This window comes from Lithobates pipiens, unplaced genomic scaffold (genome assembly GCF_037356315.1).
Source record: "Lithobates pipiens isolate NorthernLeopardFrog02 unplaced genomic scaffold, aLitPip1_a1.2 Scaffold_8, whole genome shotgun sequence".
Classification (NCBI taxonomy): domain Eukaryota; kingdom Metazoa; phylum Chordata; class Amphibia; order Anura; family Ranidae; genus Lithobates; species Lithobates pipiens.
In genome coordinates, this window is record NW_027507903.1 from 631,584,994 (window position 1) to 631,657,082 (window position 72,089).

The following is a 72,089-nucleotide window of genomic DNA, read 5'->3' on the forward strand; positions in this document are numbered from 1 at the left end:
CCTTCATTTACAAATTGCATTTTGTGTTTACTTGTGTTGTCCTTGACTATTGTTTAAATTGGTTTTATGTTCCGAAACACTTAAGTGTGACAAACATGCAAAGGAACAGGAAATGAGGAAGGGGGGCAAACACTTTTTCACACCACTGTACAAGCTTATTGTGTGCTAAACTGCTACCTCCCCATCATGATGAAATGTCTGCAGTTTTAAAAAAATGTAATGCCAAGGAATGGCACAAATCAGGGCAGCCTCGAAATGGCCATTGGGATAGTTGGGAAAAGCATAAAAAACAAAACACAAATGGGTGCTCCTGAAAAAAACACATGAATCTTGTCTATGGATAAAGAGTGTCTTCAGGGCTGATAGAAAGATGAGTTCCAGAGCCCAGTAAAACAAAGGCCCAGTAAAATCTAAAGTTTAATCCAAAACATGTTAAAAACATGAGAGACATAACTGGATCTTAGGCAGCATAACCACTGGCGGGCATCACTGATGGGGCTGCACTGATAATCATTGCACTGATTATCAGTGCAGATCCCCCCGTCAGGAAAGCCGCTTATCGGCTCTCCTCTACTCATGTGCTGTCAGCAGTGAGTGGAGGAGAAGCCGATAGTGATTGGACACAGCTGATCACATGGTAAAGAGCCTACATCATAGGCTCTTTACCATGATCAGAGATGCGGTGTGCCTGAGCGACACACCACACCACCGATCACCGCACTGTGCGCGCACGGGCAGCATGTTGTGAAGGATGTCATATAATGTCCAGTCGCAACAATTAAACCAACGCCCAGCTGTCATTTTGCTAAAGGTCAGATGGGATGTGGTTAAAAAAGACTTTCCTATGGCTTTTAGATATTTGTTACAACCACCCATTTTCAGGGGCCAACGCAAGCTTAATCATGACTTTAAAAAAATAAGATTTCAGAATTTAGATCTGCTGAATCAACCACGTAAATGCCTTTTTTTTTATTATTTAAATTTTGCCCTCAAAGCTGAATACAAAGACCCTCTCCACAATGTATTTTTTATTTTATTTTTTGCAGTGCCTGGCATTTCATTTTCATTTTTTTCAATAGATCCTTCATATAATCATACAATTAGATTCTTTAAGAAGTTTTTTTCTTCTTTCTGATATGAAATTGTGGTGATTGACAACCTATTACCAAAATTTACAATATTGTAAGCCAAATTAGTTGGTATATTAACATTTTTAAAGTGTTTTTAAAAGTATTTAAAAAAGAAAATGACACGCACTTCTTTTATATTTTTTATTATCATTACAGGCATACCCCACTTTTAAGTACACGATGGGGTTTATTTACTAAAGCTGAACAGTGCAAAATCAGGCTCACTTCTGCATAGAAATCAATGAGCTTCCATGTTTTATTACAAAAGCTTAATTGAACAAGCTGGCGTTAGAAGCTCATTGGTTTCTATGCAGAAGTGAGCCTGATTTTGCACTTTTCAGCTTTAGTAAATAAACCCCATTGTGTATTTAAAAGTGGGGTATGCCTGTAAAGTGTTACGAAACCCACAACAGTAACATTTGCCTGTATATGCAGAATAGCATGCTTGTTATAATCACTGTGGAACCTAAGGGGTTAATCGTGTAATTGTGTAAATTGTGTAAATAATTGTGTAAAAAGGCTCTTTGATCTTCTATGGACAGATCCTCCCCTCCTGCAGGGTCACTCTGGGCAAGGCCAGATAAGACACACTCAAAGTAGTCCACCTGCACATGCTCAGTTTGGTCTCTATTGCTAGAGAGAATATTTCCTGTTTGAGTTGAGCTGCTCAGGTCACATGATATTGACATCACACATTTGGACATGTACCGTATATACTCGAGTATAAGCCGAGATTTTCAGCCTCTTTTTTGAGGCTGAAAGTGCCCCCCTCGGCTTATACTCGAGTCATCGCTGTCTGCCCGCTCGATCAGCGTGTCGAGCAGACAGACAGCGGCCATTCTATTCAAAAGCCGCGCCTCCGGCTCCCCCTTCGCCTGTGATAGGCGGAACACTGAATTTCCCAGCAGCCTGTGTTCCGCCTATCACGGACATCGTATCATCCTCGTACTACGGACGAGGATGATACGAAGGCAGTGATAGGCGGAACACAGGCTGCTGGGAAATTCAGTGTTCCGCCTATCACAGGCGAAGGAGGAGGCGCGGCTTTTGAATTTTACAATGGCCGCCGAAGAGGGCACGGGACGGAGGCAAGGCAAGGCAAGGCAAGGCACGGCACGGCACGGGACGGGACGGGACGGAGGCAAGGCAAGGCACGACACGACGGCAAGGCACGGCACGGCACGGGACGGAACGGAGGCAAGGAGGCAAGGCACGGGACGGAGGCTCGGGACAAAGGTAGGCTGGACACACACACACACACACACACACACACACACACACACACACACACACACACACACACACACACACACACATACACATACACATATACACACACACACACACACACAGGGATGGGTGGATGGATGGAGACACACACAGGGATGGGTGGATGGATGGAGACACACACACACAGGGATGGATGGATGGATGGATGGAGACACACACACACAGGGATGGATGGATGGATGGACACACACACACACAGGGATGGATGGACGGACACACAGGGATGGACGGACACACAGGGATGGACGGACACACAGGGATGGACGGACACACACACAGGGATGGACAGGCATGTCTCACCCTCGGCTTATACACGAGTCAATAAGTTTGCCAGTTTTTTTGGGGGTAAATTGGGGGCCTCGGCTTATATTCGGGTCGGCCTATACTCGAGTATATACGGTATACAGATCCTAAATGACAGCCCAGTCTCTCCCTCCTCCTGCATGCCCAGTAACTAAAAAAGAACACAGTGGGTGGGATGTCACATGTTCATTGTTGCATGATCCACCCCCCATAACAGCATGAAGACAGAGGCTGTAGTAGAAATTTCCTCCTACCTGAACACTCAGCACTTGGGCAGACCCTGCAGTTTATCACGTGACTGTGGTATACAGATCAGCCAAAAAGCTATATAGTGGCAATATTAATGTAAACAGAAGATGTATAAGCTGTGGGCACTGGGGGAAGTTGCGTTAACTATTTTCATATTATTGGGTTTAGTGGCACCTTAAACCAGTTAGACTAAAAATAACAAAACATAAAATAAAAACAGTCTAGTATAATTATTTTATTAGTATAATTTTTCAATAGTTATACTAATTTCCAAGTGTGCCACAACGCAGTTTCCATTACATCTCTAAGGACACCGATATACCAATGTTCAATTACAGTATGTGCTCCCTATTCTAGCCAAATAATACAAGAATGATAATGCAACAAAACAAATACAAGAAAGAAATGTAAAAATAAATTAAACACGTTAGTAGGTGGTGAATATTCTTTGGCAATTAATATTCTGTTTCACCCTAGACCATAGGACTATCAAATTGTAGGCACAATGCTGAAAATAACACTTCATCCATGATATGGACTGTATTTGTAGCAATGAAAACATAGTGAAAGAAAGTCTTTCTGTTTCCAAGCCTAAATTTAGATGGCGGCAAAATATACTGCACTATTTTGGCACTGATTAAGGTTAAAATTAAAATGGAATAGTCAAGAAAATATAGAGGAAGCTCTTAAAACAACATAACAATTAGCCCTTTTACACACGATCGGAGATTCCGACAACCAAATCCGTTGGATTTTGTCCGACGGATTTTGTCCGAAACTGTTGTATACACACGGTCGGACGAAGTTGACGGAAAATCTGATCGTTCAGAACGTGATGACGTTATTTCATTACGACGGGACTATGTTCAGGCTAGTAGCCAATAGCTTTGATGTAGGAATTTGATCTGAGCATGCGTGGCACTTTGTTCGATCGGAATTCTCTACACATGATCGGAGTATGTCCGATCGGGGGCATTTTGTCGGAAAATATTTCCGGCAAGTTGGAAAATTTGGTCCGACGGATATTCCGACGGAAACAGTCCGATGCAGACCACACACAGTCGGAATATCCGACAAAACGCTCCAATCGGACACATTCCGTCTGAATCCCCGATCGTGTGTACAAGGGCTAAGAGTATTTCTTCACTTTTGCATGCATTTTAGTGAGTTGAATTATTAGCTGGCTATTAATATTTTTTAAAGAGTCCCTGTGACATAAGATTTTCCTAATCATGCATATCTTTAAAATAGTAGAGAGGAAATTTAACTTTGCAACAACCTGTGCCACCAGAACACCACTCCTTGTTGATGATTGTGCCCTTCCAACATAGTGGCAACATTTTCGGTAGGGTCTTTGCCTGTTCCTGCAACATTGTTGTTTTGAAGAAAGAGGCATGTACCCCAAAATACATCAGCTGGTAATATGGCATTTATCTGAACTAAAGAAGTTCCATCATTTGGTTGACCTTCGCTTCCTTGGTTTAAGTTCAACGCTGTTATCACATTTGCTCTTGTGAGTATGTACTCTATTGTCTCCTTTTAATAAAATGTTGTAGATCAGTGGTTCTCAACCTCAGTCCTCAAGTACCCCCAACAGGCCATTGTATTGGAATTATTCTTAGATAAAATACCTGTCCAAATTACAAAGCCATTGACTCTGATTTAACCACTTGCCGACCACCACACACCGATGGGGACGGATATCGTTGTTATGGCAGCAGCTAGCTGCCATAATCCCAGTATCCCTGTGTTCGGCTGGTGGTCAGCTACAAGATAAAAGTGGTTTCTGTGGTGGATTTGTCACAAGATCACTTTTATCGGTGGCGGGAGAAGAGCCCCCCCCCCCCCCACCGAGATCCGGTGTCCTCCGACGCTTACCGGAGCCGTCGGCAGTGGCGGAGGCGATCGTGTGTGTCTCCTTGCTAGGTATGGAGACGAGTGAGGGGAAGATGGCCCCCACCCATCTCCATACCATAGCTGGGCGGAAGCGACGTCAAAATGTCACTTCCACCCATACTTCTTAAAGGCACATTTTTTTCAAAAAGACATTTTTTTTTTAGCATTTAAGACCAAATATGAGATATGGGGACTTTTTGAACCCAGATCTCATAGTTAAGAGGACTTGTCATACTTTTTTCTATTACAAGGTATGTTTTAAACATTGTAAAAATAAAAAATAAAAGGTAAAATAAATAAAAATAAAAATGTAAACGCGTCCCGTCCCGCCGATCTTGTGTGCAGAAGCAAACGCATATGTGAATATGGTGTTCAAACCACACATGTGAGGTATCACCACTATTGATAGAGCAAGAGCAATAATTATACCCCTAGACTTCCTCTGTAATGCAAAACATGCAACCAGTAGAATTTTTTAAATGTTGCCTATGGAGATTTTTAAGGATACAAGTTTGTCGCCATTCCACGAGCAAGCACAATTTTGAAGCATGAAATGTTGGGTATCAATTTACTCGGCTTAACTTTATCTTTCACATTATAAAAAAAATTGGGCTAACTTTACTGTTGTCTTATTTTTTTATTAAAAAAAGTTAATTTTTTTTAAAAAAAGTGTGTTTGCAAGACCGCTGTGCAAATACGGTGTGACAGAAAGTATTGCAACGACCACCATTTTATTCTCTAAGGTGTTAGAAAAAAATTTATAATGTTTGAGGGTTCTAAGTAATTTTCTAGAAAAAAAAATGTTTTTAGCTTGTAAACACTGAGTCTGAAAAAGAGGCCTGCTCCTTAACCACTTCAATACCGGGCACTTAATCACCTTCCTGCCCAGACCAATTTTGAGCTTTCAGCGCTGTCGCACTTTGAATGACAATTGCGCGGTCATGCTACACTGTACCCAAATGAAATTTTTATCACTTTTTTCCCACGAATAGAGGTTTCTTTTGGTGGTATTTGATCACCTCTGCGGTTTTTATTTTTTGCTAAACAAATAAAAAAATACCGAAAATTTTGAAAAAAAAAATTTTTTTTTTTGTTTCAGTTTCAAAACTTTGTAAATAAGTAAGTTTTCTCCTTCACTGATGGGCACTGATGGGGCTACACTGATGGGCACTGATAAGGCGGCACTGATGGGCACCAATGATGTGGCACCAATGAAGTGGCACTGATGAGGTGGCATTGATGGACACTGATATGTGGCACTGATAGGCGGCACTGATGGGTGACACGGATGGGCGACACGGATGGACACTGATAGGTGGCACAAATTGGCACTGATAGCTGGCACGGATTGGCATGGATGGACGGCACAGATGGGCATGGATAGGCGGCACAGATGGGCATGGGTGGGCACTGATAGGTGGCACAGGTGGGCACTGATAGGCGGCACAGGTGGGCACTCATAGGCGGCACAGGTGGCCACTCATAGGCGGCACAGGTGGGCACTCATAGGCGGCATTGGTGTTATACTGTACTAATGGATGCCAATCAGTGCCAAACAATAATGCATGCCAATCAGTGATGCCCATTGTGGGCACTGATTGGCATCCATTATGGGCACTGATTGGCATCCATTGTGCTGACTGGCATCCCTGGTGGTCTAGGGAGGATTACCCTTTCCCTGGTGGTCTGGTGGCGTCCCTGGTGGTCCAGTGTGGGCATCCTCGGGGGGGCTGTGCTGATAATCGATCAGCACAGAGCCCCCCTTTTAGAGGAGCAGCCGATCGGCTCTCCTCTACTCGCGTCTGACAGACGCGAGTGAGGAAAAGCTGATCACCGGCTCTTCCCATTTACACTGTGATCAGCCGTGATTGGACACGGCTGATCACGTGGTGAAGAGTCTCCGTCGGAGACTCTTTACTGAGATCGTAGTTGCCGGGTGTCAGACTGACACCCCGCAACAACGATCGCCGCGATGCGCGCCCCCGGGGGCGCGCAGCGGCTCATAATCCTGATCACGTCATATGACGTCCGATCAGGATTATGCAACCACTTTGCCACCGTCAATTCCTTAAAGGGGGGGCGGCAAGTGGTTAAGTGGTTAAAGCACTCGTGCAAGATAAAAGAAAACCTGCAAACATGGCCTATTGGGGGTACTTGAGAACTGAGGTTGAGAACCACTGTTAAATAGTTACAGGTACATAGGTACATGTACATGTACCTATGTAACTATAGGTGCATAGTTACATAGTAGTCAAGGTTGAAAAAAGTCCATCAAGTCCAACCTATGTGTGCTGTAGATAATGCCCTAAGTGTTTGCATCCTTTGTTTTATTTTATCTGTGCAAGATTCCCCAGTTTTGAGAGAGCAGCATTGTCCATATCACTCAATCCGGACTGTGTAGCGGGAGCTATTACTGTTGGAAGCCTGTCCAGTCTCTCTGGAGTACCTTAGATCTATGGTTTTAAGATAATATTAATTTATGAATTTTCCCTTGTATGTAAACCAGCTCCATAAAGATATGATTTGATCAGTTGTGTAATGGAGGAATCCAAATGGCCTGCACTTAAAGCTTAAATCACCCTTTTAGGATAAATATGAGTGTTGATTGAAAGCCAGGTCCTCATTTCCTACATCAGTACTCAAGGTAACAAATGCTGTTTTGGCTGAACAAGCATAGATTCCCACAGCCACACTTCAAAATCTTGCAGAAAGCATTCCCAGAAGAGCAAAATAAGTTATTAAGGGAACTCCGTTTTTTTTAGGTCACAGGGATTCTTTTTTAAATTGATGGATGAGTTTTGTACCTTGAAAGATACAATGATTTAATCTTTGGTTTGCCATTAAGACCTTACCTATGGTTACTAGGCAAGAGCCAAATTGCCCTGGGTTCGGTTGAAGCAGGGTGCAGTGAACATCACATCATTTTGAACCCAAAACCCATTGAAATGGAAGGTGAATCTATCAAATTTGAAATGTCCATTTTCTGGGCTAATAGTCAAGGGGGTGTCAAAAATAGAATGGCCGATGGACACTCTCCTGGTGAACATGTACCAATGGAAAAAAAAAGGGTTATATGGAATCATCCACACAACCTCTGCTCACCAGATATTTTTTCTTTTTTGGCCCATTCTCTGTAAAACCTAGAGATGGTTGTTTGTGAAAATCCCAGTAGATCAGCCGTTTTTTGAAATACTCAGACCAGCTCATCTGGCACGTTCAAAGTCACTTAAATCTCCTTTCTTCCCCATTCTGATGCTCAGTTTTAACTTTGGCAAGTCAACTTCACCATATCTAGATGCCTAAATGCATTGAATTTCTACCATGTGATTAGCTGATTAGCAATTTGTGTTATCTAGCAATTGTACCCAATAAATACACATATATCCGCAGCACATATTGGTGTCCTTTAAATTTTTTCCCAAGATAGCCATATGACTCAAAGGTATGATTTCAGCATAGGTGTTAAAAGGCCAAACCCTGTCTTTTTGTATAAATAGAGATACATTTGTTCAATGCAAATTGTATTTCTTGGTTCCTCAAACTATAAATTATTGGATTTAATAAAGGAGTTCCTGTAGTGTACAATGGAGCCACCAGCTTTTTAATGTTGTAAGAGGAAATTTTGGAGGGAATCATATAGACATTCATCAAAGTACCATAGTACATGCTTACCACAATTAAATGGGAACTGCAGGTTGAGAAGGCCTTTTTTCTGCCAACAGATGAGGAAATCTTAAGTATGTTGAGAAAAATGGAGACATATGTGAACATTATAAAAAAGAATGGAAAAATGATAAAAGGAATAGTTAAGACAAAATCAACAATGTCCAACACAGAATGATCAGAACAGGTCAACTCTAGAATCGGAGCAAGGTCACATAAATAATGGTCCATGATATAAGGACCACAGAATTTAAAATTACATACAAACATAATTAATAATAATGCTACCAAAAAACCTATGACCCATGGCCAGATGGCTAGACATAGTTGAAGTTTGAAGTTCATGATGGTGTGGTAATGTAAAGGTTTGCAGATAGCCAGATATCGATCATAGGACATCACTGTGAGAAGGAGGCACTCAGTTGTCGTAGTGCCACTATAGAAGAAAAGTTGAGCAATGCAGTCAGTAACATTTATGAAACCTCCTTCCTTTTTTACAATGTCCAGCATTTTTGGAGTGATAGTTGATGACAGCAAAATGTCAGAGAAGGACAGGTGACCAAGGAAAAAGTACATAGGAGATTTCAAAGCTTCAGATTCCACCACCAACATAATGATAATCAGGTTTCCAAATATTGTCAAAATGAATGCCACCAAAAAGATGAGAAACAGATAAAGTTTTAGGTTATCGTGGTACTGAAATCCCAAAAGAAGGAATTGTGTTACTGTTGTTTGGTTCACTTCCATGATTTTCTATGATGATATAGAAAAAGAGTTAGGAATGATTAAAGTATATATAAACAATTTCAAAATCTCATATAAGAATTAACCACTTAAGGACCGCCGCATGCCAATGTACGTCATTGCAATGGCATGTACAGGCACAAGCACGTACATGTACGTGCTTGGCTTCCAATGGGTGGGGGGTCCGATAGGACCCCCTCCCGCTGGATGCAGCGGTCCGGTGCGCTTCAGGAGCGATCCGGGATGAGGGGATGGCCGTTGGTTTCTGGCCATCCCCTCTCGATCGCTCCTGGCGAATGAGAAGCTTCCTCCCCTGTGTAAGTGTAAACACAGGAAGGAGGAAGTGATGTCACACTCCTCGTGTCTGTCTTTTTGACCGGACGGCGCGGAGTGAAGACATCCAAGTAAGTGCACCAACAGTCCACTGACACATAGGTACACATAGGCACACTTTTCACCCCAGTCACCCCCCGATCACCCCCCGATCGGCCCCCGCCCCCCCCCCCCCCAGTCACAGTGTCACTAATTGCAGTGGTCATTTATTTACTGATCACTGCATTTAGTGTCAGTTGTGAATGTAAAAAGTGTCAGGGCAGCTAGTGTTAGGCCCCTTTAGGTCCAGGGTAGCCCCCTACCCCCCCCTAATAAAGGTTTAACCCTTGATTGCCCTCCCAGTTAACCCTTTCATCCCCTTTTACCAGTGTCACTAAGCAATCGTTTTTCTGATCGCTGCATTAGTGTCACTGGTCCCGCTAGGAAGCTAGTTTTTTTTTTAAGGTTCAACGCCAGGTTTTTATAGCGTTAGGTACCCCGATATATAACCTAATAAAGGTTTTAACCCCTTGATTGCCCCTAGAGTTAACCCTTTCACCAGCGATCGCTGTATAAGTGTCATTGGTGACGCTGGTTAGCCAGTTAGTTATTTCGATATTAAGGTTCCCCGTCAGGTTTTTATATAGCATCAGGTACCCCCATCTAAATACCCAATAAAGGTTTTAACCCCCCTGATTGCCCTTAGTTAACCCTTTCACCAGTGATCACCGTATAAGTGTTACGGGTGACGCTGGTTAGGTAGTTCGCTTTTTATAGCATCAAGGCACCCGCCATTTATTACCTAATGAAGGTTTAACCCCCTGATCACCCGGCGGGTGATATCAATTCGGTTTTAGGGTCAGAAAGGGTCTGCGTCGCCCCAGGCAGTGCTAGGTTAGTGCCAGTACCGCTAACACCCACGCGCAAAGCATACACCTCCCTTAGTGGTATACAATCTGAACAGATCAATATCTGATCTGATCAGATCTATACTAGCGTGCCCAGCAGTTTAGGGTTCTAAAAAAACGCATTGTTAGCAGGATCAACCCAGATACCTGCTAGCACCTGCGTTTTGCCCCTCCGCCCAGCCCAGCCCACCCAAGTGCAGTATCAATCGATCACTGTCACTTACAAAACACAACACACATAACTGCAGCATTCGCAGAGTCAGGCTTTTTTTTGTAGCATTTTGATACAGTCGCTGACAGGCTAGGTGCTTTTTTACCTGTGAGTCTCACTAGTGTACCCCTAAATTTAGAGCCCAAAATGGCAAAGCGAAGGTACACTAGTGAAGAGGCCTACACGTTTCTGAGCATGACAGATAGTGAAGAGGAAGACACTGATCCGTCAGATTCAGGCTCAGAATACGAACCTGTAGAGGACAGCGCCTCCGTGACAGATAGCTCTGACGACGAAGATGAGGTCCCTGCTAACGTCAGGCGTACCCGACCCCGATCTTCTGATGTTGTTGAGGTGCAGGAACCGCAAATCCCTCGTATGGAGCATAGAGCCAGTACTAGCGCCGCTCATCCTTTTGGTGAAATGGCAAGCACCAGCGGCCTAGTACACCCTGGAAGTACATCCAGCACTGCAGTATCACGTGGTGATGTGGCAAGTCCCATAAGTGCAGTTCAAGCTGGCAAGGTGGCAAGCACAAGTATTGTCCCACTGCCACCAAGAAGAAGACGAATGCAGGCCCGTCGTTCCCATAGTGCCCTTCCTGCAGAATTCGCCAATCCTGATTGGGTGCCCACCACTTCTGCAGCACCAGTACTTCCCCCATTCACTGCCCAACCCGGTATTCAGGTGGATACAGATGATTTTACGCCACTTGATTTTTATTGTCTGTATTTCACGGAAGATCTCTATAGATCTATTGTGGACCAAACCAATTTATATGCTGGTCAACACATCGCCGCTAATCCCCAGGTGCCTTCTCTTGCCAGAGATTGGAAACCAGTTACAGTTTCCGAATTTAAGACCTTTCTGGGCCTTTCCCTCAACATGGGCACACATAAATTCATGACGTTGCGGGCTTATTGGTCCATGCATCCGACTGACCACATGCCCGTGTTCTCTAACTCCATGTCCAGGAAACGATACGAGCAGATCTTGCGGTTCATGCACTTCAGTGACAATGAACTTTGTCGTCATTGTGGAGACCCTGAATACGATCGGCTCTACAAAATTCGGCCCCTCATAAACCACTTCAAGCAACGTTTTGCAGACTTGTTTACTCCCCAACAAGTTGTCTGCATTGATGAGTCCCTGATTAAGTTTCATGGTCGCTTGTCATTCAAACAGTACATTCCCAACAAGCATACCAGATACGGGGTCAAGCTCTATAAGTGCTGTGACAGGGCCACAGGCTATGCATGGAGCTTTATGGTTTATGAGGGTAAAGATAGTTACATAGACCTGGAGAACTGCCCTGAATACATAGGAAGCGCTGGTAAGATAGTGTGGAACTTGGTGTCACCCTTATTCGGGAAAGGGGTACCACTTGTACGTGGACAATTATTACACCAGCTTTCCCCAGCGGTTTGTAGATTCCCGTCTTAGGCTGGGGGAGAGAGCCTGCTATCAGTGTAATAATTTGCTCGCTATGAAGTGGAGGGATAATAAGAATGTTTTCTTTCTTACCTCCCTTCATGCAGACACGACGGTCCAAATTCCTACGGCGACTGGTATTGTGGAGAAACCCCTCTGTGTCCATGAATATAACAAAAATATGGGAGGGGTGGACCTCAATGACCAGTTGTTGGCGCCGTATCTAGTTTCCCGTAAGGCCAGATGCTGGTACAAAAAAGTGTCTGCTTACTTATTTCAATTGGCTTTGCTGAATGCTTTTGTGCTATACAAAACTTCAGGCGGGACTTTAACCTTTCTTTTCTTCCAAAGAGAGGTTGTCACAGAGCTTCTGTATCCAGACGGTTCTGCACCTCACCATTCCCAACCAAATGCAGTAAGCCGGCTGCATGAGAGGCATTATTCTTATGCCACCCCGAGTACCCCTACCCAACGAGCCCCCCAAAAAAGATGTTGTGTCTGTACCAAGCGCGGATATAGGCGTGACACCCGTTGTTATTGTCCACGCTGTCCTGGCAATCCTGGTCTTTGCCTTGGTGAGTGTTTTGAACGCTACCACACACTAGTGAAGTATTAGCGTAGGGTACAGCATTTCACAGGCTAGGCACACTAACACAGGGTCTCCCAAGATGCCATCACATTTTGAGAGACCCTAAATGTTACAGTTGTTACAGTTTACAGTTCAAAAAAAAGTGTATAAAAAAAAAAGTAAAATAAAAAAACCAAAAGAAAATATAAAAACCAAAAATAGTTGTCGTTTTATTGTTCTCTCTCTATCTCTCTCTCTCTTCTCTCAAATTTTTTATACTTTACTGTTTACTGTGTTTTATTGTTAACCATTTTTCTTGTTTTCAGGTACGCCATTCAGCTGCAGCGTGGAATTTATTTATCTTGACAGCAACAGCGTTTGCTCCCACGATACATAAAGCCGTGACTCCAGTGCTGTAGGAGGTGATTTCACCACCACAGTTAAAAAAGAGCATATATGCCGAAGCATGGGGGCATAAGGGGTGGAGGAGCGATTTTGCTCCTAATGCCGCATACATACGGTCAAAATTCCGACGAAGGGCTTGCCCGTGGAAAAGTTTGAAAGTATGTACGCGGCATAACTTTTTTGCGGGAGGATGCCCCCATGCTTCGGCATATATATATTTTAGGCACAGGTTGTGTTAAAAAATGTTTTATTTTTTACTGTTTTTTTTGGCATTTGCTTTGCAGGTATGGTATGGTAAGGTTTTACTGTTATACTGTAATGTTACTTTGTTTTAACGTTAACCATAATTTGCTTAGCAGGTACGCCATTCAGTTGCAGCGTGGATTTATTTATCTTGACAGCAACAGCGTTTGCTCCCACGATACATAAAGCCGCGACTAAAACGCTGTAGGAGGTGATTTCACCACTACAGTTAAAAAAAAGAGCATATATGCCGAAGCATGGGGGCATAAGGGGTGGAGGAGCGATTTTGCTCCTAATGCCGTGTACATACGGTCAAAATTCCGACGGAGGGCTTGCCCGTGGAAAAGTTTGACCATGTGTACGCGGCATAACTTTTTTGCGGGAGGATGCCCCCATGCTTCGGCATATATAAATGGTGCATGTATGTCCATCATTAGAAGTGGATGGATGAAGGGAGGTATTCTAATGGTGGGCATACCCACCGATCAATCTCTTTTTTTTCGTTCAGCCAACATGACTCTCAGCAAATAGCTTGGGGTGTCTACTTTTCAAAATGGGGTAATTTGGGGGGGGGTTTGTGCTATTTTGGCATTTTATGGCCTTCGAAAGTGTAATAGGTAATAGGTAGTGAGGAGTGAAATCAAAAATTTGCGCCCTTCGAAATCCAGAAGGTTTTGGTTTTTGGGGCCCTGTACGCAGCTAGGTTTCCTGAAAGTCCCACACATGTGGTATCCCCGTACTCAGGAGAAGCAGCAAAATGTATTTTGGGGTGCAATTCCACATATAACCATGGCATGTGTGAGCAATATATAATTTAGTGACAACTTTTTGTAAAAAAAAAAAATATTTTTTTTTTGTCATTATTCAATCCCTTGGAACCAAAAAAAAAAAAAAATATTCAATGGTCTCAACATGCCCCTCAGCAAATAGCTTGGGGTATCTACTTTCCAAAATGGGGTAATTTGGGAGGGTTTTGTGCCATCTTGGCATTTTATGGCCTTCAAAACTGTGATAGGTAGTGAGGAGTGAAATAAAAAATTAATGCCCTTAGAAATCCTGAAGGCGGTGCTTGGATTTCGGGGTCCCGTACGCGGCTAGGCTCCCAAAAAGTCCCATACATGTGGTATCATTTCACATATGCCCATAGCATGTGTGAGCAATATATCATTTAGTGACAACTTTGAGCAAAAAAAAAAGTTTGTACTATTCCCGCAACTTGTGGCAAAATATAAAATATTCCATGGACTCAACATGCCTCTCAGTAAATAGCTTGGGGTGTCTACTTTCCAAAATGGGGTCATTTGGTGGGGTTTTGTGCTATTTTGGCATTTTATGGCCTTTGAAACTGTGATAGGTAGCGAGGAGTGAAATCAAAAATTTTCACCCTTAGGCCGCGTACACACGGGCGGACTGTTCATCCAACTTTGTCCGCTGAACAGTGTTTCAGCGGACAGTCCGCTCGTGTGTGAGCTTCAGCGGACAGTTTCAGCGGACAGTCTGACGAACAAAGTTTTTCGGAATTTCCGTAAGACTGTCCGCTGAAACTTGGTTTGAGCGGACAGTCCGCTCGTGTGTAGGCTTGTTCGGCAAACTAAGTCTCGCGCATGCTCAGAAAGAATTTACACGGCGAAGGTTGCATTGCAGTGTATCGGACGCCGAATTTCTCGTCCCGTCGTACGTGCCGTTCACGTCATCACGCAAGTTTTCAGCGGACTGTTCGTTCGCCGTGTGTGGTCAAGTCCGCTCATGCAAATTTTGAACGGACTGTTTGTCAAACTGTTTGACGAACCTAGTTGGGCGGACAGTCCGCCCGTGTGTACGCGGCCTTAGAAATCCTGAAGGTGGTGATTGGTTTTCGGGGCCCCGTACGCAGCTAGGTTCCCAAAAAGTCCCACACATGTGGTATCCCCATACTCAGGAGAAGCAGCAAAATGTATTTTGGGGTGCAATTCCACATATAACCATGGCATGTGTGAGCAATATATAATTTAGTGACAACTTTTTGTAAAAAAAAAAAAAATTATTTTGTTTGTCATTATTCAATCCCTTAGGACAAAAAAAAAAATATTCAATGGGCTCAACATACCCCTCAGCAATTTCCTTGGGGTGTCTACTTTCCAAAATGGGGTCATTTGGGGGGGTTTGTACTGCCCTGCCATTTTAGCACCTCAAGAAATGAGATAGGCAGTCATAAATTAAAAGCTGTGTAAATTCCAGAAAATGTACTCTAGTTTGTAGACGCTATAACTTTTGCGCAAACCAACAGATATACGCTTATTGACATTTTTTTGCTAAAGACATGTGGCTGAATACATTTTGCCCTCAATGTATGACTAAAATTTAGTTTATTCGATTTTTCTTATAACAAAAAGAAGAAAATATCATTTTTTTCAAAATTTTCGCTCTTTTTCCATTTATATCGCAAAAAATAAAAATCGCAGAGGCAATCAAATACCATCAAAAGAAAGCTCTATTTGTGGGAAGAAAAGGACGCAAATTTCGTTTGGGTGCAATATTGCATGACCACGCAATTACCAGTTAAAGCAGCGCAGTGCGAAATTGTAAAAAGACCTCTGGTCCTTAGGCTGTTAATTGGTCCGGGGCTGAAGTGGTTAAGCAGACATTACATTTGGAAAATTGTAACCAAAGAGGCAGGCAGAGGGCAAAGAACTAGTCACCAGCATCACATATGTCACCTTGCAACTGATCTTTTCTTCATTACTGACTTAAAATGCCCTTTCCTTTCCTCGTGTCTGAGCTTTCAGCAAGGAGAACAGTGAGCAACACAGTAATAGACAGGTGCGATTAGTTTCGTACGAACATTTGGGAGGACCCAAAATATGAATTGCTATGCTTCTGAATTTTGTGCGAAATACAAAATTTGGTTTATGAATTTCGGATTCAAATTCCCTTACAACGGAAACATGACTGGTGTTTTTTTGACCAGTCAGAGGTTTTCATCTGCTGCTGAGTGAGGGTTGGGAAAATTACCTTTTTTAATATGGGAGTGGGAGACTGGTACTGGTAGTCGATGGGAGATTCAGAATCGGACAATGTAAGAATGTTCGTTAATTACGATTATTCGTTATGATGGAAGTCAGCACAGCACAGGGATGGTGGGAGCCCATCATAATGAGCACAGCACAGGGATGTTGGGAGCCCCTCATAATGATAAATTCATCATAATGAACATTTGTTACGTAGTTACGAAAAGTTAACGATCCTAATGAAAATTTGTATTTCGTACAAATCCAAATTGAATTTTCGGACCGAAATTAAGAAATACAAATTAATGGCTAATATGAAATGGAACGGAATGAAACAAAACTAATTTATTGATGGTGCACATGTCTACACAATAATAACATAACAAAATTGACATCCAAATCTGGTGAGACCAGCAATCAAAGGAAACAGTGCCTTAGAACTCACATTGCAGATATACAGCCATGGCCAAAAGTTTTGAGAATGACACAAATATCAATTTTCACAAAGTCTGCTACCTCTGTATTTTTAGACTTTTTTTGTCAGATGTTACTATGGGTAGTGATGGACGAACTTCCGACGGGACGTTTCGCGAACGCGAAACGCGAACGGACACAAACGTTCGCGAAAACGACCGTTCGCCGCGGGCTCCATTGACTTCAATGGGAGGCGAATTTCGCAAACCTTTAGGTCGAATTTGCGGCCACGGGGTAATTATTAGGGGGTAGCACGTAGTCCCACCACCTGGACAATAGCATAATACATGTATGAGGTGAATTTGGGATCGATAACTACAAGCATTTTTTTTTTATTTGGGAAATTGTTCTGACAATTCAGGACTATGGAGCTAATGAAGGCAATGGAGGAGAGGGAAGGTCAGGGACCAGGGTAGGCAAACAAGAGGGTGCAGGAGATACAGAGCACTGACAGCAGCACCGTAATACAGAGCACTGACATCAGCACCGTGACATACAGCGCTGACAGCAGCTCCGTGACATACAGCGCTGACAGCAGCTCCGTGACATACAGCGCTGACAGCAGCTCCGTGACATACAGCGCTGACAGCAGCTCCGTGACATACAGCGCTGACAGCAGCTCCGTGACATACAGCGCTGACAGCAGCACCGTGACATACAGCGCTGACAGCAGCTCCGTGACATACAGCGCTGACAGCAGCTCCGTGACATACAGCGCTGACAGCAGCTCCGTGACATACAGCACTGACAGCAGCTCCGTGACATACAGCGCTGACAGCAGCTCCGTGACATACAGCGCTGACAGCAGCACCGTGACATACAGCGCTGACAGCAGCTCCGTGACATACAGCGCTGACAGCAGCTCCGTGACATACAGCGCTGACAGCAGCTCCGTGACATACAGCGCTGACAGCAGCTCCGTGACATACAGCGCTGACAGCAGCTCCGTGACATACAGCGCTGACAGCAGCTCCGTGACATACAGCGCTGACAGCAGCTCCGTGACATACAGCGCTGACAGCAGCTCCGTGACATACAGCGCTGACAGCAGCTCCGTGACATACAGCGCTGACAGCAGCTCCGTGACATACAGCGCTGACAGCAGCTCCGTGACATACAGCGCTGACAGCAGCACCGTAAGCAGCCCCAGGAGGAAGTCAGCACAGCACAGGGATGGTGTGATCCCCTCATAATAAGAACCCCCAGGAGGAAGTCAGCACAGCACAGGGATGGTGGGAGCCCCTCATAATAAGAACACCCAGGAGGAAGTCAGCACAGCACAGGGATGGTGGGAACCCCTCATAATAAGCAGCCCCAGTAGAAATATGACACCGCTCAACCTCTTCAAAGAGGAGGGTAGGGGCATATAGTACGGTGTGCTTTTTTGGGTCAGGGAAGTGAGCCAAATGAATTAAGAAGGTCTGTGTGCTTGATTCCAAAAATTGTTTATAGACATATACATGGTCTACTGATCACATGTGTTGAATTCCTCCGAGATCCATGCCTCATTCATTTTTAGAAATGTGAGGTAGTTAACACTGTGGTGAGCTAGGCGAGTACGCTTATCGGTCACAATCCCCCCTGCTGCGCTGAACGTCCTTTCGGACAGGACACTGGATGAGGGGCAAGCCAACAGTTCGATTGCAAATTGGGCAAGCTCTGGCCAGAGGTCAAGCCTGCCCACCCAGTAGTCTAGGGGTTCATCACTCCTCAGAGCGTCCACATCGGCCGTTAACCCAATGTAGTCGGACACCTGACGGTCTAGGCGTTCCCTGATGCTGGATCCGGATGACACCTGTCGATGGGTCGGCTGAAAGAATGACCTCATATCCGAAGTCACCAACACATCTTCAAACCGGCCTCTTCTTGCAGGCGCTGTTGGATTGGTACCCGCAAATCCTTCTCTGGGAGTGGGAATTGCTCCTCTGCCAGCGCACGCAAAAGCAGAATGCAGCATTTCTCGAAGCAAGGCCTGGAAGTGCTGCATTCTGACAGCCCTCTGCGACGGCGGTAACATTTCCGCCATTTTGTGTTTGTACCGGGGGTCTAAGTACGTTGCCACCCAGTACTGGTCCTTGACCCTCATGCTTTTTATACGGGGGTCCCTATTAAAACACTGGAGCATGAAGGCCCCCATTTGCACTAAAGTGGAAGCGGTGTGGTGGCCTGGCTCCTGCTCATCATCCAGGATAATGTCGTCCTCTTCATTCTCCTCTCCCCATCCTCGCACAACAGGGATCCCAGAAAGGTTTAAAGCATGCTCTTCTTGCTCCTGCTCATCCGCCCCGGCACCATCCTCCTCTGACTCCTCATCAGACTCCTGTTGTTGACTTGTCTCAGATAGAGTAGCCCCCCCTGGGAATTCATCCAGCATTGCGACTTCCTCATCTTCCCGCTCCTGCTCCTCCACAGCCTGATCAATGACACGACGCAATGCACGCTCCAGAAAGAAGGCATAAGGTACCATGTCACTGATGGCGCCATGGCTGCGACTGACCAGTTTGGTGATCTCCTCAAATGGCCGCAGAAGTCTGCATGTGTCGCGCATGAGCAGCCACTGGCGCGGTGAAAAAAAACCCAGCTCCCCAGAACCGTTTCTTTCGCAGAGTTCATACAGGTAGACGTTAACTGCACGTTTCTGCTGGAGCAGCCTATCAAGCATATAGAAGGTTGAGTTCCATCGCGTCGGGCAATCGCAAATAAGACGTCTGACCGGCAGATGGTGTCGCCGCTGAATGTCAGCAAGGCGAGCCATGGCCGTGTAAGATCTTCTGAAATGGGCCGAGATTTTCCTTGCCTGCCGCAAGATGTCCTGGACCCCAGGGTATTTGACAAGGAATCGCTGCACGACCAAGTTTAAGACGTGTGCCATGCACGGCACGTGCGTGATTTTGCCCTGTTTCAATGCGCTAAGCAGATTGGCACCGTTGTCACACACCACTTTACCAACTGTCAAATTGAGCGGTGTTAGCCACTCATCTGCCTGTGAACGCAAAGCTGAAAGGAGTGCCGGGCCAGTGTGGCTCTTTGCTTCCAGGCACAACAGACGCAGCACGGCATGGCAACGTCTCACCTGGCATGTGGAATAGGTTCTGGGGAGCTTGGGCGGTGCAGTGGAAGAGACGCTAGCAGCGGAAAAGGAGGAGGCAGCTGAGGAGGAGAGGGAGGAGGATGGAGTAGGAGGAGGAGAAGAAGAGTCAGGCCTGCATGCAATCCGTGGCGGTAAAACCAAATCTACACGGGTGCCACGGGTTACATGCTTGACGGCCGTCAGAAGGTTCACCCAGTGGGCAGTAAAACTGATATACCTTCCCTGCCCGTGTTTGCTAGACCACGTGTCTGTGGTCAGATGTATCTTGGCACCGACACTGTGTGCCAGAGATACATTCACTTGCCGCTGAACATGGCCATATAGCTCTGGGATGCCCTTCTCTGAGAAATACTTCCTTCCTGGGACCTTCCATTGTGGTGTTCCAATGGCCACAAATTTGCGAAAGGCCTCCGAGTCCACCAGTTTATATGGCAGTAGTTGGCGGGCTATGAGTTCTGACAAGCCAGCCGCCAACCGTTGGGCAAGAGGGTTATCCGGCGTCATCATTTTTTTACGCTCAAACATTAGGCCCACGGAAGCCTGCCTTTTTGCAGAAAAATGTGAGCTTGGCGTGATGGAAGGTGGAGTGGAGGACAATTGTGAGGAGAGAGGAGAAGGAGAAGTAGAAGACGAGGCTGGACGGTGAGAGCCTGCAGTGTGGCTTTGTGTGTTCCGTTGCTCCCACTGGGCTCGGTGATGGCTGCTCATGTGCCTTCTTAAGGCGGTCGTCCCTAGGTGAGTATTGGGCTTACCGCGACTAACGCGTTGACTGCAAAGATTGCAGATGGCAACGCTATTGTCAGCAGCGGACACGTTAAAAAAAGCCCACACTGCGGAGCCATGTGCCGGTGTCCTGGGAGCGCCAGATGTGACCGTACATGGTCGATGACTCGCTCCTGATACATTTGCAGTCTGCTTTGTCCCTGCTGTGCAATGTAAGTCATTGCTGCTTCTCCTCCCTATCTGCTGGTCCATATCTCCCTCTGAACTCCCCTCCTCTTCCTCTCTTGTGGGCACCCACGTGACATCACTAGACACGTCATCATCAACGTCACCTTCCCCACCGCTATAAGTAGAGTAGGCAGCAACACCGGGGACCAACCTCCTCCTTGGGCTGATCTGGGTACTGGCGTCAGACTGCTGAGTAGCGCTTGTTGCTACCTCCTCTTCCTGATCCAATACCAAGAGTGGCTGCGCATCAGAAATGTCCTCTTGATATGGATCGGAAAATAATTCCAGTGACTCAAGCGGAAGGTATGTGGTGGTGGTGGTGGTGGTCGTGTTGTTGGTGGTAGTGTCTTTGGGGGTGCACATAGCAGAGAGTGAAGAAGAGGGTGCAGATCGAGAGGATGAGGAGGGTGCAGAAGAGTAAGGCTGAGCGAGCCACTCAACCAAGTCTGGTGCATCCTTTAAAGTAATTGAACGCACCTTCTGCAACTTCCCACTTTGGCTCAAGCCTGTTGCTCCTGCCCTACCCCTACCACCCCTGCGGAAGGGCCTGCCTCTTCCTCTGCATGTCATTTTTTAAATGACCCTGTGACAAAACTCTTAGTCCCTATACCGCTGAAGGACTGCTGCAGTATAGGGCAGCGGTCAGCAGTGGTGCACGTCAACCCTATCTATTGTGGACCGATAGCGGTCCTTACAGAACAGCAGACTGTACCGCACTCAAGCCTATGTACCGTAGCACCCTATACCAAGTTACCAGTCCTTATAAGAACTTTTGTGGACCAAGCAGGTTGTGTGTTAGTGTTTAGCAGACTGTACGTCAGTCCCTATACCGCTGAAGGACTGCTGCAGTATAGGGCAGCGGTCAGCAGTGGTGCACGTCAACCCTATCTATTGTGGACCGATAGCGGTCCTTACAGAACAGCAGACTGTACCGCACTCAAGCCTATGTACCGTAGCACCCTATACCAAGTTACCAGTCCTTATAAGAACTTTTGTGGAACAAGCAGGTTGTGTGTTAGTGATTAGCAGACTGTACGTCAGTCCCTATACCGCTGAAGGACTGCTGCAGTATAGGTGAGCGGTCAGCAGTGGTGCACGTCAACCCTATCTATTGTGGACCGATAGCGGTCCTTACAGAACAGCAGACTGTACCGCACTCAAGCCTATGTACCGTAGCACCCTATACCAAGTTACCAGTCCTTATAAGAACTTTTGTGGACCAAGCAGGTTGTGTATTAGTGTTTAGCAGACTGTACGTCAGTCCCTATACCGCTGAAGGACTGCTGCAGTATAGGGCAGCGGTCAGCAGTGGTGCACGTCAACCCTATCTATTGTGGACCGATAGCGGTCCTTACAGAACAGCAGACTGTACCGCACTCAAGCCTATGTACCGTAGCACCCTATACCAAGTTACCAGTCCTTATAAGAACTTTTGTGGACCAAGCAGGTTGTGTGTTAGTGTTTAGCAGACTGTACGTCAGTCCCTATACCGCTGAAGGACTGCTGCAGTATAGGGCAGCGGTCAGCAGTGGTGCACGTCAACCCTATCTATTGTGGACCGATAGCGGTCCTTACAGAACAGCAGACTGTACCGCACTCAAGCCTATGTACCGTAGCACCCTATACCAAGTTACCAGTCCTTATAAGAACTTTTGTGGAACAAGCAGGTTGTGTGTTAGTGATTAGCAGACTGTACGTCAGTCCCTATACCGCTGAAGGACTGCTGCAGTATAGGTGAGCGGTCAGCAGTGGTGCACGTCAACCCTATCTATTGTGGACCGATAGCGGTCCTTACAGAACAGCAGACTGTACCGCACTCAAGCCTATGTACCGTAGCACCCTATACCAAGTTACCAGTCCTTATAAGAACTTTTGTGGACCAAGCAGGTTGTGTATTAGTGTTTAGCAGACTGTACGTCAGTCCCTATACCGCTGAAGGACTGCTGCAGTATAGGGCAGCGGTCAGCAGTGGTGCACGTCAACCCTATCTATTGTGGACCGATAGCGGTCCTTACAGAACAGCAGACTGTACCGCACTCAAGCCTATGTACCGTAGCACCCTATACCAAGTTACCAGTCCTTATAAGAACTTTTGTGGACCAAGCAGGTTGTGTATTAGTGTTTAGCAGACTGTACGTCAGTCCCTATACCGCTGAAGGACTGCTGCAGTATAGGGCAGCGGTCAGCAGTGGTGCACGTCAACCCTATCTATTGTGGACCGATAGCGGTCCTTACAGAACAGCAGACTGTACCGCACTCAAGCCTATGTACCGTAGCACCCTATACCAAGTTACCAGTCCTTATAAGAACTTTTGTGGAACAAGCAGGTTGTGTGTTAGTGATTAGCAGACTGTACGTCAGTCCCTATACCGCTGAAGGACTGCTGCAGTATAGGGCAGCGGTCAGCAGTGGTGCACGTCAACCCTATCTATTGTGGACCGATAGCGGTCCTTACAGAACAGCAGACTGTACCGCACTCAAGCCTATGTACCGTAGCACCCTATACCAAGTTACCAGTCCTTATAAGAACTTTTGTGGAACAAGCAGGTTGTGTGTTAGTGATTAGCAGACTGTACGTCAGTCCCTATACCGCTGAAGGACTGCTGCAGTATAGGTGAGCGGTCAGCAGTGGTGCACGTCAACCCTATCTATTGTGGACCGATAGCGGTCCTTACAGAACAGCAGACTGTACCGCACTCAAGCCTATGTACCGTAGCACCCTATACCAAGTTACCAGTCCTTATAAGAACTTTTGTGGACCAAGCAGGTTGTGTATTAGTGTTTAGCAGACTGTACGTCAGTCCCTATACCGCTGAAGGACTGCTGCAGTATAGGGCAGCGGTCAGCAGTGGTGCACGTCAACCCTATCTATTGTGGACCGATAGCGGTCCTTACAGAACAGCAGACTGTACCGCACTCAAGCCTATGTACCGTAGCACCCTATACCAAGTTACCAGTCCTTATAAGAACTTTTGTGGACCAAGCAGGTTGTGTGTTAGTGTTTAGCAGACTGTACGTCAGTCCCTATACCGCTGAAGGACTGCTGCAGTATAGGGCAGCGGTCAGCAGTGGTGCACGTCAACCCTATCTATTGTGGACCGATAGCGGTCCTTACAGAACAGCAGACTGTACCGCACTCAAGCCTATGTACCGTAGCACCCTATACCAAGTTACCAGTCCTTATAAGAACTTTTGTGGAACAAGCAGGTTGTGTGTTAGTGATTAGCAGACTGTACGTCAGTCCCTATACCGCTGAAGGACTGCTGCAGTATAGGTGAGCGGTCAGCAGTGGTGCACGTCAACCCTATCTATTGTGGACCGATAGCGGTCCTTACAGAACAGCAGACTGTACCGCACTCAAGCCTATGTACCGTAGCACCCTATACCAAGTTACCAGTCCTTATAAGAACTTTTGTGGACCAAGCAGGTTGTGTATTAGTGTTTAGCAGACTGTACGTCAGTCCCTATACCGCTGAAGGACTGCTGCAGTATAGGGCAGCGGTCAGCAGTGGTGCACGTCAACCCTATCTATTGTGGACCGATAGCGGTCCTTACAGAACAGCAGACTGTACCGCACTCAAGCCTATGTACCGTAGCACCCTATACCAAGTTACCAGTCCTTATAAGAACTTTTGTGGACCAAGCAGGTTGTGTATTAGTGTTTAGCAGACTGTACGTCAGTCCCTATACCGCTGAAGGACTGCTGCAGTATAGGGCAGCGGTCAGCAGTGGTGCACGTCAACCCTATCTATTGTGGACCGATAGCGGTCCTTACAGAACAGCAGACTGTACCGCACTCAAGCCTATGTACCGTAGCACCCTATACCAAGTTACCAGTCCTTATAAGAACTTTTGTGGAACAAGCAGGTTGTGTGTTAGTGATTAGCAGACTGTACGTCAGTCCCTATACCGCTGAAGGACTGCTGCAGTATAGGGCAGCGGTCAGCAGTGGTGCACGTCAACCCTATCTATTGTGGACCGATAGCGGTCCTTACAGAACAGCAGACTGTACCGCACTCAAGCCTATGTACCGTAGCACCCTATACCAAGTTACCAGTCCTTATAAGAACTTTTGTGGAACAAGTGAGTTGTGAATGTTTAGCAGACTGCAGCAGAAGGGCAGCAGTCAAGTATAATATCCTTTCTATATTTGGAAGAAAGAATATTATACATGTACAAGCCTATTACTGTACCACTGATACCAGTCCTGAAAAGAACCTTTGTGGAACTAATAATAACAGCAAGTCTTTAAAATTACCCTCACTGCCTGACAACACTGCTTCCTTCCTGTCCCTATACAAATTGGCAAAAAAAGAGAACGATTAGTGGTTACTGGAACAGCTCTTTTGTGGACCTTGATAGTAACAGCTAATGATGATGATGATGATGATGATGATGAAAGACTAATCTGGCTGTCCCTGTAGCATACACCGTCCTTTCCCTTTCTCTAAACTAACAAAAGACACTCAGGCTGCTGCAAGAATCAGCAGCACAGCAAACCTATCAACACCTAACACCTATACCAGTCCTGAAAAGAACTTTTGTGTACCAAATAGCTAGTGGTTTATCTCTCCCTACTCCACACAGGAACCTGTCCCTATCTTAACAGAAGAAAGAATGTAAAATGGCCACCGGATCGGGTGTATTTATAGGTTAGGGGGAATGTACAAGTGTCCATGTGCTGTCATGTCTCAATTGGCTGTCCTGTATCACATGATAAACGTGTCACCAAAGGTTAAAGTTCTTGTATACATTAAACACGTAAGTCCGCCGCGGCGAACGACGGAAAAAGGCGTTCGAACGTGCGGACCGCGAATGTCGGAAATTCGCCGCGAAACGACCGCCGGGCGAACCGTTCGGCCATCACTAACTATGGGGTACTGAGGTATAACTGCAAGCATTTCATAAGTGGCAAATGCTTTTATTGACAATTGCATGAGGTTTATGCAAAAAGTCAATGTTTGCAGTGTTGACCCTTCTTTTTCAAGACCTCTGCAATTTGCCCTTGCATGCTGTCAATCAACTTATGGGCCACGTCCTGACTGATGGCAGCCCATTCTTGCATAAACAATGCTTGGAGTTTGTCAAAATTTGTGGGGGGTTTTTTGTTCACCCACCTCATGAGGATTGACCACAAGCTCTCAATGGGATTAAGGACTGAGGAGTTTCCTGGCCATGGACCCAAAATCTTGATGTTTTGTTCCCCAAGCCACTTAGTTATCACTTTTGCCTCATGGCAAGGTGCTCGATCATGCTGTAAAAGGCATTGTTCTTCATCAAACTTTTCTTGGATGGTTGGGAGAAGTTGCTCTCAGGATGTTCTGGAACCATTCTTTATTTGTGGCCTTGTTCTTAGGCAAAGATGTGAGTGAGCCCACTCCCTTGGCTGAGAAGCAAGCCCACACATGAATGGTCTCAGGATGCTTTACTGTTGGTATGACACAGGACTGATGGTGGCGCTCACCTTTTCTTTTCCGAACAAGGTTTTTTCTGGATGCCCCAAACAATCGGAAAGGGGATTATTCAGAGAACATGACCTGATCCTGCAGCTGAATCATCTGTAGGAGATTGTCCTGATGCTTGCTGGACTTTCTTGGGCAACCTGAAGCTTTCTTCACAAATGCAATGGAAATGTTTTTTTGTTTTTTTTAATGAGATTAAGTTAATTTTCATGGCAAAGAGGTACTTTTCAGCTAATTGCAATTCATCTGCTCACTCTTCAAAACATCCTGAAATATATGCAAACTGCCACTGAAGCAGCAGACATTGTGAAAATTAATATTTGTGTCATTCTCAAAACTTTTGGCCATGGCTATAGAGCTATGGGGCTAGAGGCATAGGAGGGTGTAGATACACTATTAGCCCTTGTACACACGGTCGGAGAATCCGTCGGAATGTGTCCTATCGGACCGTGTTGTCGGATAATCCGACTGTGTGTGGTATGCATCGGAGTGTTTCCGTCGGAATATCCGTCGGACCAAACTTTACAACATGTTGGAAATATTTTCCGACCAACTGGTCCAATAGGACATACTCCGATCATGTGTAGAGAATTTCGATCGAACAAAGTGCCACGCATGCTCAGATCAAATTCCTACATCAAAGCTATTGGCTACTAGCCTGAACGTAGTCCCATCGTAACGAAATTACGTCATCACGTTCTGAAAGATCAGATTTTTCACCAACTTTGTCCGACCGTGTGTATGCAACAGTTTCGGACAAGATCCGACGGACAGAATCCGATGGAAAAAATCCGACGGATTTGGTTGTCGAAATGTCCGACCGTGTGTACAAGGGCTTGTACTGGAAGTGTGGCGTTATTTTTAAGGATACATTCAAAACCCAAGGTACATTTTTTTCAGGGCACTGCTTAGGCACAATTAAAATCTCAAAGTTTTTCCCCATAGCAAGTCTAGTTTATAGATCTAAAGTTTGTATATACCCTCACCTCCAGTATTTGAGCCAAAAATAATATTAGGTTAAATAATACACTTCCCTTTAAACATGGTAGGTGTAAATTCAAATGTTTCTCCAGATCCAAATCTCTCAGGTATTCAATCCATCACCATCCTCACTTATCATTTCATATTTCTTCCACCAAAACCCAAATAAAGATAAAGTATCATAGCAGTGCTACAGTAACATGTTAAAAAAGGTGAACCTATCCTTTAAGTTTTGACAATAAAATCTAAAAGCTGATTGGTTTCTAAGCAGAGCTGCACCAGATTGTGTACTCTCCAGTTTTAGTAAAGTGTTTTAGAAAATTATTTAATTGGCATTTATATTTACTTTAACAGTAAAAAAAAACACACTAAATACTGCATGTTTTTATTTATTTCAAAATGTTTTATTAGCAAGATTATAATTTAAAATTAAGGTATATTAGCATACACAACAATGATTTATATAGCTGCATTGAGTCCTTCACATGGATGAATCACTTTGTTGATATTTATCTAACAAACCCAGAATTAGAATGAAATTGCAATCAGTTTTTCAACTAGAGAAGGGTATGCATAAGGATCTGGGGGGAGGTAAGTGCCTCTGAGCAATGATGAGGGATTCCCTATTAGTATGTGAAGGATAAATCTCCCAGGTGCCAGTCTAATGCTGCGTACACACAGAAAATGTTGCGATGAGAGCTTGTTGTCAGAAATTCCGACCGTGTGTAGGCTCCATCGGAATTTCCAACACACTAAATTTGAAATCTGGATCTCAAATTTTCCGACAACATAATCTGTTCTTGTAAATTTCGATCGTGTGTACACAATTCTGATGCACAAATTTCCACGCGTGCTTGGAGTCAAGCAGAAGAGCCACACTGGCTATTGAACTTCATTTTTCTTGGCTCATCATACGTGTTGTACGTCACCGCGTTTTTGACGTTCAAAATTTCCGACAAGATTTGTGTGATCGTGTGCATGCACGTTTGAGCCAATATCCGTTGGAAAAAAAAACATGGATTTTGTTGTCAGAAAATCCTAGTATCCTAGTGTACAGGGCATTAGTCTTTTGATGGTAAATGTGAGGTCCATGGGTAACATGAATAATTTTTTGTAGAAATAGGGAGGCTGGTGATTGGCGCAAGGAGGACACTTATTTATCCAATCAATATGAAAGCTAATGAGGAAGCAATTAATAAACAATTGTTATAAAAGGTGGCGCATAAAAAACAGTCGATTAAGAAATAGTATTGTCCATATGTGGTCCGTGTACAGCTCACTTGAGGCAGCTCTGCGTAAAGTAAGAAGCAGCTCTATAGAAAACACAAGGAGAAGCACAGGCAGAAAGTCCTGTCCCTTGACAGAATGCTACAGAAAAGGACCCCCTATGTGTAAGCAGCGGTCTTTTTGCAGAGGTCTCACATGAAGACGTTTTTTTTTTTTTTTTACAATCTAATACACACGATCGAATTGTATGACGTACTTAGTCCGTCATACAATCCGGTGGACAATCCGGCGGACTTTCTACCGAACGTACTTGGCCACACACGGATACACAAACAGTCCAACGAAAGCTTGCGCGATGACGTACAGCACGTACGACGGGACTAGAAATAGGAAGTCCAAGACACAGCAAAGCACCCTTTGGGCTTCTTCTGCTGACTTTGCGTTAGTGGAAGTTTGGTTAGAGACGATTTGCGCTTTTCAGACTTCAGCTTAATTCGTCCGTTATTTTTATTTTTTTATTTATTCTCGAATTGGAATATTAATCATAAGATGAGGATGAATAAAGACATTTTTGATAACTCTGTGTGAATATAAGCAGCAAAGCAACTTCACTTTTCTCGCATTATGAAGAAGAAAAGAATGTGCTATATTAAAAGATCACAAAATTAGCAGCATGACGAATATGCTAGCTTCAATACGAACACTAGTTTTACAAGACAGAGCGCTTCCGCCCTGTAAATCCTTTCTGGGCATGCGCCATTCTTAGTCCGTCGGATTAGCATACTGACGGGAAGATTGGTGTGCAAACCAGCCTTCTTAGTACTCCGGACTTCACGCTGAAAAAGTCTGCTGAAGCCCACACACGATCGGATTGTCCGTTGAAATGCGTTTCAACGGACTAAGTACGTCAAACAATTCGATCGTGTGTACGCGGCATTACTTACCTAGGTGGATGCAGCATCACTCTGATAATGTATCTGTCCCCCGCTGGCTCTAAGAGTGAGAACTGAGCGATCAAACACTGATGATCGCTCAGTTCTCAGTGTTCCATGAGCAGAGAGCTGGTGACTGTCAGTCACCGGGCTCTTTTCTCTGTTCCCCCCTGCTCACTGTAGCGCTTGGCTGTGGAGGAGGCGGGAAAGGCTGAGCCGGTCCAGGCATGTGGACGGATCCTGACCATATGGTCATGACCTTCCTCGAGCTTGGGCCGCCTCTGTGGTGTCAGCCGACATTGGGCTTCAGTCCATTGTCTGCTGAAAACGGGTCACAGGAGTACAGAACAAACTGTGATCCATAGGAGAAGTCCAGCCAAACTAGCTTTGGCTATACTTCTGCTTTAAAGAGTAGACATGTGCACTGCCGAAAATATGTTCATTTTCATTTAATTTTTTTTTTTTTTCATTTTATCGGGTCATTCTTTATGATCGCAATTCATAAATTCGTAAATTCATAAATTAATAAATTTGAAAATCCGAAAATAAGAAAGAAAATCAGAAAATTCAAAAGAATAACAAACTAACAAACTAATAATAACAAATTATTAAATTATAGGTATTGAAGTTTCGTTTCAAATTTGGCTGTTAGTGAAGGTAACGAATACAAATGTATCCGTAGTTACGAATTATATGAAATAACAAAGGCAGCATCTAAACAAATGGAATGGAACAAATTAATAAATAATAATAATAATAATAATAAAACGTTTTTATTAGTTATTTATTATTATTAATTCATTATACTTCATTTGTTTAAATACAGGATTTGTTATTTCAGATAATTCGTATTTGTTACGTTACGAATTATCGTTTGAAAGCAAATTCCAATACTTATAATTTAATAGTTTAGTTATTATTAGTTATTTATAATTTCAGATTTTCGGGTTTTTGGGTATTCAAGTTTTTCAAATTTTGAATTTCCAAACTTTAAAGTTTATGAAATTTTCGAATTTATGATTTTACGAATTTATGCATTTTTAAATTTTCGAATATTTAAATTTACAAATATTCTGAATCATTTGTTAAACAGGTTTTCATTCATTCGGATATTTCCTAACAAATTTGTCAAAATTGGAAATTCAGAACTAAATGAATAGCACATGTCTATTAACTGCTTGCCGACTGCCGACTGTCAAATGACGGCCAGGCAGCGCGGCTCTTGTGCCATCATATGATGTCCTTCCTTCATATGACGTCCTTCCATTTAAACAGGGAATGCGTGCAGTCGCGCTCGCCACCGAGGGGGGTGAACAGCCATTGGGTATAGCTGTTTACCACGTGATCACAGATGGTTCCACCCCCACTGTGCACGGCACATGCGCGCAGTCACGAGCGTGCACGTCAGTGCCAGCGTGTTCCCGGGAACACTGCTTGTCACTGATGCTAGTAAACAGCCATTGGCCGGATGTTTACCCATGTGATCATCTGTGATCCTTTCACAGCCGATCACTAATTGTAAACAAGCTGCGGTAATGAGATGTTACTGGGTTCTCCTCCTCACACACCGATCATGTGTGATAAGGAGATTGCGGTAGCATATCATTACCGCTTACAGTGTACACACCAATCATACTGATTGCCCCCCCTAATAAAGAGGACCTGTCACCACTCATCATAGTACCTGTCACGCACAGTCCATCAGAGTACCTGAGTACCTGTCAGTCCATCTGAGTACCTGTCACAGTCCATCAGAGGACCTAAGTACCTCTCACAGTCCATATGAGTACCCAAGTACCTGTCACAATCCATCAGAGTACCCGAGTACCTGTCACAGTCCATCAAAGTACCCAAGTACCTGTCACAGTCCATCTGAGTACCTGAGTACCTGTCACAGTTCATCTGAGTAACTGAGTACCTGTCACAGTTCATCTGAGTAACTGAGTACCTGTCAGTTCATCTGAGTACCTGAGTACCTGTCACAATCCATATGAGTACCTGAGTACCTGTCACATTTCATCTGAGTACCCGAGTACCTGTCACAGTTCATATGAGTACCTGAGTACCTATCACCGCCCTTCAGAGTACCCGAATACTAGTCACCAGTAGTGATGGACAAACTTCCGACGTGACGTTTCATGGACGTGATCCGTGAACGTGCCCAAATGTTTGCGGCGGACCCCATTCACTTTAATGGTAGGCGAACCTTAAAAACCTCCAGGTCATATTTTCAGCCACAAAATACTTACTAGCTGTGCACACATAGTCCCACAACATGGACACTGACATACCAGAAGTATTAAGTAAATCTTGGATCGACAACGACAAGCATTCTTTTTTTATCTGTGAAATTTTGGCAATTCAGGAGCGCATGAAGGCCATGGAGGAGAGACAAGGTTAGGCCAGGCTATGAAGAGGTGCAGGAGATGATCAGTGCCACAGTCAGGGCAGCACAGTCCTGTGCCAGTGTCCCAGTGTGCCAACCTGTGCTTGAGCCCCTGACCTCTCCCTCTGCCCGGCCCTTACCCCCATCTATGCAGGGCTCCACTGCGGTGGTCCGGAGGTGCCAGTCCAGTGCTGATCCTCAGCCATGGTGCTGGCACTGCCTGCTGATTTGCTTCTCTCCTGATATCTCCCTCACTGACACCAGCACTGAGATAGAACACTGACACCAGCACAGCGATAGAGACTGAGCACTGACACCAGGACCGAGATAGAGAGCACTGACAACAGCACCGTGATAGAGAGCACTGACACCAGCACCGTGATAGAGAGCACTGACATCAGCACCGAGATAGAGAGCACTTCTGCAATTTCCCACTTTGGCTCAAGCCTGTTTCTCCTGCCCTACGCTACCACCCCTGCGGAAGGTCCTGCCTCTTCCTCTGCCTGTCATTTTTAAATGACCCCATGACAAAAGTCTCTAGAAAAGTGCAGTATATGTGGAAGAAGGTATATAACACCCCGCTTCAACCTGTCATTTTGGGGGACCACTGGTCTATCACACCAGTTATAATACTTTTTTCTAATTGCGTTTGTCACTCTTTGTAGTATCGCTGCAGAATCACTCAGCAGTCACAATGCTGCACAGTGGAAATGCACTATACTATGCTTTCTATATTTAAAAGTATTTTATACGCGCATTACACCCCTATATACTGCACACCAAATAGCACACCTATACCAGTCCTTAAAAGGACCTTTGTGGACCTAATAGTAGCTATTTAGTAGCTAGTGAATTGCAGACTGTCCCTGCTCCAAACACCAAACTGTCCCTCCCTACACTGAGAAACGACAGCTGCAGAATCGATCAGCAGCACTGCTGTACACTATAATATGCTTTCTATATTTGAAAGAAAGTATATTATAAGTGTATTACAACCCTATACCAGTCCTTAAAAGGACCTTTGTGGACCTAATAATAGCTAGCTAGTAGCTAGTGAATTGCAGACTGTCCCTGCTCCAAACACCAAACTGTCCCTACACTGAGAAACGACAGCTGCAGAATCGATCAGCAGCACTGCAGTACACTATAATATGCTTTCTATATTTGAAAGAAAGTATATTATAAGTGTATTACAACCCTATACCAGTCCTTAAAAGGACCTTTGTGGACCTAATAATAGCTAGCTAGTGAATTGCAGACTGTCCCTGCTCCAAACACCAAACCGTCCCTACACTGAGAAAAGACAGCTGCAGAATCGGTCAGCACTGCAGTGCACTATAATATGCTTTCTATATTTAAAGGAAATTATATTATAAGTGTATTACAACCCTATATACTGTACACCTATACCAGTCCTTAAAAGGACTTTTGTGGACCTAATAGTAACAGACTGACTGTCCCTGCTCCACACAGCGTCCTTTCCCTACACTGACAAAAGACAGAATGTAAAATGGCCGCCAAATCAGGTCTATTTAAAAGGTAGGGGGTATGTCCATGTGCTGAAATGTCTCAATTGGCTGTCCTGTACCCCATGATGGATGTGTTATGGGTCAAAGTTCTTCACAATGTAAACGAATATGTCTGCCAAGAACAGCGTCAGAAGTCTGTCAGTTTGGAGAATCACGAACGAGCAAAGTTCACCGCGAACTGACCGCCGGGTGAAAAGCAAGGCCATCTCTAGTCACCAGGCCATCAGAGTACCCGAGTACCTGTCACAGTCCATCAGAGTACCCGAGTACCTGTCACAGTCCCTCAGAGTACTCGAGTACCTATTTGCAGCCCATGCCTCATAGAATATATGTTGGGGTGTTTGCTTTCCAAAATGGGTTCATTTTGTGGGTAATTCCACTGTCCTGGTGCTCCTGGACCTTCAAAAGTGTGATAGATAGAATGAAATGAGATGTGTAATTTTTGCTTGTAGGTGCTACTTCAATGTTGGTGCTCTGTATGTGGCCAGGCTGTGTAAAAGTCTCACACATGTGGTATCACCATACTTGGAAAGAGTAGCAGAATGTATTTTGGGGTGTAATTTGTGGTATGCATATGCTGTGTGTGAGAAATAACCTGATAATATGACAAAATAAAAAATAAAAAATAAATCTTAATTTTGCAAAGAATTGTGGGAAAAAATTACAACTTAAAAAAGCTCACCATGCTATTTACTTAATACCTTGGAATGTCTATTTTCTAAAAAGGGGTCATTTGGGGGGTATCTGTACTTTCCTGACTTGTTAGTGTCTCAAGAAATGAGATACACCTGATGTACTGAAGGCCTAATCAGATGTGATAAATTTTCAGTGATCGGTACCATAGTTTGTAGACTCTATAACTTTCACAAAAACCAAATAATATACACTAATGTGGGTTATTTTTACCAAAGATATGTAGCAGTATAAATTTTGGTCAAAATTAATAATTAGCAAAATTTTATGACAGAAACAAAGAAAAAGGTATTTTTTTCACAAAATGTACCTTTTTTTTATTTATAGCACAAAAAAAACACTAGTGATTAAATACCACTAACAGAAAGCTCTATTTGTGTGGGAAAAAAGGACGCAAGTTTCATATGTGTACAGTGTTTCATGACTGAGTAATTGTCATTCAAACTGTGAGAGCGCTGAAAGCTGAAAATTGGTCTGGGCAGGAAGGGGGTGTAAGTGCACTGTATTGAGGTGGTTAAAGACAACGTGAGACAATGGGGTTGATCTACTAAAACTGGAGAGTGCAAAATCTGGTGCAGCTCTGCATAGAAACCAATCAGCTTCCAGGATTTTTTGTTGTCAAAGCTTAATTGAAGAAGCTGAAGCTAGAAGCTGATTGGCTACCATGCACAGCTGCACCAGATTTTGCAGATTTAGTAAATCAACCACAATGAATGATGAAATGCAATTAATAAAAAGCTTCATCATTTTTAGTGCAGTCAAGGATATAACATATTTAAACAATAAAGTTTCTAAAGGGAACAAATAAATCGGTCACCTACTTAGCTTGGAGAATTTATGTTACAGCAGTTAACATATCCAAAGCATGGACACTAGTCTTATGTCTGCAAAGCTGAATCAACATGGAGAGTCAGAATTCCAAATGGTTACTTTTTATAAACAGATATGTTGCTTGTTTTTTATATATTTGTGAAAAGAGAAAAAAAATAATGATCAGTAAAACAATCCAATAGAGAGATAAATCACAGAGAAAGTAGAAGCCTCTAGTGTTTATACTTGAATGTACCCTGCAGATTAATGGTTACAAAAAAATAAAAATAAATGCCTGATGGGAATGTTTTGTGGTTTTGCATTTTTTTTAAATCTGTGTTTTATGATAATAACTTACAAATTGAATTCAGTCTATGTTAACTTAGGCAAGCAAATATAAAGTACTGTATATATGATAAAAGGAAATGCTGGGGCAAAGACCTCATCCAAAAATTCTAAACGAAAATTAGGTGAATACCTGGAAATACAACCCCCTTAAACCCTACAACGGCGGAATTATAACAGCCATAGAGTGGAGACATGTTTAAAAAATGATAACAACGTTTATTGTACAACGATAAAATCACCAAAAAAGACTAGCATCCTCTCCCTGCACAGATAGGTATGTTATAGTCCACCCTAATAAAAACACAATGTGTTGTAAGCATACTGTATATGGCTTGAACCAATTAATCTGGTGTTGTCTGTACAGTCCCCGTTTCACCAACAGAAAATAGCTTCCTCAGGACCCAGACACCAAATGGATTCATGTTTACCGGCCAAACCTAGGAGTCAGCAAGCCAATCATAATGCCTTTGGCGGCCATGGGCGCATACCCAGAGGGGACAGACAGAGGGGTAAGAGGACACGGTGGTCTTGATTATAAATAAATAAAAGGACCAGATGATGACAGGCAGGCAGTAAGGGACCAGAAGAAAAATACTAGACATGTGCAATTTGTTTAGCTCCAATTTTGTTTTTTAACAAATTTCAGCAATTTTTTTTAATTTGGAGATATCCGAATTAACAAGATTCCATTAAACAAATGTTCATGTAAATTTACACGTAAAATTGGATATTCGAAAATTTGTATATTCCAAAATTCGCAAATTCGTAAATCTGAATATTCAAAAATTAGTAAATTCAAATAGTTGAAATTTTGTAAATTCAAAATTCCAAAAATAAGAACGACAATTCGAAAGAACGAAAATCGGAAAATAAGAATGAAAATCTGAAAATTCCAAAACCCAAAAATTTGAAAATCTGAAATAATAACCAACTAATAATAATAATAATAATAATAATAATAATAATAATAAGTAACTAATAATGAATGGAATGTAACAAATTCATAATAATAAAAAAAAAATAATAATAAAAACATTTTATTATTATTCATTCTGCTCTATTTGTTTAGATGCGGCATTCGTTATTTCAGATAATTCATAACTTTGGATAAATTCACATTCGTTACATTTACAGCCAAATTTAAAAGGAAATTCTAATACCTATCATGTAATAGTTAGTTATTATTAGTTAGTTAGTCAGTTATTATTTAGCATTTTCAGATTGTCGTTCTTTTGAATTTCCTCTCTTAATTTCGGATTTTCTAATTTTCTGAATTTTCTAATTTACAAATTTTATAATGTACAAATTTTCGAATTTATGAATTTATGAATTTCTGGATTTTCAAACTTTTGAGTTTACAAATTTTCAAATTTAGGAATTTACAAATTTTACGAATTTACAATTTTTGGGGATTTTCTAATTTATGAATTTTGATCATAACAAATGACCTGAAAAACTAAAAAAGAACAAAAAACGAATGAGACCAAAACAAACAGATTTTTTACTATGTGGATTTCAGGAGGTTCCATATATTAATTGTAAGGGGATTCAACATAGGGCTATACTAGTTGAAAAAGATGATCCTCCATAAATCATATAGGATTATTTATGTAGCCCCCTTAATATGTCCTCAGGGTAGTGCTACACCAAAATGTTCAGCTTGTTTGCCTGACGCCAAACCCACCGCTCACTTTGTAGGGTTTAGGGGGTTTGTACCGCGGTATTCACCTAACTTCTGTACAGTATATATATATAAGTATATGTATATTATATACATTTTCCTTGAGACCAAAATTATAATTGCTAGGTCACGGAACTCACCGTCAATTATTTTTGGTTGGTTGCATCAAAACTGAACTGGATAACCATTAAAAATAATCTCTTAGCTATTTTAAATGATAAAATAGATGATTTCCAGAAAACATGGATCCACTTGGATCTACTCATGCATGACATCTTTGAATTTTTGTTTTTAACTCATGATGCGTACACTACATTTTCTTAAATGAATTGTAAAGTGCCACACCCCTATATTGTAAATTTCTAATGTTGTATTGTAAACAATGATATTTTTGAGACACAACTCTTACAAAACATATACTTTATTTATTCAAATAAATCTAAAAACATGTCAATATACTATACAAAATGCCATTAAAAAGATCCATGATACAATCATATTCATTGGTTTCACCAAAATATATTGTAGAAGTGATATGCATATATGCTATGGCCCAACACGTTTCATGGAATGCTCCACTTCTTCAGGAGTTTTCACTCTATTATTGTATCAAAATCCATTTTTTTTTCAATTCAATTAAATTCAATGCACAGTATCAAAATGCAAAATATCTGAAAAAGAAAGAAAAGGTATGCATACACATATGTTATAATTATAAAGTACCATTATGACCCGAGGACTCAGCCACCCTCTGCATGCCAGAATTCTGACAGCCATGGAATAGGATCTCAAGGGGGGGGCAACGGCAATGAAAAAGTCATCCTTAGGGCTTCCAAAATGTATGACTGAGAGGTTACAAGTGATGCAATCCCAAATCAATAGAAATTCAAGGCAAATAAAGTAAAATTACCCCATTCAGGATGTTTCTGCGGCAAACGAGGAGAGACACCAGAGATTAATTTGCACGTGGCTGATCATCTTTGACCCATGTGAGTGTATTGGGTGAAGTGTTTTTGCATTACTTTATTAAAGCCGTATCACACTAGGGCAGATGTGCACATGATTTTCTTTTGTTTTTGTCTAGTAATGTTACTGCCACCCAGTGGAATATTTGAGAGCTGCAGCACCCTCTTGGCTTAAAGTGATTGTAAAGGTTTGATTTTTTTTTAATAGCAAACATGTTATACATATCTGCTCTGTGCAAGGGTTTTGCACAGAGTAGCCCCAATCCTCCTCTTCTTGGGGTGCCCCATTGGCGATCCTGGCTCCTCCCCTTCATTGAGTGCCCCCATGGAGGGCTGCTTTCCCTGGGGTCACCTGTGCTGGCTGGCTCCTGAGTCCATTGACACAGGGCCCCCCTGGCTCCCATGTCACTTGATTTGATTGACATCAGCAAGAGCCAATGACTCCTGCTCCTATCAATCTATGCAATGAGTATGAATACAGCCGTTTGAGCCACTGGGCTTGTGCACAGCACTAGGACGGAAGGGATCAGGTAAGAAAGGAGGGGATTTGGGGGATGCTGCTGCACAGAAGGTTTTTTACCTTAATACATAGTTAAAGTGAAACACCTGGAGACTTTATAATCCCTTTTGGACTTGTCATCTTGGTAGCACTACAATCACCAGCCAGCCAGAGGAACTTTCTTTTGATCTGCACACCAGCTAGTTTGGTTTCTTTTGGAATATTAGGAATTATAATGAGTTAGGGTTGCCCAATATTGTACCTGTAATGCCTGAATACATTGTGGATCCATAATTATGTGTGGTCTCACCTAGATGATATCAAGGGCCTTGGGGCTGCAGGATAAAAACACCAGTAATAAAAGATGCACAAGCACCAGTTTGCCACTTGTTCAAAAAATGGTGGCACATTTGCTAATACATTTGGAAGTGGCAGGATTTTTGTACAAGCAGTGTGAGCCACTCATAAATCCTGCTAGGGATACTAGGATAGAAAGGATGGACCTGATGGTACAGGAAGTCCAGATATGGGTCGTCAGTTAACACCAGAAACAGACAGAAGGCAGAATCAATTTGAGCCACTTCTTAACTACTTGAAGACCAGGCCTTTTTCTTTTTCTGACACTTGTTGCTTACAAGTTAAAAAGCAGTATGTTCTGCTAAAAAAAATACTTAGAACCCCACCCCAAACATTATATATATATATATATATATATATATATATATATATATCGTTTTTTTTTTTTTTTTTTTTTTTTTAGCAGAGATTCTAGAGCAGTGATGGTGAACCTTGGCACCCCCAGATGTTTTGGAACTACATTTCCCATGAGGCTCAACTACACTGAAGAGTGCATTAGCATCATGGGAAATCTAGTTCCAAAACATATGGGGTGCCAAAGTTCGCCATCACTGTCCTAGAGAATAAAATAGTGGTCGTTGCAATATTTTATGTCACACTGCATTACAAATAACAAACTGCAAATACACTTCCATGAATTAAGAAAGAAAAAAAACCTGTAAAGTTAGCCCAATTTTTTTTTATATAATGTGAAAGATGATGTTACATTGAGTAAATAGACGCCTAACATGGCATGCTTTAATATTGTGACAAACTAACATTATATGATATAGACAACACCGTTTTACATTACTTATTACTTTATTCACGCCTTTTACTGTTAATGAAATGTCCACTGTGTTCGCTAAGATTGAAACAGTTGGGAAGTTATTGTAAGCCAACCATGTCTTCCATGACATACATTCATGTTTTACCTGTAAACAATAAATGATTAGTGGCTGTATTACTTGATAAAACTTGAATAAAGCTTCAGTTAACAGAATAAATAAATTGTGAAAAATTTTAAAAATCCCAAGAGGTGACGCTTTAAAAAATTGTAATGGTTACCTGTTTAGAGTTACAGAGGAGAGCTGGTGCTAGAATTATTGCTCTCACTCTAACGATTGTGGTAGTACCTGTGTGGTTTGAACACTGTTTACGTTTGTGGGTGTGAATTACGTATGTGTTCGCTTTTGCGTGCGAGCATGGAGGAATAGGGTGCTTTAATTTTTTTTCAGATTTATTTCTTTTCTTTTTACAGTGTGCCTTTAAATTATTTTTGTGATCACTTTTATTTTTGTCACAGGGAATTTAAACATCCCTCTGTCCCTTTAAATTATTTTTTGTCACAAGAAATGTAAACAGCAATAGTCACATGTCAGGTATTTTTTTTTATTTTTTTAAGGGATCTGGGGTCCCTCCTTTGCACTTAAAAGCATTCAAAATGCCAAGTTTGGCTGTTTTGAATACTGCCATGTTTTTAACATTTGGAGCCTTTAGGGCTCCGGTGACCTGAAATTGATGTGGTGACATCGCTTCCAGGTTTCTAGATCTGAGACCCGATCAAAGCTGATTATGGCTTTGTTCGAGGCTCTGGCCAGCCGGCAGATGTGCCGGCTGGTCGGTTGGGCCTCCAGGTCTGATAAGCAAGTTGGGGCAGAGCGGCGGGATGGGGGAGACGTCGCCTCCTGCTGCTTGTGATAACAATCGAGAAGCTGCTTAGCTGCATTGGTTGTTATAACAAGAAAGTCGACCGTCGCCTCTTAAAAAAATGTACCCGGGTGATGCCAGCAGCTGTCCAGTGTAACCACTTGAATCAGAATGGCGTACAGGTACGTGATTTGGCAGCAAGTGGTTAAACAAAAATTTCACAATGTATACAACGAGAAAAGATTTGGGATTTGTTAGCAGTCCTGGAGTGTTCAGAAGGACACAACATTAACTGTGACAATAACTTTATGATTTTGGAGAGGCAGAGATACTGACATTTCAGAAAGTTTGAAAAGGAATTTAACCACTTTACCCCCGTTCATGACCAGGCCACTTTTTACGATATGGCACTGCGTTACTTTAACTGACAATTGCACGGTCATGCGACGCTATACCCAAATACAATTGATGTCCTTTTTTTCCCACAAATAGAGCTTTCTTTTGGTGGTATTTGATGATCTCTGTGGTTTTTATTTTTGTACTATAAATAAAAAAAGAATGACAATTTTGCAGAAAAAAAATATTTTCTGCTATAAACCATATCCAAATTTTTTTTTTTCAAAAATCAAATATCTTCATCAATTTAGGCCAATATGTTTTCTGCTAAATAGTTTCCCAATAAGAGTATATTGATTGGTTTGCACAAAATGTATCACGTCTTCAAACTATGGGTTCGATTTATGTAATTTTTTTTATTTATTTATTTTTTACCAGTAATTGTGGAGATCAGCAATTTTTAGTAGGACTGTGACATTGTGGTGGACAAATCTGACACCTAACTGACACTTTTTGGGCACCAGTGACAGACGATCGGACATTCCAAAAACAAAACTGTGGATTTTTTTCCAGTGGATGTTGGCTCAAACTTGTCTTGCATACACACGGTCGCACAAATGTTGTCAGAAATTCTGATTGCCAAGAACGCGCTGATGTATAACACACACGACAAGCCGAGGAAAATTAAGTTCAATAGCCTGTGCGGCTCTTCTGATTAACTCTGTGCATGCGTGGACTTTTCTGCGTTGGAATTGTGTACACACGCTCGCAATTTCCGACAACAAGTTTTGTTGTTGGAAAATTTGAGAACCAGCCCTCAAACATTTGTTGTCGGAAATTCCAACAGCAAATGTCCGATGGAGCCTACACGCGGTCGGAATTTATAACAACAAGCACACATCCAACATTTTGTTGTCGGAAATTCCGATCGTGTGTACGTGGAATATAACACTGATCGGTGCTAAAAAAAATGCACTCTCACTGTACTAATGACACTTGCACGGAAAGGGTTAACATTGGGGCGATAACCTCTAAAACATAACAACCAACCCTACTTTTGAGTAACTACAATTTCTTTGTCATGGCCTATCTTCTAACTGGCAATGTTGCTGTCCTTGTTTTATAGTAGCATTTATTGGGCAATAATATGGTTTTGGCAGCTTCTTTGATATCTTTATTTCTTAGACTGTATATGATAGGATTGAGCATTGGTGTCACCACGGTGTACAACAGAGAAATCACTTTAGTTGTATTTAAAGATGAACTGTTTTTTGGAAGCATGTAAATGCCAATAAGAGTTCCATAAAACATGCAAACCACAGTCAGATGGGAACTGCAAGTTGAGAAAGACTTCTGTCTGCCAATATTGGAGGAAATTTTGAGGATAGCTTGAACGATGCATCCATATGATATTAGCGTTATCATTAGCGGGAGTACCATTACAGGGACACTTAGTAAGAGCGCCTCCAAGCGAACAATGTATGTATCTGAACAAGATAGTTCCAGAATGGGCTCCATATCACAGAAGAAATGGTCAATGACATGAGGCCCACAGAAGTCCAAGGTACACATCATTATAGTGGTTACTAATATAAAGGAAAAGCCCAACAGCCAAGAAAGAAGGATCAAGTTTAGAAACATTGGATAGTTCATTATTGAGGAATATCTGAGAGGGTTACAAATAGCCAGGTACCGGTCATAAGCCATCACAGTTAATATAAAGCATTCTAAGGATTCAGAAGCACCAAAGATATAAAACTGAGTGATACAACCAACAAGGGACATAACAATCCCCCCATTCATTACATTGGCAAGTGTGTTGGGGGCAACATCTGTTGTCAGCAGTATGTCCGATATGGAAAGCTGGGTGAGGAAGAGGTACATGGGAGACTGGAGCTTCTTGGTGTTTGCTACCAAAGTGATGATCAAGAGATTTCCATTAATTGTCACTAAATAAATTAGAAGGAGCAGGACAAATATAATACTATTGAACTTGTGAAGATTCGGGAATCCAAGGAGAATTATCTCAGAAACTGGCGTTTGATTCCTGTCATACATACTTACTAGTTTAATAGAAAACAGATTAAAATAAAAAAAATAAAAATTTCAGTTAACTACTGCATTTCTGGAGCTTATATTTTTAATAATTGTGAACACAAGTTGAAAATATGAATTTGTTTGGATAGAAATTAGCTTGAACATTATCTATTTTCTGAATGCAGAGGCCCTGTAGAATATAAAGAGGGTAGTTGCATTATTTTGTTGTACTATATTTGCACAACTATTTACAAAATCGATATTTTCATGCAAAAGTACAATAAAACCTTTTTTGTGCACAGAAACACAATTTCTTTGCCTTCTTCGATTTGTTTATTGGGATAAGAACAAGGTACAAGGTAGTGCAAATGTTACATCAAAATATAACAGTCTTCAGTAAAGTACAAAAACAACCATCGAGGTACACTGGAATGATGTTTATAGAATGTAGTTCTCAGGTGCAAGGCATTGAAGAATAAAAATAAGATAACATCTCAAAGATATAGGATGGGTCACATGAGATGGGTATACAAATAACAAATACATCAAATTCGACTAGTAGGAGGAGAATCAAATATAACAGTAGTATTCCTGTGCGTGTAAAGGGTCATGGACCCTAGTGGCCCTTTGAACAGGAAGAAGAGAGAACTGGGAAGAATAAGAATAGCTTGGAAACTAAAGTAAAGTAGAAGAAAGAAAAAGGAGATGAAGAGGAGAGTTTAGAAAGAGAGGGGGTAATAGGATAATAATATAATAATAATAGGATAAAAGATGAACAGCGGGATTGGGGAACCACAGGAGGCTGCTGGGAAAAGGAGGCTTCAACGCCTAAGTATCCAAATGAAGTGTGTTGCATATTCAGGGGAGCACCAAAGACTTTTCAACCATTGAAAGGTAATGGGTCACCCAGGGACTCGAGGGCTTCAAATTTGGAGACTTTGTCTGTGAGAGCAGTCTCAATTTGGGCATGAATCATAGCTTGTATTATCTTACAAAGTTTTTTACTGTAAGGACAGGAAACTCAATTTACTCTAAATTTTTGTACAAAATAAAATATGAGGTTGTTTCTAGTAAACAAATACCAAACATGTGCAATTCTGAAATGTAAAAACAAAATGATAGTAACCTTTAAAAAATGGCCAGGCCTATGGACTGTTGTAAATGATCTGGGATGGTAATCGCACTAATCAATATTTTTTCAGTTTTTCTGCAGTTCTTTTGACCTGCCAGGGCCCCTTGAATGCAATTTTTTATAAAAAGAAATAAATATGGCCTTTAAGCGTCAATGATATTTGTTTCACCATGAACAAAATACATTTAGGAGTATGCTAACCCTGCACTGAAAAAGTCTGATCTACGTACTGTGTTGCTTGTCATCATCTATCTGGTAAACCAAATCTGAAGACATCATTTGCAATTTGAATTTCACTGGATTCAGTTCTCGAGTCAGTCATTCAGTGAATGCAGAAATGCGTGGTATAAAGCTTTTATAGAACATTCTGTAAATTATGGGAATACTCATGTGTATGAATAAAATTGGCCTTTAGGGACAAAACAGACTCTTGGGAAGAACTGTGATTGCTATCCCACTAGATGTGGTTATTTCTTACAGTGTTTAAAAGTTATTATTAAAATTAGGTCATTTTAAAAAATCTACCACTATTTGAAGGGGCACTGATGTCCATTTGCAAATGAGCTTTCACCATAATATATGCACAACAAACTTGCATCTCATGGCACACTTACCTACCAAAAGAATCCCTAATTTGCTATGATGACCGCAGTCTTCCTCGTTCCTCTGTCACCATTACTGACATGTTTGTCTGGTCTTCTTCCAGGTTCAGCAATCTCGATTGGCCAGCATAGGATGGCATAACTCCCTGTTATGTGTAATGGATTTAATTCACCCCAGCGCCATGGCATGTTGAGATAAAGGATAAGTCAAACTGCCCCCAGTTCATTTCAAACATGATTTAGCAAACTTCATACGCTTTGGGAAGCAGAACCCCATTGATGTCAATGGGAACTAAATCTATCAAATTAATATGCCAATTTTCTGGGCTAGTAGGCAAGGAGTGTAATATAAATAAATAAATATAATAAATAATACATTTATAAATAAATATAATATAAAAATATCCCAGAGAATGGAATTCCCTAGGGGAACATGTACCAATGGAGGTGCACGTAAAGTGAAACATTAAAAATGCCCAATTCCTTTAACCACCTCAATACAGTGCAGTTACACCCCCTTCCTGACCAGACCAATTTTCAGCTTTCAGCGCTCTCACAGTTTGAATGACAATTACTCAGTCATGCAACACTGTACCCATATGAAACTTGCGTCCTTTTTTCCACACAAATAGAGCTTTCTTTTAGTGGTATTTAATCACTAGTGAGTTTTTTGTTTTTTGTGCTATAAATAAAATAAAATGTAAATTTTGTGAAACAAATGCCTTTTTCTTTGTTTTTGTCATAAATTTTTGCTAATTAGTAATTTTTCTTCATACATTTTGGCCAAAATTTATACTGCTACATATCTTTGGTAAAAATAACCCACATTAGTATATATTATTTGGGCTTTGTGAAAGTTATAGAGTCTACAAACTATGGTGCCAATCGCTGAAAATTGATCACATCTGATCAGGCCTTCAGTACATCAGGTGTACCTCAGACACTAACAAGTCAGGAAAGTACAAATACCCCCCAAATGACCCCTTTTTACAAAGTAGACATTCCAAGGTATTAAGTAAGTAGCATGATGAGTTTTTTTAAGTTGTAATTTTTTCCCACAATTCTTTGCAAAATGAAGATTTTTTTTTATTCTTATTATTTTTTTACAAAATTGTCATATTATCAGGTTATTTCTCACACACCACATACGCATACAACAAATTACACCCCAAAATACATTCTACTACTCTTCCCGAGTACGGTGATACCACATGTGTGATACTTTTACACAGCCTGGCCACATACAGAGCACCAACATTGATGTAGTACATTCAGACGTTCTACGAGCAAAAATGACGCATCTCATTTCTCAACCACCTATTACACTTTTGAAGGCCCTGGAGTACCAGGACAATGGAATTTCCCATAAAATGACCCCATTTTGGAAAGCAAACACCCCCAACGTATAATCTGTGAGGCATAATGAGTCTTTTGAATGGTTAATTTTTTTCCAGAAGTTTTTGGAATATGTGGAAAAAAATTAAAACACATTTTTTTTTTACACAAAATTGTCAATTTATGAGATATTTCTAACACATAGCATGTATATAGCAAAAATTACAACCCACAACACATTCTGCTACTCCTCCCGAGTATGGCAATACCACATGTGTAGGACTTTTACACAGCCTGGTCACATAGAGAGGCCGAACATTGAAGTAGTACGTTCAGGCGTTCTAGGAGCATAAATGACACATCTCATTTCATTCCTACCCATCACACTTTTGAAGGTCCTGGACCACAGGACAGTGAAATTACCCACAAAATGACCCCATTTTGGAAAGCAAACATCCCAAGGTATATTCTATGAGACATGGGCTGCAAATAGGTACTCGGGTACTCTGATGGGCTGGAGATAGGTACTCGGGTACTCTGATGGCCTGGTGACAGGTACTCAGGTACTCTGATGGCCTGGTGACAGGTACTCGGGTACTCTGATGGCCTGGTGACAGGTACTCTGGTACTCTGATGGCCCGGTGTCAGGTACTCGGGTACTCTGATGGCCCGGTGACAGGTACTCGGGTACTCTGATGGCCCGGTGACAGGTACTCGGGTACTCTGATGGCCCGGTGACAGGTACCCGGGGTACTCTGATGGCCCGGTGACAGGTACTCGGGGTACTCTGATGGCCCGGTGACAGGTACTCGGGGTACTCTGATGGCCTGGTGACAGGTACTCGGGGTACTCTGATGGCCTGGTGACAGGTACTCTGTTGGCTTGGTGACTGGTATTTGGGTACTCTGAAGGGCAGTGACAGGTACTCATATGGACTGTGACAGGTACTTGGGTACTGAGATGAACTGTGACAGGTACTCAGATGAACTGTGACAGGTACTCGGGTACTCAGATGAACTGTGACGGGTACTCAGGTACTGAGATGAACTGTGACAGGTACTCGGGTACTCAGATGAACTGTGACAGGTATTTGGGTACTCAGATGAACTGTTACAGGTACTCGGATGAACTGTGACAGGTACTCGGGTACTCAGATGGACTGGGACAGGTACTCGGGTACTCTGATGGGCTGTGACAGGTACTCGAGTACTCTGATGGGCTGTGACAGGTACTCGGGTACTTTGATGGGCTGTGACAGGTACTTGGGTACTATGATGGGCTGTGACAGGTACTCGGGTACACTGTTGAACCGTGACAGATACTTGGGTACCATGATGGACTGTGACAGGTACTCGGGTACTCTGATGGACTGTGACAGGTACTCGGGTACCCTGATGGACTGTGACAGGTACTCGGGTACCATGATGGACTGTGACAGGTACTCGGGTACCATGATGGACTGTGACAGGCACTCGGGTACTCTGATGGACCGTGACAGGTACTCGGGTACCCTGATGTGTCGTGACAGGTACTCGGGTACCCCGATGGACTGTGACAGGTACTCAGGTACTCTGATGGCCTGGTGACAGGTACTCGGGTACTCTGATGGCCTGGTGACAGGTACTCGGGTACTCTGATGGCCTGGTGACAGGTACTCGGGTACTCTGATGGCCCGGTGACAGGTACTCGGGTACTCTGATGGCCCGGTGACAGGTACTCGGGGTACTCTGATGGCCCGGTGACAGGTACTCGGGGTACTCTGATGGCCCGGTGACAGGTACTCGGGGTACTCTGATGGCCCGGTGACAGGTACTCGGGGTACTCTGATGGCCCGGTGACAGGTACTCGGGGTACTCTGATGGCCTGGTGACAGGTACTCGGGGTACTCTGATGGCCTGGTGACAGGTACTCTGTTGGCTTGGTGACTGGTATTTGGGTACTCTGAAGGGCAGTGACAGGTACTCATATGGACTGTGACAGGTACGTGGGTACTGAGATGAACTGTGACAGGTACTCAGGTACTGAGATGAACTGTGACAGGTACTCGGGTACTCAGATGAACTGTGACAGGTACTCAGGTACTGAGATGAACTGTGACAGGTACTCGGGTACTCAGATGAACTGTGACAGGTACTTGGGTACTCAGATGAACTGTTACAGGTACTCGGGTACTCGGATGAACTGTGACAGGTACTCGGGTACTCAGATGGACTGGGACAGGTACTCGGGTACTCTGATGGGCTGTGACAGGTACTCGAGTACTCTGATGGGCTGTGACAGGTACTCGGGTACTTTGATGGGCTGTGACAGGTACTTGGGTACTATGATGGGCTGTGACAGGTACTCGGGTACACTGTTGAACCGTGACAGATACTTGGGTACCATGATGGACTGTGACAGGTACTCGGGTACTCTGATGGACTGTGACAGGTACTCGGGTACCCTGATGGACTGTGACAGGTACTCAGGTACCATGATGGACTGTGACAGGTACTCGGGTACCATGATGGACTGTGACAGGCACTCGGGTACTCTGATGGACCGTGACAGGTACTCGGGTACCCTGATGTGTCGTGACAGGTACTCGGGTACCCCGATGGACTGTGACAGGTACTCTGATGGACCGTGACAGGTACTCGGGTACCCTGATGTGCCGTGACAGGTACTCAGGTACTCTGATGGGCCGTGATAGGTACTCGGGTACTCTGATGGGCCGTGATAGGTACTCAGGTACTCTGATGGCCTGGTGACAGGTACTCGGGTACTCTGATGGCCTGGTGACAGGTACTCGGGTACTCTGATGGCCTGGTGACAGGTACTCGGGTACTCTGATGGCCCGGTGTCAGGTACTCGGGTACTCTGATGGCCCGGTGACAGGTACTCGGGTACTCTGATGGCCCGGTGACAGGTACTCGGGTACTCTGATGGCCCGGTGACAGGTACTCGGGTACTCTGATGGCCTGGTGACAGGTACTCGGGGTACTCTGATGGCCTGGTGACAGGTACTCGGGGTACTCTGATGGCCTGGTGACAGGTACTCGGGGTACTCTGATGGCCTGGTGACAGGTACTCTGTTGGCTTGGTGACTGGTATTTGGGTACTCTGAAGGGCAGTGACAGGTACTCATATGGACTGTGACAGGTACTTGGGTACTGAGATGAACTGTGACAGGTACTCAGATGAACTGTGACAGGTACTCGGGTACTCAGATGAACTGTGACAGGTACTCAGGTACTGAGATGAACTGTGACAGGTACTCGGGTACTCAGATGAACTGTGACAGGTACTTGGGTACTCAGATGAACTGTTACAGGTACTCGGGTACTCGGATGAACTGTGACAGGTACTCGGGTACTCAGATGGACTGGGACAGGTACTCGGGTACTCTGATGGGCTGTGACAGGTACTCGAGTACTCTGATGGGCTGTGACAGGTACTCGGGTACTTTGATGGGCTGTGACAGGTACTTGGGTACTATGATGGGCTGTGACAGGTACTCGGGTACACTGTTGAACCGTGACAGATACTTGGGTACCATGATGGACTGTGACAGGTACTCGGGTACTCTGATGGACTGTGACAGGTACTCGGGTACCCTGATGGACTGTGACAGGTAATCGGGTACCATGATGGACTGTGACAGGTACTCGGGTACCATGATGGACTGTGACAGGCACTCGGGTACTCTGATGGACCGTGACAGGTACTCGGGTACCCTGATGTGTCGTGACAGGTACTCGGGTACCCCGATGGACTGTGACAGGTACTCTGATGGACCGTGACAGGTACTCGGGTACCCTGATGTGCCGTGACAGGTACTCAGGTACTCTGATGGGCCGTGATAGGTACTCGGGTACTCTGATGGGCCGTGATAGGTACTCGGGTACTCTGATGTGCTGGGACAGGTACTCGGGTACTCTGATGGGCTGGGACAGGTACTCGGGTACTCTGATGGGCTGTGACAGGTACTCAAATACTCTGATGGACTGTGACAGGTACTCTGATGGACTGTGATTGACAGGTACTATGAGGGGTGGTGACAGGTCCTCTTTATTGGGGGGGCAATCAGTGTGATTGGTGTACACTAGGCAGTAACGAGATGTTACCGCAATCTCCTCCTCACACACGATTGATGTGTGAGGAGGAGAACAACCCGGTAACATGATGTTACCGCGGTTTGTTTACATTTTAGTGATCGGCTGTGAAAGGATCACAGCCAATCATGTGGGTAAACAGCCAGCCAATGGCTGTTTACCAGCGTCGGTGACGAGCAGTGTTCCCGGGAACACGCCACCACCAACGTGCACGCGCAGCACGCTCGCGATCGCGCGCATGCACCGTAACTTCATCACGGCCGATCACGTGGTAAACAGCCATAACCAATGGCTGTTCACCCCATTCGGTGGCGAGCGGTGTCTCCGTGACACACCGCCACCGAAGAAACAGGGATGCGCGCGCACAATCGCGCACATTGCCTGTTTAAACAGGAGGCCGTCATATGACGGCCTCCCGCCACAATAGGTGCACCGCCTGGCCGTTATTTGACGGTCGGCGGTCAGCATCTAGTTAATTAATGTGCCTAGTGGGTGTCCTGGTCCTGCCTTGAAGGGGTGAAACTCTGTGATGTACAGAAAGTTTTGAAGCTTTACAGTGAAAAAAGTGTTTCAAATGATCAACAAATTCGGTATATTTTTTTTTTTGGGGGGACTTTGAATGAGGCTTATGACATAATGAAGTCATGCGCCTTCATACCTTAATCTGAAATATAAAAGAAGGGGGGTTGGGACTTTAAACGAAGCATATTACACATAGCTGATAAAGTAGTAAAATGCATGATGGCTTATTCATTATTTTGTATATAAACAGATATCATGATGACAATATATATATATATATATATATATATATATATATATATATATATATATATATATATATATATATTGTACAGGACACGAAGGCTGGGTCCCGGACGGGTGCTATATAGCAGTGGTCATCAACCCTGTCCTCAGGGCCCACTAAGGCCGCGTACACACGGGCGGACTGTTCGCCCAACTTAGTCCGCTGAACAGTGTTTCAGCAGACAGTCCGCTCGTGTGTGGGCTTCAGCGGACAGTTTCAGCGGACAGTCTGACGAACAAAGTTTTACGGAATTTCCGTAAGACAGTCCGCTGAAACTTGGTTTTGTCCGTCCAAACTTGGTTTCAGCGGACAGTCCGCTCGTGTGTAGGCAAGTTGGACGGTCTAAGTATCGCGCATACTCAGAAAGGGTTTACACGGCCGAAGGTTGCATTGCAGTGTATAGGACGTCGTTTTTCTAGTCCCGTCGTACGTACTGTACACGTCATCACGCTCGTTTTCAGCGGACTGTTCGTTCATCGTGTGTGGTCAAGTCCGTTCATGTAAATTTTGAGCGGACTGTTTGTCGGATTGTTTGACGAACTAAGTTGGGCGAACAGTCCGCCCGTGTGTACGCGGCCTAACAGGCCAGGTTTTATGTATTACCTTGGGGAGATGCAAACTTGAATACTGCAATCACTGAGCAGCAAATGATATCACCTGTGATATATTTCAGTTATCTTGCAAACCTGGCCTCTTAGTGGGCCTTGAAGACAGGGTTGAAGACCACTGCTATATAGCACCAGTATTTGGGTTGTGGTCCCTTTAAGGGAGTCACGGTAGATTTCAAGGGATCACCCAGAATGGGTGAGGAATTCCGGGAGTAGTCAATCAGGAGAGGACTGACTCACAGTCCTCTATATTAATAGAGAGTTATTTGGGACCCGGAATTTGGGAGGCTCTGAAGTGATATTCGGGTGGAAAAGAGCCTCCACCCCTGACCACAGGGATTCAGCACACAGGGGGTTAAAGGCCTCCAGGAAACAGCTCATAAAATACAGGAAGTAGTGAAGAGGTGGTGGTGAGGAGGAGTAGGTGCTTACACCTGTCATGATGAGCTGTGTACCTGTTTGGAGCTGCTAGAGATTCAGCAAGGACTTTAAACTCTGGGGTGAAGACCCGGCTACAAAACTGTATGTGCTTTTTCTTTAATTTGGCTTTGTGCTGAAGATAAGCAGACTTTATTTTATGCTGAAGATAGGCAGACTTTGTTTTATATTTTTGATATGTGTGCTGAAGGAAGCCTTATTTTTGATTTGCTTATAAATAAAAGCCTTTTGTTTCAAGCTTAAACGGTTTATGCACTTAGTCCCACGGAGTTATTATCCCCAAAGTTTACTATATATATATATATATATATATATATATATATATATATATATATATATATATATATATATATATTTATGGCTGAAGCCCTATGACCGATACGTATCTGAACAATACAAACTTATCGGTAAGATACCTTATATGAAATGGACCTGAAAGTGTGCCCTGGTCTAATGGACGGTATACCAAAATAAGGGGGCATACCCAGTGATTAGAAATGGATGTGTTTGAAGAGAAATGTTTTGAGAAATGCCCTAAAAAAGGGGATGGGAGGGTGGGTATTGCGCACAGGAAACCGACAAAGACCACAGGTGAGTGGGCTGGTTAAATACCCCCCGGGCTCCTCCCATAAATTCAGGCCACCATACTGGCCTTCTTACTTATGGCCGAAGCCCTATGACCGATACGTATCTGAACAATACAAACTTATCGTAAGATACCCTATATGAAATGGACCTGAAAGTGTGCCCTGGTCTAATGGATGGTATACCAAAATAAGGGGGCAAAAACACTCAGGTAGGGGTAAGAGAGTTTTATTGTTACCAGCTTTATCTTTATTGAGCCAGTTGGGTGAACGCCCGAGACATCTCTGCCTGTGGGTTAGGGATGTATCGAGCGAAGCAGGCCGATTTCCACCTGCCCAATCTTTTGATGACATGGTCCGGGACCCCATGCCGGGATGCGGATGAAGCAGCTCCGATGCGGAAGGAGTGGCCGGAGTACTCACCGGGATTGAGGAGCAAGTTGCGGAGGAGAATCCTAACATGTTTAATGAACTGGCAGTTCGTTAATGGTTTGACCGGGAAGGGCTAAAGAGGACTAGAGTCCGGGAGCTCGGGTAGTAGAGAGAGTAACTGCGTAAGCACAGTGACCGGGCACTGTTGGTTTTGTAGAGGTGGATATCTACGCCCGTGCCTGCCTGCTGGGTCTTGGTTACCGAGAGGTGGAGGATGAAGTGGTCCTGGTGACAGAGCAGATGAAGTCTGCAAAGGACTGGAGTGTGTGAGCTGTTATGGGTGAACTCGCTGGGACGTAGAAAACCATAGTAGGCCAGATAAATGGCCGCCTGTATGACCAGACTGGGGAGAACACCGAATGGGTAGCTGGTAAGCATGGTGGACATGTCCCTGAAGATGGAACTGGTGATGGGGAGCCGTTTGACTTTAATTGGCGGCTGCTGCTTCTGGATGCCGCGCAGGATGGCTCGGATTGCGTGGGACGAGAAGATGGATGGTTTGGTAGGATCCTGAAGTGAGAGGAAGTGCTGTATGCCAGCTAAGTATAAGCGGATGGTGTTGAAGGACAAAGCCAGCTGGCTATGGCAGTATAAGGTGAAGGCTAGTATATGCCTGGCATCTGTGGGGGTCTCTACTGTGGAGGCAACCAGAAATTTATTAAACGCTTTCCAGGCTACCCGGTAGGCTCTCGGGGTATTGTCTGAGAGTGATCGGTTGATGAGCTGAGTGGCTCCATGTAGATGCGGCTCTAGTTCAGGGTCAACTGAGACCAATGCGGGATAGGAGCTGACACCGTATCTGCTCCGGGGACCTGCCGAAAAAAGGACAGGAAATTAAATCGAGACAGTGCGTCAGCTGCAAGGTTGTACTTTCCTGGGACGAACGTGCAGTATACATTAAACTGATGCTGCAGAGACAGCTGCACCAGCCTGCGTAGGAAGGACATCACGGAGAGAGACTTAGACCTGCCTTTGTTGACAATTTCGGCTGTGGCCTGGTTATCGGTGGTAAAACCTACGGTTTGTCCTGTTCAGGTATGACCCCAGAGCTGGGCGGCTGCTACATTGGGGTAGAGCTCGAAAAGGGATGAAGACTGACTAAATCTAGGGATCAAGAGTATTTGAGAAGGCCAGGGTCCGGCGAACCAATGGTGGCCAAAAATAGCCGCAAACCCTGTGGAGGCTGCGGCATCTGTCACTACCTGTGGCGAGAGAGGTGAGATGGACGGGATGAACAGGGAGATACCGTTCCAGGTAGACAGGAACTCGTCCCACATTGACAGGTCTGCTATGGCTGCGGTATCCAGGCTGAGGATTTGATCCGGGTCTTGTGCCTGAGAAAGGTAGACCAACAGGCGCGAGATAAAGGAGCGACCTTGTGGAATTATTCGCATGGCAAAGTTGAGCATGCCCAATAGCGACTGTAGCTGCCTCCTTGTACATCCCCTGGTGCGAGTGAATTCGCGGAGAACTGCCCTGATACGGGTCAGTTTGTCGAGGGGCAGGCTGGCCTGCATGGAGCTGGTGTCGAGATTGACTCCGAGGAAGGTGATAGATTGTGCGGGCCCGTCAACCTTATGTTCGGCGATGGGGACGTTGAGGTTTCCAAAGACGGTCCTTAATTTGTCGAGGTCCCTTGGAGGTATGCCTGGCTGTTCGATCAATAGAAAGTCATCCAGGTAATGGATAACTTGCTGACAACAAGCCTTGTGCAGGAGAATCCAAGCAAGAGACTGAGCGAATGTGTCGAACAGCCAGGGGCCGCTTTTGGAGCCAAATGTTAACTTAGAGGCGAAATAATATTGGTCTCTCCAATGCCGTGCCAGCACCAGAGGGACAGGTGGATAGGCAACAGCTTAAAGGCATCGGATATGTCAGCTTTGGACAGCCACGCACCTGTGCCTACTTTAAGGATGGCCTGAATCGCCATGTCCACAGAGGCGTATTTTAATGAAAATTCTTCGGAAGGAATTAAGGAATTTAGGCTGGGAATGTGGGAAGAATGAGGCGCAGACAGGTCGTACACCAAACGGTTTTTATTCGAAAATTTGCCCTTGACAAGCCCAATAGGGCTAACTCTCCATGTACTGAAGGGGGGCTGTGCGAAGGGACCTATGACGAAGCCTCGTTCCACCTCGGTTTGCAGCAGTTGGTCAATGGCCTGCTCGTCGGAGGCTACTGAGAGGAGATTTCTGCACTCGTAGGTTGTGTGGGGCAGGGAGATGAGGCCGGTGTGAAAGCCTGTTGTGAAGCCACTGATGAGGAAGGTGGCTAGTGAAGGAGTGGGGTGCATGGTGAGGTAGAAGCCCAACCCAACCATAGGACGTCTATGCGGCTTAGTCATGAGCCCTTGTGAGTTTTAACCTCGCACAAATTTCTGGGGTGCGCTCTGTGACATATGACACAGACGTGCAGTAGGCGGCACTAGCTAAAATTACATGAGCCATAATTGTAGTTGTTGCAGATGGCCGCTCCCCCTACAGTTCGGACCGAACGTCCAAACTTGTCCACTTGAGCCTGACGAGCCTTGGGCTGCACCGGAGGTGGAGGGGAACTCTACCGGGCGGCTAACCGATATGTTGGCGCACCAGGAGGCGGTGTGGGTGGAGGACTGGCAGATGGCACACAGGGGTGAACGAAAAATGCCGGCAGAACAACTCGGTGTCCATAAGGCTCCAGTCTGTGGGTGACTGGAACTGTGCCAGTTTAGCGGCTGCTTTGGCTGGGAATGAACGATGATAATCGTAGAAGGAGAAGCCTCCGTATTTGTACCCTAGGTCCACCACCGTGTGGAGGTACAAGTCCAGCTCTTCCCTCCTGGCAGGGGATGCTGAGCAAATGACGTCTCTTAGCATCCCAAAGGCTAGGGCAAACTCTGGGATGGAAAGTTTGCAATTCAGCCTGGGGTCCTTGGCCTTGAGGACTACGGAGACATCTCCCCAGGTGTAAGCCTTGTTTTCTGCAAGGTCATGGACCGAAATAAGCAGGGAGGCAAGGTTGACATCCTTTCCGTCCAAGATGTCCTTCCTTATGCTGGCCAGCACCAGATGTGCTGGGCAGACAACGGGACATGTCCCTGCGTTACCTGTCGGCAGTGGTGGCGGGACTGAAACTGGAACAGGGGTGGTTGTGGCTGGGTGAGCCTCTAGGAGCATCACTCTGGCCTGGACGTCTGTGACCGTGTTGGTTAAGGACAAGACCATTGAATGCAGTTGGGCTATAGCCGCTGAGATGGACTGGAGAGAGGCCTGAGGCGGAGTACTGGGCCGGGCCGTAGCTGGCGGGGTAGAGAGGAGCCTGAAAAGCTCTGCCTTCCTAGCCGTAGTGGGGAAGGGAATGCCCCTGCATCTCAGCTCTGCTGTCAGCCTGGAGATAGTCCAACCCCTGAAGGACTGTACGCTGTCGCTCACTGAAGGCGGGCGAGGAGACAAGGGGGCGGTAAGGTCTTTGCTGCCAACTTGGGACATGGCTCCAGGTGAATCGTGCCCTAGGAGTGATGTCCTATCTCTCTGGGGTCGAAGGGTGGACGACCGGATCCTATAGAGGGTGACATAAGTCAAGACTGTTTCTCTATTTTACCAAGCGAATCCGCCTGTCGCTGAGTACTAAGGCGGGAGCGAACGTGTATACATATATATATATCATCACGTGCCTTCATATATATATATATATATATATATATATATATATATATATATATATATATGTATGCCAGCATGGTTGCTGTCGCATTTTTCCCACGCCTTCCCCTCTCTCCTTTTTTTTTTACCTGGGAAGCATAATGTCCAAGCTGGTGCAGGGTGGACCTACTGAACTTGACTGACCTGGAGAGAGAAACAACAGATGTCAACTGGTGAGGAGTCTACCAAGTAAACTGAAGAGTGACGTAAAAGGCTGGCTAATATGACCAAGGTGCACCGGTGAGTAGACAGTTTTCGTCATAATTCTTTCATTTATCATCATCATTCATATTGTTTTTTTTTTTTTGTTTTTTTTTTTTTAATTCTGCTGTCCGAATCTGACGTATCATTTGCGTAAAGGACGAGGTGTGGGATGATCCGTGTCCAGTGCGGGAGCACGAATAAGTGCTGTAACTGTGACTGTAAAATAAGGCAACCTGTGGAAAAAAGTGAAATGTGGCCGATTCATCTGGGGCATGCCGAAAACGAATCGATTCATCACGGATGCTACTGGATTCGAGTCGGAGTGCGGTAAGTGACAGTGAAATGAAGTATGCTTGCCACAAAAGGCACAAAATGGTTGTGTCGCCAGTGCGACTGACAACAAACCGGACTCTGGAGCATGTACTGAAATGTGGGAAATAAACCTGGGGCGAACCGGAATGAATCGGTGCATGTATAGGTGCGACTGGATTTGAACCGGAGTGCGGAGCGTGACAGTGAAATGAAACGAACAACTTATGTCATGACAGAGGCCTGGATCGGCCGGCCGCGAAGAGAGACTGGAAACCGAACTGGTCTGTGGAGCATGCACTGAAATGAGGCTGAAAAAATACCTGGGGGGCGTCCAGACGAATCGCGGCATAGGGATGCAACCAGATTCGAACTGAACGCACTACGTGACAACGAAATGATTCCCATGATAGAGATGCGAATTGGAGAGGACGCAGCCTGCGACCGTCAACGAGCGGGCTCTAGAGCATGTACTGAAATGAGGCCAACGCAACTGGCACACGTCGATCGAACCTGTGCGTTGAGAATGCGACTGGTTTCGATTTAGGACGTAATAAGTGACAGTGAAATGATTCCCATGACAGAGACCCGGATCGATTGCAACGAGTGGGCTCTGGAGCACGTACCGAAATGAGGCCGAGCAACTAGGGGCACACCGGGACGAATCGGCGCATTTAGCGGATGCGACTGGATTCGAATCGGAGCGCAGTGTGTGACAGAAATGAGCGAAATGATGAAATGACCTACGTGAGCCAGCCGTGGCAGAGGCACAAATCGTTGTGCCGTGTGATGCTACTGGCAACGATTTGTCTGTGGAACACGGTGATGAGGCAGACAATATAACAAGCTACGAAAATAGTGCAACATTTTAGTTCAAGCAATTTGTACTGAAATGAGGCCCGTGAAATGAAGGGCGCTGCGATAATGGTGCGTTTTTGAGTGACTAACGACCCGGTTTTACAACGAATGACTCGAAAAATCAGGGTTTAACAACACTCAAAGTAAAATGTTTCTAGTAAAGGAAGGTCAATCGAGACCCTTACCTGCGGCAGTCGAGCCAGAGACGTTGTACAAAAAACACGAACGGGAACGAAAACCATGAGACTTCTAGTAGAGAGAAGTTATCCGAATGGCAACGAAACTCGAGCAGTCGGCCTAGTGACGTAGTATTGCGCACAGGAAACCAACAAAGACCACAGGCGAGTGGGCTGGTTAAATACCCCTGGGCTCCTCCCATAAATTCAGGCCACCATACTGGCCTTCTTACATATATATATATATATATATATACGTACACACACAGATAACATGAATAGCACATTGCAATGTAAAGTAGAGTTCATACTTATATTTGTTTAGTACTCTGCCCTATATTATGGCTTGGTTACCCTCTTTATTTACATGTGGTTCCACCTTGTTGGGCTGGTTGATTGTTTCCTTTCAACTCTGCCCCTCTTGGGCTACGGGGATTGGGCTGGGCACCTACATGATGCGCATCAGTGCCACGCCCCGCTCCGGACAAGTGACTTCAATCCTTGGGCGCCATTAGGCTGGCACGCATACTTTAATCATCAGCACTGGTTTCATGAGGGAGGTTGTTTGGCCGCAATTGGCATGCCACGGCTGGCACTCAGGCGATTATGCCTTCCTTCATTGGCCATGCCAGAGTGCCACTGGGGGAGACCCGCGGTGGTGGCTCTGGTATAAATGTCACCCCCAGTTGGATCAGAGAGTCTCTCCCATTCTTCTCCTTTGTATACTACACCTGCATCACGTGGTTACTATTAGACATGTGCAGTTCGTTTTGTTTCAAATTCAGCATATTCGTTCATTCAGAAGCATCTGAATGAATGAAAGACCCTTTTGATGAATGTATATGAAAACTAATTTTAAGAAAGAATGAAAATCCGAAAGTACAAAAATCTTAAAATTCAAAATTAGAAAATCAGAAAGAACGAAAATATAAAAATTTGAAGATCAGAAATAACAAAAAACTATTCAACCTACGCGTTTAACAAATCAATGACAATTGGATAATTTAGTTTTTCGTATTTTCTTTTATAATTAAATTATTAACTATTATTTTTATTTTTTTTATTATTACTATTATTATTATTATTATTATTACTATTAATAATAATAATAATAATAATCTATAAACTACTAAATTACAGGTACAGTATTGGAATTTGCTTTCAAATTTGCCTAACTGATAGTGAACGTAACGAATATGAATGTATCCGAATTTACGAATTATCTGAAGTAACGAATACCGCATCTAAACGAATTGAATGAAACAAACACAAATGATTCGAAGTAACGAATGGCAATCAAAAAGAATAATTCTATAAACAAAAAAACAAATGAAAGGAAAACGAAAAAATAAATAAAAATAAATTTGGTTGTGCACATGTCTAGTTACTATGTGGGAACACCAGGTAACTTGTCTTCTACATGGGTCTCTTCAGCATCGTGTTTTCTTTACTTTATTATCCCTATCTGGTGATATCTCAGTGTGAGTTTAATATTACCATTGATATGCATTCAATCCACACTTAGGCTGTGGTTCCCTTCTACTATTTTTCCCTATATGTTTTTTACTTTCTCCATTCTACCTATAGTCATAGGTTTTTGATACTCAAGCATTCAACACTAATATTTATTTACACAACTCTATACCTTCCATAGAAATTCACTGGAGCTGTCACCTTTATTAACAATCACTATGACACAGAGACCTAACCTAACAAGTTACTTCTCACACAGTTTATGGGGATACCATGTGTGAGATTTTTTCACAGCCTAGATACATAGGGGGGCCCAAAATACAGCACCTTTGGGCTTTCAGGGAGCATAAATTATATATAAATTATGCATCTAATTTCCTGACTACCTATCAGGAGGGCCTGGAGCACCAGGACAGTGGAAACACGCAGAAAATGACCACATTGTGGAAAGAAAACACTCCAACATGATGCATAATGGCATAATGAGTTTTTTTGAAAATTTCATTTTTTTGCCACAAGTTTTTAGAAAATGGAGAATAAAAATGAAAATATTTTTGTTTTTCACAAAGTTGTCAATTTAACCACTTGCTTACTGGGCACTTAAACCCCCCTCTGTCCCAGACCAATTTTCAGCTTTCAGCACTGATGCACTTTGAATGACAATTGCGTGGGCATACAACACTGTACCCAAATGAAATTTTTATCATTTTTTTCCCACAAATAGAGCTTTCTTTTGGTGGTATTTAATTACAGCTCGGAGTTTTATTTTTTGCTAATCAAACAAAAAAAGATGCAAAAAAAAAAAAATCATGTTTAATAGTTTGTTATAAAATTTTGCAAACGGGTCATTTTTCTCCTTCATTGAAGTGCGCTGATGAGGCGGCACTGATAGGCTGCACTGGTGGGCACTGATGGGCTGCATTGGTGGGCACTGATAGGCTGCATTGGTGGACACTGATAGGCTGCACTGGCGGCACTAATAGGCACAGATAAGGTGGCACCGATGGGCACAGATAAGGCGGCACTGATGGGCAAAGATGGGCACAGATAAGATGGCACGGATGGGTGGCACAGATGGGTGGCACGGATGGGTGGCATGGATGGGCACTGATGGGTACCACTGATAGATGGGACTGATGGGCACTGATAGGTGGCTCTGATAGGTGGCACTGCTGGGCACTGGTAGATGACACTGATGGGCACGGATATGTGGCACTGGGGTGCAGCACCTTTGTTGAGGCAGATTGTGGGCACTGCTGGGTGGCACTGGGGGCACTGCTGGGTGGCACTGTGGGCACTGCTGGGTGGCACTGACAGGGGGCACTAACTTTTTATTAATGTTTTACTGGCAGGGGCAGGTGGGCACTGGCAGGGGGCAGGTGGGCACTAGCAGGGCTGGCTGTGATCGGGACTGATGTCCCGATCACGGCCGCCGGTGATCGGCTTTTTTTTTCTCCTCGCGCTGTCAGCGCAAGGAGGAATAATAGCCGATTACCGGCTCCGTTATATCACATGATCAGCTGTCATTGGCTGACAGCTGATCACGTGATAAGGGGTCGGGATCAACCCCTTGCACGGATCGGTGATCAGGCAAGTCTCACAGACTCGCCGATCACAGAGCGCGCCGCGCGCGCCCCTCGGGGGGCGCGCAGGGCGCTCGAGCACGGGACTATGTCTATTGACGTCGTCCCGGAAAAGGAGATCCACGCTGTAGCCGTCATTCGGCTATAGTGCGGGTCTCAAGTGGTTAATAAGATATTTCTAAGCCCTTGTCCACACGGTCAGACATTCTGACAACCAAATCCGTTGGATTTTGTCCGGATTTTGTCTGACGGATTTTGTCCGAAACTGTTGCATACACACGGTCGGACAAAGTTGTCGGAAAATCCGATCGTTCAGAACATGATGACGTAATTTCGTTACGATGGGACTATGTTCAGGCTAGTAGCCAATATCTTTGGTCTAGGAATTTGATCTGAGCATGCGTGGCACTTTGTCCGATCGGAATTCTCTACACACAATAAGACAAAGTCTGATCGGATAATGTTTTTGTAAAATTTTATAGCCCAGCTAGAAAACTTGGTCCGTCGGATACTCCGACAGAAACAGTCTGATGGAGCCCACACACGGTCGGATCATCCGACAACACGGTCCTATCGGACATTGTCCATCGGAATATCCGACCGTATGTACAAGGGCTAACATAAAGCATGGGCATACTTACAGTTACAATCCAAAACACATTCTACTACTCCTTCTGATTATAGGCATACCACATGTGTGAGACTTTTTTAGTGCCTAGACAGATGCTAACCCTTCACTGTAGGCATTGTATCTTGCATATTGTATCTTGTATATCACACAAATCAACCAATTGTATCAAAACCAATGTAGTGTTATGGTTACCTCTATAAAATTGATCAGGAAATATAAGTTACTGTAGCAAAGCATAACTTATAGAAGTCCCTGTTCCTATAAGCCAAGCAAGTCTAGCCTACTAGTGCATTGTTGCCTCCAGGAATGTAATTTTCACCATCAACGAAGTACAGGAGGCTGAAGAAAGGAAAAACAAAAGAGTTCCTGTGGTTCCAGGAGTGCAGTTGTCCACAAGGGATGGTTGGAAATGGTGTCTTGCAGGAACATAGTCAGTCAGTCGTGCAGATGGGTCAGTTCAGGCACAGGCAAAGACATGGTAAGCATATGGGCAAAGGATCAGTCCAGGCAACAGACAGAAGCATGATTGATAAATAGGCAAATCAGGAACACTGATTCTAGCTACACTGGTCTGGCAACACTGGCTGATATGGTAGTGATCATAGAACTGTGACTGGATGCCCTATTAGGGCTCATTCACAGGTGAGTTCGGGGATGGTAAAACCTTGTGGATGAGCCACTGTTTTACCACCCCTCAACTGCTACCCCCATTAGCTTCAGGGGCAGCAGCCAGGGGTGTAGCAATGGCGTGGTTGTGATGCTTTGCAGCTGTAGGAGGAATTATACCACCTGTACTCCCACCAATTTTGACCCATTTAGGTGAGAGATGATACAATGCGTCCCAAGTGCTCTCTGAAGAGTGATTTGCACATGGATGGCTCTGCAGAGAACATCACACATGTGAACAAGTCTTTATTGTGACACAATGACTCGTAAGCAGTGATCAGAGACAGTAACTGGTGGCTTGGTGATTAACTGTAACTGGGGTGGTGGTGATCAGGGGCAATATGACTGGTGTGGTGGTGATCAGGGACACTGTAACTAGTGTGGTTGTGATCAGGGAAACTATAGCAGATGTGGTTGTGATTATGTACGCTGTAACTGGTGTGACAGTGATCAAGGACACTGTAACTGGTGTGGCATGATCAGGGACACTATAACTGGTGTGGTTGTAATCATGGACACTGTAACTGGTGTGACTGTGATCAAGGACACGGCAACTGGTGTGGTGGTGTTTAGGGACAATGTGACTGGTGTGGCAGTGATCAGGACACTGTAACTGGTGTGGCTGTGATCAAGGACACTGTAACTGGTGTGGTTGTGATCAGGGACACTGTAACTGGTGTGGTTGTGGTGATCAGGGACACTGTAATTGGTGTGGAGGTGATAAAGGGCAATGTGACTGGTGTGGCGGTGATCAGGGACACTGTAACTGGTGTGGTTGTGATCATGGACAGTGCAACTGATGTGGAGGTGATAAGGGACACTGTAACTGCTGTGGTGGTGATCAGGGACACTGTAACCAGTGTGGAGGTGATCAGGGACATTGTAACTGGTGTGGCGGTGATCATGGACACTCTAAATGGTTTGGTTGTGATCAGGGACAATATGACTGGTGTGGCGATGATCAGGGACACTGTAATTGGTGTGGACATGATAAAGAACACTGTAACTGGTTTGATAGTGATCCGGGACACTGTAACTGGTGTAGAGGTGATCAGGGACACTGTAACTGGTGTGATAGTGATCAGGGACACTGTAACTGGTGTGGTTGTAATCAGAGACACTGTAACTGGTGTGGTGGTGACCAGGGACACTGTAACTGGTGTGGCGGTGATCAGGGACACTATAACTGGTGTGGCAATGATCAAGAACACTGTAACTGGTGTGGCGGTGATTAGGGAAAATATGACTAGGATGGTGGTGATCAGAGACACTGTGACTGGTGCTGTGGTAATTAGGGACACTGTAAGTGGATGGCGGTGATTATGGACACTCACTGGGGACAGTATGTAAAAAAAAAAAATGTTTAACTTATTTTTTTACATACTGTCCCTAATCACCACTAGGGATGGGTCGAACAGCCCCCGGTTTAGTTCGTACCAGATCATACCGAACATGCAAAAAATTTGGCAGAACACACGAACACTGTGAAAGTCTATGGGACACGAACATGAATAAACAAAAGTGCTAATTTTAAAGGCTTATATGCAAGTTTTTGTCATAAAAAGTGTTTGGGGACCCAGGTCCTGTCCCAGGGGACATGTATCAATACAAGAAAAAGTTTGAAAAACAGCAATTTTTTAGGGAGCAGTGATTTTAAGAATGCTTAAAGTGAAACAATAAAAGTTAAATATTCCTTTACATTTTGTACCTGGGGGTGTCTATAGTATGCCTGTAAAGTGGTGCATTTTCCTGTGTTTAGAACAGTCTCTGCACAAAATGAAATTTCTAAAGGAAAAAAAGTAATTTAAAAGTACTAGTGGCTACAATGAATTGTCGGTTCTGGCAATACAGATAAAAGTCATTGAAAAAAATGGCATGGAAACCCCCACAGTCCATTACCAGGCCCTTTGGGTCTGGTATGAATATTAAGGGGAACCCTGAAGCAAAATGTAAAAAATAATTGCGTGGAGATCCTCCCAAATTTCATGCCAGGCCCTTCAGGTCTAGTATGGATATTAAGCAGAATTTTTTTTACAAAAATGGCATAGGGATCCCCCTCAAAATCCATACCAGACCCTTATCCAAGCATGCAACCTGGCAGGGGGAATGAGAGAGCCACGCCCCTCCTGAACCGTACCAGGCCACATCTCCTCAACATGGGGAAGGTGCTTTGGGGTTGCACACAATCCTTGCCTGGATGTTGTGATGGTCTGCGGGCGGGGGGCTTATCAGAACCTGGAAGCTCCCATTAACAAGGGGACCCCCAGATCCCGGCCCCCCTCTGTTTTAAATGGTAACTAGTAAATTGTACCCGTACCATTTCACAAAAAAAAAAAATTAAAAACAACAAAACACAAGACACACTTTAAAGTCCTTTATTTAAAAAAAAAAAAAAAAAAAATGTCCCACGAAGTCCATTCATCTTCTTCTATCGCTCCACCGACGGATCAGAAAAAAACCTGCAAGCGGCCACTGATCTGTCTCCATGGGAGGCACCAGCTGCATGACGCATCCTCGCAGGTTACAGTTCTTTTATAACTGAGGGTGGGGCCACACGGTGATGCACACAGGTGACCCTGCCCCCTTTGATGCACAGGGATTTCCCAATGGCTTCTCTGTGATGTCAGAGGGGATGGGCCACCTGTTTATGTAAACGGGCAGCCCGCTCCCCTCTGATGCCCCGGGAAAGCCATGGAGAAGTCCTTGTGCATCAGAGGGGGCTGGGTCACCCATGTATGTCACCGTGTGGCCCCACCCTCAGTTATAAAAGAACTATCACCTGCGAGGATGCATCATGGTTGTGTTTTTTTAAATATTGACACTTTTTTTGTGAAATGGTATGGGTACAATGTACCCTTACGATTTAAACGGGGGGGGGTGGAATCTGAGGGTCCCCTTGTTAAAGGGGGCTTCCAGATTCCTATAAGCCCCCCCACCTGCAGACCCCCACAACCACCAGGCAAGGGTTGCAGGGATGAGGCCCTTGACCACATCAACATGGGGACAAGGTGCTTGGGGGGCTACCCCAAGCACCCTCCCCATGTTGAGGGCATATGGCCTGGTAGGGCTCAGGAGGGGGGCGCTCTCTCATCCCCCTCATTTCCTGCAGCCTGTCAGGTTGCATGCTCAGATAAGGGTCTGGTGTGGATTTTTGGGGGGACCCCCATACCATTTTTTTTATTTAGGCACGGGGTTCCCCTTAAAATCCATACCAGACCTGAAGGGACCGACAATTCATTCTAGCCACTAGTACTTAAATGTAACTGAAATTACTTTTTTTCCTTTAGAAATGTCATTTTGTGCAGGGACTGTTCTAAACACGGTAAAAATTTGCCACTTAGGGATGAGCCAAACATGCATGACATGCGAACAGGCAAAAAAATTAAAGTCTATGGGACACGAACATGAAAAATCAAAAGTTCTAATTTTAAAGGTTAATATGCAAGTTATTGTCATAAAAAGTGTTTGTGGACCCGGGTCCTGCCCCAGGGGACATGTATCAATGCAAAAAAAAGTTTTAAAAATTGATGATTTTTCTGGAGCAATGATTTTAATAATGCTTAACGTGAAACAATAAAAGTGAAATATTCCTTTAAATTTCATACCTGGGGGGTGTCTGTAGTATGCCTGTAAAGTAGCGCATGTTTCCTGTGTTTATAACAGTTCGAGAGCAAAATTAAATTTCTAATGGAAAAAAAGTCATTTATATTACTAGTGCTAGTGACGGCTATTAATTAATTTTCGGTCCCGACAATTCACATAAAAGTAATTGAAGGTCATTGAAAAAAAATGCGTGGGGGTCCCCCAAAATTCCATTACCAGGCCCTTTAGGTCAGGTATGGATATTAAGGGGAACTCCACACCAAAATAAGAAAGAAAATGGCATGGGGTCCCCCCCAAAAATCCATACCAGACCCTTATCTGAGCATGCAACCTGGCAGACCGCAGGAAAAGAGGGGTGGACGAGAGAGCGGCCCCCCTCTGGAACTGTACCTGGCCACATGCCCTCAACATGGGGGGCATGTCCCCATGTTTATGGGGACAAAGGCCTCATCCCCACAACCCCAGATCCCGGTCCCCCTGTTTGAAATAGTAACGAGTACATTGTACCCCTACCATTTCACAAAAAGAAAGTGTCAAAAGGATAAAAAAAAACACATACCATGGGAGAAGTCCTTTATTAAAAGTAAAAAAGTTAAAAATAAAAAAGAGATTCCAGCAATGTAATCCAATAAATCCATGCTCCTACTCCAGTAATGTAATCCAATTTTCGATCTCCAGCGATGGATGATCTCAGGAACATGCACAGGATCCTGCCTCCACCAGAGGCACCCAGCAAATGATGCAGCACCAGCTTGACACTTCTTATGTAGATGAGGGCGGAGCCACCCATCACGACACCCCGTCCCCCTCTGACAAGGGGAAACACCAGGGTTTCCTAGTGACGTGTGCGGGTGACCCTGCCCACCTCTGATGCAACACAGGATTCCCGAAGACTAGAAGAAAGAAGATGGAAGAAGAAGCGGAAAGAAGAAGAAATGAATACAGGACTTGCCAAAAAACGTCTCTTGTGTTTTTTAACCGTTTGACACTTTTGTACCCCATTACCAATTCACACAAGGGGGGCAGGATCTGGAGGATTCCAGATTCCGATAAGACCCCCGCCCACTGACCCCCACAACCACTGGGCAAGGGTTGTGGGGATGAGGCCCTTGTCCCCATCAACATGGGGACATCCTCCCCATGTTGAGGGCATGTGGCCTGGTAAAGGTTCAGGAGGGAGGGCGCTCTCTCATCCCCCCTCTTTTCCTAAGGTCTGCCAGGTTGAGTGCTCAGATAAGTGTCTGGCCTGAAAGGTCTGGTATGAATTTTTGGGGGGAACCCCACACCATTTTTTTATTTTGGCACAGAGTTACCCTTAATATCCATACCAGACCTGAAGGGCCTGGTAATGGAATTTTGGGGGATTTTTTTTTTTTTATATATAATTTCTATAATTTTTTTTATAATTTCTTTATTTTTCTCTTTTTCTTTTAAACAGGGAGAGAAACTTACATGAACAGTCTTTCCAGTGCTCAACATGACATTCCCATATATTTACAACACAAGATAAATCAATGCATTCTATTGCCTCTATCTGTGGACTTTAAAAAACAAAGTTTATGTGTATAAATTAGCGAAATAACTAAGTTAGTAAGTAGAAAGGGTAGAATCAAGAGGTTGAAAACAGGGTAGGACCTCCCTCTAGGTTCCACCCCCCATACTTTATGCCTGACCCTAGGAGGACACAATCTCAAGATCTGGACCACAATCCCCAATATCCTTCTTACTTCCCCTATTTGCGGTTCATTTCCATCTCCCTCCTTGTTGCCCCCCCCCCCCCCCCCAAAAAAAAACTTTTATCCCCCTCCCTCAGAATCCCATCCTCATCCCCCCCGTCACTTCTCTAAATTACATAATTTCCTTTTTTTCCTTCCTCTGAGGAAATGTAGCTATTCCATGGTGACCACATTTCTAAGGCCGCGTACACACGGGCGGATTGTCTGCCCAACTAAGTTCGTCAGACAATCCGACAGACAGTCCGTCCTAATTTTGAATGAACGGACTTGACCACACACGATGAACAGACAGTCCGCCGAAAGCTTGCGCGATGACGTACGGCACGTACGACGGGACTAGAAATAGGAAGTCCAAGACACAGCAAAGCACCCTTTGGGCTCCTTCTGCTGACTTTGCATTAGTAGAAGTTTGGTTAGAGACGATTCGCGCTTTTCAGACTTCAGCTTAATTTGTCCGTTTACTGCGGCGCAGTCTACCTGTGAGGTTTGTATCTGTCTTTCGGTACGCGTGGATCAGTTGTACCTGTTATTAGGCGCTTCTGGTCCGCTCGTTTCTGGGTTTCAGGTCGTTCTTCATAGGTTTGGCTGTTCTTCAGTGCGTTCAGTTGAGCTTGTTTGTCCAGCCGACCGTTAATACTTTGACCCGAGCCCAGTCTGTGAACAGGGTGAGGAGGAGTTCATGGACAAAGAATTGGTTGCGCCAGCGTGACCAATTCTCGCATATGCCTTTACTCCGTGAGATCCGTGAGAATAATCCTGATGATTTCAGGAATTATCTCAGGATGACGGACCCCGTTTTTCACCGTCTGCTGGCTTTGCTGACCCCTTATATCAGCAGGCAGGATACCTGCTTGCGGCAAGCCATCACTCCGGAGCAGAGGCTCGTCGCCACGTTGCGCTACTTGGCGACAGGGAGAAGCCTTCAGGACCTCAAGTTCTCGACAGGCATCTCCCCCCAGGCTCTGGGGATCATTATTCCAGAGACCTGTTCTGCCATTATTCGGGTCCTGCAGAAGGAATATATGAAGGTAAGTTTGTTCTTTTAATATTGCATTATATGCATTATATGCATTGTATGTTTGTATTCATTTCATCATGACCTTTAATATCCATGACAGGAATATGATGTGAATGTCCCATTTATATGAATGCATGCATTATTTTTTTTTGTGTGTCATTTTTTTTTAGCTTTTTTTTTTTTTTTTTTTTTTTTTTTTAATTTCAACAATTTTTATTGAAGATTTTCAGCAGAACAAAGCAAAATAGATGAACATTCCTTATAATAAGCAAGTAAAATCCACTTTTTGCATATACAAGGGTAATCTAGAAAAACAAAGATCTAGACAAAAACCTAACAGTACAGATCAGTATAACAACCAGACATGGTGTTTCCATATCAACTGCAGTGTCATGGACCCATAGCATTCAATTAATTCCCAACCGTGAAAAATGTCCAGGCAAGGCTCACAAGCCCGTAGCCCCTGATGCCCCAAACGGGATCAAGCTGCAGACCAGGGGCTGGGCTCGCTCACCAAGACCAGGGCACTCCCCATCCATCTCATCCGAGGTCCAAAATTTGAGGTACCGCAAGAAAATTGTGTAATCAATTAGTCCAAAAGATAGCTACTGTCTGTCTTCTAACCCCTTTCGGGGTGCCACATAGTACACCAAGAGAGGTGGCAAAGGAGGGAAAAGAGAAAACGTGTGAAATGATAGAAAAAGGAATAAAGAACGTAAATTGCTATTCAGGCATTACTCACTCCATAGGCCAGGGTTCCAGGCCGCACCCCCGGAATGAGAGAAATATTACACTTTGTTGCCCAAGGTTCCCAAATCAACCGGAATCTCTCTGTTTTGTCTTTCCATTTGGCCACTATTTGTTCTTGTACCATAATCCAAGTTACCTTGGTTTTAAACATCTTAAAGGAGACCGTGTGTTTCTTCCAGGCTTTAGCTATCGTAACTTTGGCTCCAAGAAAAATAAAAAACGCCAGTTGCTGCAAATGTTTGGGTAGAGTCGGAATAATGTGATTTAGCAGGGCTGTACTGGGATGTGGAGCTATGGTGGTCCCTGTAATGGAGCTAATTGTGCAAAACACTTTCCGCCAAAAAGTGCGGATGCGAGGGCAAGACCACCAGACATGAGACATGTCACCTTCCAGATCACAGCCCCTGAAGCACACTGACGAGGAGCCCTGAAAGATCTTGGCCAGCCTGGAAGGAACATAGTACCATCTAAATAAAACTTTGACACTCGCCTCTATGAGCGAGATATTCAGGATACCTTTGTGAGCTCTCATCGCGGCCCCATACCATTGTTTCGACTCCCAGGTGTGGCCCAAGTCAGCTTCCCAAGCCCGAGCATAAGGGGGCTTATTGTCCGTCTTCAAAAGAGCCCTGTAGATCAGTGAGATGCCCCCCCTCTGGTCCGTAGCCTGAGCACACCATTGTTCATATTGTGTCATAAAAGGGGGAAGTGGCTTAGAGGTCCAAATGGAATTTAAAAAGTGTGAGAGTTGCGTAAATCTATATAATTCCGAATCGGGCATATCTAGTTTCTTTCTGCAGTGTGTTAAAGATAGAGGGCCTGTGGGGGAAAAGAAGTGTCCAATTCTGTATAACCCCTTATCCGTCCACCATTTAAAGGCTTCTATATCTTCCCCCGGGGGGAAATCCCCATTGTGGAAAATGTGTGTTAGCGGTTTCAGTGGGGAGATCAGCGATTCCCGTTTAAAAAGGTTAGAGCTCAGCGCCATGGAGTGTGAAAGGGTGGGAGCTAGAATCGCCGGTTTGCGTTTAGGGTTGCAACTCATCAGGAAATCTATCGTGTGGTGAGGAGTAGACTGTCTTTCCATCAACAACCAATCTGGTTTTACAGAACCGGAAAAAGCCATAGATATCTGGGCCAATTGCGCTGCTTGATAATAACCCCACAAGTTGGGAAGACCCAGACCCCCTTGAGATTTCAGCCGGTAAAGCGTGTTTGAGGAGCATCTGTAACCTTTCTTCCCCCAAACAAACCTCACAATGTCTGATTGTAATTTGTTCAGAAATGTTTTGGGGATCGGAATTGGGAGGGAACGAAACAAGTACAAAAGACGCGGTAAAAGTGTCATTTTCACCGCATTAATCCTACCCAGCCAGGAAATCCCATATCCAGACCAACGAGTCAAATCCGATCTACATTTTTTCGCCATGTTAGGATAGTTAGCTTGAAATAGCGTGTGTATGTCCGAAGTGAGATTGATCCCTAAATAAGGAAGCTGGGAGTGAGCCCAGGAGAAGGTAAAAGTGTTCGACAGTTGGGAGAGCATATCCGCGGAGATCGTAACGTTCAGAGCTAAAGATTTTTCCATATTGACCTTCAGGCCCGAGATCCTACTAAAATCCAATAAAGTCCGGTTAATTATGGGCATAGTGGTTAAGGGCGAGGTAACAAAAAGGAGGAGGTCGTCCGCATAAAGAGCACATTTGTGTTCACAAGACCCGCACATGACTCCCCTAATGTCGGGGTTGGAGCGTAAGGCAATGGCCAAAGTTTCTATGGCTATGGCAAAGAGAAGCGGTGATAGTGGGCATCCCTGTCTTGTCCCCCTACCGATGCTAAATGCGTTAGAGTACCTACCCATCAGACGTACCTGAGCCGTAGGATGCGAATATAGTGCCGATATAAGATTAAGAAAGTACCGGCCGCACCCCCATCTCCCCAGAATATCAGTTAGGTATGACCAGTCAATGGAGTCAAAAGCCTTATGAAGGTCGATGGATACCAGAAACCCTTGTTGCGGGGTACCCCCATCCCACTGTGCCTTAAGGAGTGTTATAATATCTACTGCACGTCTAATCTGGTCTGGTCCCTGTCTCCCAGGGATGAATCCCACCTGATCTTTGTGTATGTATCTAGGGATAAAGCTTGAAAGTCTGTTCGCCAGAATTTTTGTCATTATTTTAATGTCATTATTCATAAGCGAAATAGGCCGATAATTGCCCACCTCGCTGGCATCCTTTCCGGGTTTTGGAATCACTGAAATAAATGCCGAGTTCATATCCGGGTGCAAGGAGGCTCCATCCCTGAGAGAATTGAACATTTTCACCAGATAAGGGGCCAGACCAGGGCCAAACTTCTTATAATACCCATTGGAGAATCCGTCCGGACCCGGAGCAGAGCCCACGGTAAGAGATTTAATAGTATCAAGGACTTCTGCAAGAGTGAACGGATCCTCCAACAGATCCTTATGTGCCTTATATATCTCGGGCAATGGGAGAGCATTCAGGAGTGTCTCGCGGACATTTGTAGGTGGGACAGGGCCTTGTTTATATAAGTCCGAAAAGAACCGCATAAAAGTTTCCATTACTTTAGAGGGATTCTGAGAAAGGTCCCCTGAATGTACCCTGATCTTAGGAAAAGA

At 44.2% G+C, this 72,089-nt stretch overlaps 2 protein-coding genes across 2 annotated transcripts; both read right to left on the reverse strand.

Annotated features, from left to right (window-relative positions):
• Positions 1-7,893: 7,893 nt before the first annotated feature.
• On the reverse strand, positions 7,894-34,990 carry LOC143964079 (olfactory receptor 6B1-like). The gene is made up of 2 exons (XM_077473786.1): positions 34,888-34,990; positions 7,894-9,284 (listed from the first exon to the last, which is right to left on the reverse strand). Exon 2 carries the CDS (start codon positions 9,276-9,278, stop codon positions 8,331-8,333), a length of 948 nt encoding a protein of 315 aa, XP_077329912.1. The 5' UTR covers positions 9,279-9,284; positions 34,888-34,990; the 3' UTR covers positions 7,894-8,330.
• A 4,146-nt stretch (positions 34,991-39,136) lies between these two features.
• LOC143961517 (olfactory receptor 11L1-like) lies at positions 39,137-44,180 on the reverse strand. Its single transcript, XM_077470813.1, has 2 exons — positions 44,091-44,180; positions 39,137-42,918 (listed from the first exon to the last, which is right to left on the reverse strand). The coding sequence occupies exon 2, from the start codon at positions 42,747-42,749 to the stop codon at positions 41,778-41,780; it is 972 nt and encodes a 323-aa protein (XP_077326939.1). The 5' UTR covers positions 42,750-42,918; positions 44,091-44,180; the 3' UTR covers positions 39,137-41,777.
• Positions 44,181-72,089: the final 27,909 nt, after the last annotated feature.

Coding starts and splice junctions, on each gene's coding strand:
- LOC143964079 (XM_077473786.1), bottom strand. CDS start 9,278: ATGGAAGTGAACCAAACAACAGTAACACAATTCCTTCTTTTGGGATTT.
- LOC143961517 (XM_077470813.1), bottom strand. CDS start 42,749: ATGTATGACAGGAATCAAACGCCAGTTTCTGAGATAATTCTCCTTGGA.